This window comes from Herpailurus yagouaroundi, unplaced genomic scaffold (genome assembly GCF_014898765.1).
Source record: "Herpailurus yagouaroundi ecotype Mexico unplaced genomic scaffold, PumYag 220, whole genome shotgun sequence".
Classification (NCBI taxonomy): Eukaryota; Metazoa; Chordata; class Mammalia; order Carnivora; family Felidae; genus Herpailurus; species Herpailurus yagouaroundi.
Window position 1 is genome coordinate 8,919,849 of NW_024412451.1, and position 72,089 is coordinate 8,991,937.

General features: G+C 39.8%; 2 protein-coding genes across 2 annotated transcripts; one reads left to right on the top strand and one right to left on the bottom strand.

Annotated features, from left to right (window-relative positions):
• Positions 1-17,661: 17,661 nt before the first annotated feature.
• On the bottom strand, positions 17,662-51,897 carry LOC121018809 (zinc finger protein 708-like). The gene is made up of 4 exons (XM_040457840.1): positions 51,876-51,897; positions 35,134-36,951; positions 30,428-30,554; positions 17,662-22,478 (listed from the first exon to the last, which is right to left on the bottom strand). The coding sequence occupies exons 2-4, from the start codon at positions 35,158-35,160 to the stop codon at positions 20,545-20,547; spliced, it is 2,088 nt and encodes a 695-aa protein (XP_040313774.1). The 5' UTR covers positions 35,161-36,951; positions 51,876-51,897; the 3' UTR covers positions 17,662-20,544.
• LOC121018818 (putative protein ZNF720) lies at positions 43,217-47,387 on the top strand. Its single transcript, XM_040457849.1, has 3 exons — positions 43,217-43,366; positions 46,429-46,555; positions 47,056-47,387. Exons 1-3 carry the CDS (start codon positions 43,352-43,354, stop codon positions 47,163-47,165), a joined length of 252 nt encoding a protein of 83 aa, XP_040313783.1. The 5' UTR covers positions 43,217-43,351; the 3' UTR covers positions 47,166-47,387.
• Positions 51,898-72,089: the final 20,192 nt, after the last annotated feature.

The window sequence follows — 72,089 nt, forward strand, 5'->3', positions numbered from 1 at the left end:
ATATCATCTGTGAACAGAGATTTTTTTTTCCTTAGGAGTTTGTAGCCTTCTTTACAGTAGTGTATTCCTTTGATTTGGTAACCTGGCAATGCTGGTACCACAGAGTATTTTCATATTTTCTCTTTTCACTCCTTGGAAATACTGAAGCGATTTAAAGTACTTTCTCATGAGCTGTTTGTTTGAATTCTCCAATGAATTCCATCGGACATAGGACTTTTCCTTATTTGGAGTTAGTTTGATTTTTTTTGTTTTTCGTTTGTTTTGCATGTTTTTTATTACTCTTTAAGTCTACATAGTTGTCAGCACTAGTGATTTTTTTTTTTCAGGATGGAGTACAGGTGTTTCTACCATTTTTTGAATTCATTCTCCTTTCTTGGTATATATTTGTGGGCATATAAGTATCCACTATTGCCTCTCATAATTATTTTTATTTCAGTCGTATCAGTTATAATGTGTGTGCTTTCACTTCACTGCTGCCTTTAGTTGGTCTTTTCTCTTTAATTCTGACTTGATTGAAAGGTCTATCAATTTTGTTCATCTTTTCTGAAAGCCAACACTTCCTATGGTAGATATGGTCTTAGTTTTACTGTATCCTGTCTTAAGGATTTCAGTTTTATGTTTAAGTTTCCTTCTGTGGTGATTTTGGGCTCATGTGGTACTTTTCTTGATTATTCAAGGTATAGGAAAATGATTTGCACGATAGCATGACAATACTACATAATTATCTATTAGGCTATATGGTCAGTGTCTTGTGTGCAAGTTTATGTGTCCATGGAGGAATGAAGTCCTGATGATTCATTCTCAAACATTTGGCTGACGTTTTCTGATTGATTCTAAGGTTGCATAATAGAAGTCTTCAGTATATTCATCTGAGAGTAGTAAGTGGGATGATTTTACTTTTCTGTTATTTGATCTCTTTCAGCTGTATCTTCACAATGCACCCATAATTTCCTGTCAAAGCCGTGCTTAGAACCTTCTCTCCAAAAAGTGTCAGTGGGTGAACATAGTACCTGTGAGAATTTACACTTAATGATAGACTGGGACAACGATGGGGAGAATGAAGGGCATCAAACATATCATGATGGACATTTCCAAATGGAGACATCTGCCCATGAAAAGAATCTCATTGCCCCATATGGTGAAGGATATAAAGCATTTTGCAAAACCTCCCCTTGTAAGTTAGCTACTTCTACAAAGCAGTGTGTTTCAGTAACCAAACACTCAAGTCAAAAATTCAAACATAAATATTTGTCGATAGAAAATTTGGAAAATCTGGAAAGTTACCTCATTCAGGTAGAAAATAAGTATTTGAACCAATTTGAAAATAGGATTGGAATGACCTATCAGTGAACTGTTTCTGAAAACCATAGATTTTAAAATAAAGAAGAAAGTGTTAAGGGGTGTCCATTTGAGGGGCACGTCACAAAGAAAACAACCCTACAAAACTATGAGAGTATTTTCATTGGACATAGAATTGTTCCTTGCAGTGAATCTGAGAAAAACATTTAACCAGGGCTCAAATGTTAACAAATGTCTGCATACTCATTTGCCAGACAACCATTTTGAATGTAATAGAGGTAAGGAAGTCTTTTCTCAAAGATCTAAACATATTATACAGAAGAGTACACATATGAGAGGAAATCCTTATAAATCTAATGAATGTGGGAAAGATCTCAGGCAGTCCTCTTATGGTGATCATCAGACGATTTGTGAGGAGAAAAACCCATACACATGTTATAAATCTGGAAGTGTGTTTAGTCAGTCACCAAGACTAAATACACATGAGACAATTGGTACTGGAGAGAAAAGGTACACTTGTAAGGACTGGGGCATAGTCTTTCATTGGCAGTCAACACCAACTCAACATCAAAAATGCATGCTGGAAAAAAATCATACAAATGTAAAGAATGTGGTAAAGCCTTTAAGGACTGCTCATCGCTGAATAGACCTGGGCAAATCCATATTAGAGAAAGACTTGATAAATGTCAACAATGTGGCAAGGTCTTTACCAGACATTCAATTCTAATTCGCCATCTCAGAATTCATACTGGAGAGAAACCTTACCAATGTAAGGAATGTGGCAAGGCCTTTACCCAGCCCTAAATCCTTACTCAACATCACAGAATTCACACTGGAGAGAAACCTGATAATGTAAAAAGAATGTAAGTCAGTGCCTATAAATGATGCCCAGACCTTACAGGACATCAGAGGATTCCTATTGGAGAGTAACCATACAAATGTAAAGAATGTGCAAGCTCTCCCTACAAGTCACATTTTACTCCACATTCTAGTTATCACATAGGAGCCAAAGTGTGAAATGGAAAGTGGCCATGCCTTTACCTGGAATTCAATCTGTGCTCTATATACAAAAGGCACCCTAGATGCAAACCCTAGAAATTTAATGAATGAACAAAGACCTTCACTTTAATATACACTTTAGGAAACACAAGAGATGCATATAAGAAAGTAACTGGAAAGGTAGATTTACAGAAGTATTTCATTGAACATCAAATGTCAATGTTACAGAAATCAAGTAGAAAGGAGTACATCAGTCACTCTATTCAGATATTGCTTCGAAATACTTAAGGAATAATACAGAGTTAGACACTTGGAAAACATATCTGCTATCTGGTTCAAAAGATCTAGGGGATAGGTTTTTGCATAGGTATACTTAATTTCAAAATGTGCTTTTTTTTTTTTTTTTTTTTTTTTACATTGACCCTATTTGGGATTTGTAAGTAGCAAGTATTAATGTATTCCTACTCTCAAATCACTTCAGAATATTCATTTATTCCTAGTGGGTGTGTGAAACCATGTGGCTGACTGTTGTTGCATCAAAGGTATGAGATGCCCTTCTTCATTAGACGGGACCCAGGCATGTCTAATTTTCCACAATGGATAAAGGACAGTATGATGCACATCTGAAACAAATCTAAATGGAGATGCTGTTTGTGGTTATACCACTGATGTAAGTTGTCCTGAGACAGGTGTTGAGAACGCCATTGTCCATTTATTAACTCTAAAAACTTCCTGAATATTACAAAGAAAATGTTTTACGATAAGGTCTTAAAGGCAAAGAGGTGGCAGTCCAGTGAACTGATAGATCTTTATAACAGCAATAGTTAGAGCACATGAGTTGATGTGGCTGCAATGAAGACATCTTCACAGATGGCAGTCTGAGCCTAGCTAACTCTTCCCCCAAATGGCATAAATTGTACATCCACATCTCTCAACATTTGTCTCCGGCCTGACACTTATGGAAATCACTATTTCCATGTCATTACGTCAACAAATGAATGTTTTTTTAGCACTTGTATTCTATATTTTGAACAACGATTTGTTGAGTGGATTTGAAATGCATAAATTGGTCTGTGTGAACTTAATATATTTTAATTAATAAAACATAATGGTGTTTAATGTATTAACGTGGATGTGTAGTGAATGAATTGTGATCCCACCAGCAATGTTAGCCCATCCTCTTGTATTTAAGGTTGTAGGTAACTGATGGAATCTATAATTCATTTCCTAACACAAAGGCATAACATACCCAGTAATCCGTTTTCTCTGCGGCCTTAGGATTTACATAATGTGTCATTATTTTTCCCCTCATTTATCCATTATACCATTTTCTCCTCTTTGTGAATACTGTGATATTATTATGGATATATCACAGATTCTACAGGGTTACTGTTGGCGTTTTACTTAAGGTACTCCATGAAACCCTATTTGGCATTCATTTTGCACAGCCAGTACAATGTTTTTAAGTTTATTTATTTATTCTGAAAGACAGTATAAGCATGGGAGGGGCAATGTAGTAGGGAGGGAATCCCAAGCAGGCTGTGCTGTTAGCACACAGCCAGACACAGGCTTCAGACCCATTAACTATGGAATCAAGAGCCACATGCTTAACCTACTGAGCCAGCCAGTGCCCCTAGCCAGGAGTTTTACAGGGCCTTGACTGACACCAGCCCCTCTCACTAGTACATTCCCTAGACAACACCCTACAGACTCACAAGATAATGTAACTTTTGATAAGATGTTTTTAATCTGCCTTTGTGAGCAACTGGGTCTAATTTCTTCCAGTGTTGTCCCATCTGTGTCCCCTACAGAAGGCACAGAGGTTGATTAAACCTGTTTTAGTCTGAATAGTGAAATCTGGGCTTAGGGAGGGGGTCTAAAGCATGCCTCCGTGACAGCTAAGACAGCTATGTGCCCCCGTCATGGGGGGGGGGTGTTGTTTTGACGTGCATATGAAGCAAACATGGACATATGCTAGTACTGGGTGTGTAATAGATACCCCATAAGTAGGAGAAACAAATTCCAATAGTAGTGATAATGTAGCCCCAGATGAGACATAGAAAATATACAAGGTAAAGAATTAGCACAGTGGATTCTGCGTGTGGAGGAAACACCTGTCTCAGGTTGCACAACTGAGAATGCATATAGAAAAATAATTTCTACTTGTTTTATTTTCCAGTTGTCTCCATATCTCCGGTGCTATGTTTGTTCATTTTTGGTGCCAGATTTGTAGACATCACAAACATTCTTCTGTGCCTGTGTTGTGGTGACAGTGTCCTCACTAGCTGCTTAGTTGAGATGAGAGAGATGTAAGGCTGTAGGTATTCAGACCTGTAGCGCTGGAATGTGGGATGGGAATAGAAGTAAAACATGATGAAGCCATCATCCTCAGAGAGAACAATAAGACCTATGAAAAGAAAGTGTGAAGGACTCTTTCCAACGCAGGGAAGTACCTGGAGGTGGTTCCCTTTAGTCACCCAGGGTCCTAGGCAGCTCTTGCTGGTGTCATTGGATGAATAAGTGTCATGGAGATAAGGAATTGGCAAAAGTGGTAGATTTCTGAAGATTGGGGATGTCCTCCTTTATCTCCATGATTGCTCTGAATTCCTTTGTCTTACTGAGGTCCAGAAGCTGTCAGATGACAATGATTACTGGTTTGCCCAGGCCTAGATCAGAGGCAGTGGATGGAGGAGGGGTATTAGATGGTGCAAACGTTTTGGGCATAGCTTTAAAATGTCACATGGCACAGTATATTTTGGAGATGAAGAAGATTTCTAGATGCTGTAGTGGGATCAGCGGGACGTGTGCTGTGGTTGTTCAAGCACTAATATCCCAGGATATAACTCCAATGAAAGTGAGATCCAGTGTAGATGGGTGATCTTTCAAGAAAGACAATTCATTGTTGTGAGGGACCTACCTGTTGTCAATCAGCCGCATGATGAGTATAGGCCTGTACTCTTGCTCTGTCCATGGCCCAGATTTGTTGGAGCAGCACTTCAACAGTGACAGGCAATGAGCTTTTCTGATTCCAACAGTCTAGCACAACTGTTCACTGACTAAATGAATAAATGTTTAGTGTGTATGTGAATGTTCATAGGCATAAAAAGGTATGAAACCTTGCCATTTTTTAACATTTGTTTGTTTTTGAGAGAGAGCATGAGTAGGGGAGGGGGAGAGAGAGAGAGAGAGAGAGAGAGACAGAATCTGAAGCAAGTTCCAGGCTCTGAGCTGTTTGCTAGCACAGAGCCCAACACGGGGCTTGAACTCATGAAGTGCAAAACCATGACCCGAGCTGAAGTCTGAAGCTCAACCAACTGAGCCACGCAGGCACCCCTGAAATCTTGCCTTTTGTATGAATGGGTGGTGTTAGAGAGTGTTATGCTAATTGAAGAGTCAGAGAAAGACAAATCCTATATGATTTCACTCATATGTGGAAATCAAGAAACAAAACAAGTGAGCAATGGGAAAGAAAAATAACAAAAAGGGAGAGGCAGACCAAGAAAAAGACACTTAACTATAGACAGAAAACTGGTGGTTACCAGAGTGGAGATGGGTAGGCAGATGGGTTAAATATGTGATGGGGAATAATGAGGTCCCTTGTGAGTTGAGACCTGGGTGTTCTATGGAATTGTTAAGTCAGTATATAGTCCACATGAAGCTAATGTTACACTGTATGTTAACTACCTGGAAGTTAAAGAAAAACCTCTGGGAAGTGTTTTGTTGTTTACTGATTAAGGAACCTTTTCCTCGTAGGTTAACTGACTTCAGCAAGTGCACAGAATATAACTTGGTAAACAAATGGAAACATTTATCTCTTCTTCCTACCTGGTTCTTCCAGATCTCAGAAACTCTCGGTGCCTATTCTTATATGTTTATTCCAATACATGTGTTTGCATAATTTCAATAAGTATCTTTTCTCTGTATGACAAGACGCAGTTGGAAACACTGTTAGGTAACCAAGACTTTGACTAGAATGTCATAGCTGAGAAAGACCGAAATCGATTCAGAAATGAGGAGATGGCTATAAAGATCTCTGATGGACTTCATGGACCCAATCAAGCCCCCTTGGAAGTATGAGCATGATTCCTTGCTTACAGAATCCCTGGAAGCCTTCCCAGGTGAATCAAGAACTTTATTCCCTTATAGATTCAATAGTCTTGGGATGTTTTGGAGACCTCAAGAATAGAGAAGTCACCCAAATCTATAAGTGTTGCAGGCAAACCAATGGCAAGTATTTGGCTTCGTTTCCGCCCTTGAGAGGTTATTGAAAGTTTAATGTAGTGACTTCCTATGAAAAATTCCAGGAAAGCTGGTTTTATTTATTTTTTTTAAAAAAAATTTTTTTTTCAACGTTTATTTATTTTTGGGACAGAGAGAGACAGAGCATGAACAGGGGAGGGGCAGAGAGAGGGAGACACAGAATCGGAAACAGGCTCCAGGCTCTGAGCCATCAGCCCAGAGCCTGACGCGGGGCTCGAACTCACGGACCGCGAGATCGTGACCTGGCTGAAGCCGGACGCTTAACCGACTGCGCCACCCAGGCGCCCCCAGGAAAGCTGGTTTTAAAGAATCTATCGGTCAAACCTCTATTGTGGCTGCACTTATATAAATAAGGAGGTCAAGTTTTTTTCTCCAAATACACTGAGTTTGCAATCCAATTACTGTTAACCTGGCTCTACTTGGTAAACTGAGGATGATTATAGACAAAAATGTTTCAGTAACACATCTTTGTAGATTTAGACTTTAATAGTATTCATCATAAATTGTACCAGATCCTGATTTCTTCTTGTGTCCTCCAATGCCTGGCTACAAATACTGAGAAGAACGTTTTATTAAATCTGTGTTGAATTAGAGAGAGAGAGAGAGAGGGTGCACAAGTGAGGGAGGGGCAGAGAGAGAGCGAGAGGGAGAATTCCAAGCAGTCTCCCTGCTGTCAGTCAGGGCAAAGCCCAAAGCTGGCTCAATCCCAGCAACTGTGCAGTGAACCCAAGCCAAAATCAAGATTCGGTCGCTTAATGGACTCGGACACCCATGCGCCCGCCACCCCCTTAACGTAACATTTTGATTTTTCTCCTACCTTTCTGTCTTGGAATCATTTGAGGACAAAACTGCCTTCTGTCCTGAAGCTCTGGAAACTTCATATAAGTACTTCATGGAAAGAAATCGTCATAATAGCTCATGTATAGAGAATCTTTGTGCTGTGGCTGTATGGGCCACTGAAAAGATTAACAGAGGCATTCGAACTATAAACCAGGAAGATCCTTCGGGTTGCTCCTACTTGCCCTCACTGTATCTGAAGATGATTCAAGTCTGACATCTACACGTCTGTGCCTCTGCCTACTCTGAGAAGTCAGAAACTGGCTTAAGAGTTGATCTCATCATGAAGCATGGTTGTCTTCTTTGGTTTTCATAGAAATGGCTCATTGAATAACATTACATGAACCACAGGGCTAACTTTGAAAAGGCACCTGCATCAAGGCCTCCTAAAACGAGTTTGACTAAACAGATCTACCGTCAGAACTAAAATGCTGGATCCATGACATGAAACAATGTAGGTCAACTTTTAATATGTGCAGCTTCCAGGGAAGTTTCATATGGGGGAATGGAAGGGGTTTAGGACAGCCTTTCCAGTCTCCTCACCCCCAGAATGGCCATTTTGTCATGCAGATACTTTGACATGAAGGTACTTGAGAACCTGCTGGTTCAGGAGAAGCTTTTCCCCCTTAACCAATGCAGAAGAGTCTAAATTGGGGAGTCTTCCCAGAAAAAGAGTTATTAACAGAGCCAAAGTTATCTCAGTGACCCATCTGTAAGGTAGAACAAACATCTAATTACCAAGTATGTGCTCTTCTGATCTCCCTGTGAAATGCATTGCTTTCCTCTGAAGCCTCAGGCCCCTACCCCTTTTTCCTTAGTTCACCATATTTGCACCTGATGTTGCTGGCCAGTCTTTGGAATTTCCATGTTTGTGTGGATTTCCTGTACATATGTGTATTAAATTGGATTTTTTTCACCTGTTAATCTGTGTCATGTCAATTTGATTTCCCATCCAGCTAGAAGGACCTTTGAGGAGACAAGAATTCTTGTTCTCTGACACAGGGTTTGACTTTAGTGCCTCATTTCCTGTCATTTCATTTCACGTATAAAAAGATGCTGAGGCAGTAGAAAGTACTTCCACAGGGGTTGATATTTTTGAGGAAAGTTTTGGTCACTATTTCAGCAGATTCCTTATTTAATACCTGTGTGGATACTATCTTGTCAGTGTTTTCCTTAAGAGATTCTAAGGAGCACTCAAAATATGTATCCGGCTCCATTTGTCTAGCTGATTAGATGGCTCTCTGAAGGTGGGTTGCAGAAGTACACAGATTAAGTATTTCAAGGGACCTCACTTAGGCCACTTGAGCATTGAAATCATCCTTAGGATCCTTTTCTATTTATTTAGGTTTTTGCAAACATGTCCTCCATGTGTGTTAAACATGAGTCCCACCAGATTGTTGGAAGGTGGTTCTCCATCCTTTTTCCCCATTGTGATGGTTTATTTTGAATCCTAGTGGAATTAGATGTTCAGCACTACTTAAGGATTTTCACCTGTGAATGATCTTGTTCCCTCAGGTATCATTCTGGGGTCGGTTGATTGTATTTTGTGTCTTGGTTTTTCTGGACTTAGCCAGCCTAAATTCACAGCGTTATGTAGTTAAAGGGCTCTTTGGTGTCTTCTTCCTGCGAGAGTGCAATTAAATTTTTTGTGTTGTGAATGGGAATCCTTGTGGGATGGCTATTGGGTAGTGTTGACTCTGCCCCCATCTAATGATGGAGCTAATGCCCTTTATCTTTGGATTCAGTCAGAATCTTATCTACAGAATGCATCAAGCATTTATGTTGGAAACACTGTGAAGAATGTTAAGTTTCTAGGAGGAAAAGTAATTTCTGCCACAGACCTGCAATCTTTGCTTTTCCTGATTGTAAAGTGTATTGTGGCCATGGAATAACAGAGGAAAATCATCTTTGTTTTAGTAGGGTCTTAATTGAACACCAGTCAATTGTGTAACATGCAGCCTCACAGGCTGCACAAGGAGAGCTAGATCAGCAACACTTCCCCATTGCTAGCCAAGAAGAAACTGAAACATCACACAGAGAGAACCAGAACGAGAAAACATCTCAGATTCTTAAACCTGCTATAAACAGAAGAGGACTAGTCCTCAGGAAAATGAGTTGATGATGAAACAACAACCAAGTAATTAAAAAAGTTCTTTACCAAGGGAGTCCTTCCAACCAGATGTTTTATTTCTCTCACTCCAAAATGAAAGCACCATAGTCAAGAGACATTTCACATTTTCCTTCATAGTCTTCTCAAAGGAAACTTTTTGATAGGCTCCGTCATTTTAAGCTAACCTTTTGTGGGGCAGCTGGGTGGCTCAGTCAGTTAAGAGTCTGAGTCTTGGTTTCATTTCTGGTCGTGATCTCACAGTTTCATGCATTTGAGCCCCAGTTGGGCTCGGCACTGGCAGCACAGAGCCTGCTTAGGATTCTCTCTCTCCCTCTCAAACCCTCCCCATCTTATGCATAAATTGTTCTGTATGATTTCTTAGTTTCTTCTTCTGCTGCTTCATTACTGGTGTATAGTCATGCAAATGATTTCTGTGTTTTGACTTTATATCTTACAACTTTGATGAATTCATGTATCTGTTCTAGCAGTTTTTTGGTGGAGTCTTTGGGGTTTCTACATAGAATATCATGTCTTCTGTGAACAGTGATAGTTGCACTTCTTTCACGCCAATTTGGATGGCTTGTATTTCTCTTTGTGGTCTGATTTCTGAGACTAGGACTTCCAGTACTATGTTGAACAAGTGGTAAGAGTGGACATCCCTGTTGTGTTCCTGACCTTAGGGGGAGAGCTCTCAGATTTTCCGCAGTAAGGATGATGTTATCTGCGGGTCTTTCATATATGGCCTCTCTGATTGTTGAAGTATGTTTCTTTTATCCCTACTTTCTTGAAGGTTTTTATCAAGAAAGGATGCTATATTTTGTCAAATGCTCTCTATAAACCTTCCTTTTTAATGATAGTAGCCACAACACTAATTAATTGTATTTTTATTTTTATTTTTATTTTATTTATATATGAGATTTATTGTCAAATTGGTTTCCATACAACACCCAGTGCTCATCCCAAAAGGTGCCCTCCTCAATACCCATCACCCACCCTCTCCTCCCTCCCACCCCCCATCAACCCTCAGTTTGCTCTCAGTTCTCAACAGTCTCTTATGCTTTGGCTCTCTCCCACTCTAACCTCTTTTTTTTTTTTTCCTTCCCCTCCCCCATGGGTTCCTGTTAAGTTTCTCAGGATCCACATAAGAGTGAAACCATATGGTATCTGTCTTTCTCTGTATGGCTTATTTCACTTAGCATCACACTCTCCAGTTCCATCCACGTTGCTACAAAAGGCCATATTTCATTTTTTCTCATTGTATTTTTAGATTTCAACTATTTTTTATGCTTTTGGATAACAATTTTCAACTGAGTGCTTTTGAAGAAACTGTAGGGTTTTTTTTTTGTTGTTGTTGTTGTTGTTTATTTACTTTTGAGAGAGAGAGGGAGACACAGAATCCAAAGCAGGATCCAGACTCTGAGCTGTCAGCACGCATGCAGGTGTGGATCTGAAACGCACACACTCTAAGATCATGACTTGAGCTGACTTGGGATGCTTAACCAACTGAGTCACCCAGGCACCCAGAAGACTGTATCAATTTTAATCCAACTAGGAATCAGTCAGATGTCAATTGTCAATAACATTATATGTTTATTTGTTGTGTCAATATTAAATGTACATTTTTGGTATATGACATACCCTGTTTGTTTCTTTTCATGGTAATTTGTCAAAGGTTGTTTCATCCTGGGTAGGCTGTCATATGGTATTCTTGTCTTTACCTATTTGTGGGTGAGTTTACATTCTCTTTGAGAAGCAAACAGGTTTTTGAATTTAAGGTAATTTTTTTTACCTTGGGTTGGTAATCTTATTTTATGTGAGTTCTTCCTTCTAAAACCCTGGGAAATGAGTATGGTATGTTCATTTATCGAGGAGGGTTTGGTTGCTGGGTGAGCCTTCCTGGGAGTAGAGTTTGTTTCCCTTCTTTTGCATTATCTTAAAAATAATATTAAGAATAATATTAGAGGTGAGGGCACAAGTATACACAGCAGAGTGGGAGATAGTAAAGAAGGCTGCAATAGAGGCTCTGAGGAAAATTTGATGGGTCAATCATTTGCATTTGTGTATTTGGTCGATTTGAATGTGTGACTGTCAATGGTCAGCCCAGAACCAGAAGACGAGATGCAACATATTAACTTGGGAGCACAGTTTGAACCAGAAAGGTGAAACTGACTCCCCAAACTGTAAGTCCTTTCTCTCCTCTATGTGAGTCTGAATGTCAGGAAAGTATGAATGCCAACTTGGGTGGCCCAGCAGGTAGAAAAGTCAGGAACTCTGTTCTCAGAAGGGAGGATCAGAGACTAGCAGTGGATCTGTGGAGAACAATTTTGTGGTGTAAGCGGTAATTTTTGACAGAATCTGAAGGGAGAAGTCTCTGTTAGGGTCTGCAAGCCCCATGTAGGCAGAGGTACTATTCCCAATTCATATTCTGGGGCAGCTGAGCTGTGTACCCACAATATTAGGCCTGAAGTATGAAACCGGCAACTGGGAACGTGAGAAGTTCCACTGGAGAGGTGGGACTGACGGTTGGCTTATGAGTTTCTACTACACAGTGTGGTGCTGGGTAACCAGATCCCACTCGCCATCCTTCTCTGTGGTCCTGTGCATTGCGGGAAGGGCCTCATCCGGGTCCTGGAGGGCTTCACCTACATTCTCTCTGTGCACATGTGGGAAGCTTTGGCAACAGGAAAGACAGAATTGGGAGAGGGCATCAAAAACTCTTGGTATGATAACGGAGTCTGGGTGACGCAGTCAGTTGAGTATCCGTCTTTGACTCAAGTCATGATTTAGCAGTTTGTGCTTTGGGCGCTGCTTGGGGCTCTGTGCTCACAGCTCAGAGTCTGGAGCCTGATTCAGATTCTGTGTCTCCTTGTCTCTCTGCCCCTAACCCACGTGCACTCTTTCTCTGTCTCTCTCAAAAATAAATAAACATTAAACAGAAGAGAAAGAAAAAATCTGGATGTGGTTACAACATTGTTCAGAGGGAGGACTGGTCTGGACATAGACTCTGGTGTCAGTTTATCAAAAATGTGAACTCAGGTGTGTGGGCTTGGTTGAGGTGGGATTCAAGGCTAGTGCCTAGAGACCTGGGATGGTGGGAAAAGGAGCACATGAATGCAGGTTTTGGCCCTGGAGGATCTATTGGTGCCACCCATCCTCTGTGAGTGTGTGCATCATTTGTTGGGGAAACTCTGTCTGTGCAGGAGGTACCCAAGGGTGAAATCTGGGCAAGGGAGGGCAGAGTCACACTGGTGTCCTAGGTGCATGTGCAAAGAGGATGGTGAGAGGCTGGGAAAGGTGTCATGCTGAGTCTTCTGCCCAAGTTGCAAGGGGGCAAGGTGTTCAAGCCATATGGGGAAAGTGATCAAAATGAAAAGAGGTACTGTGTAGGGTTAAAGATGAACTGATGTACATTCCAATTTTCAAGACTTAATTTGACCATTTAATTTGTCTTTCTTATTTGTATGCAAATAGACATGTTCCATCTGTAGGAAATGGTAGTAAGGTTTTTACAGAGACCATGTGGAGACAAAGCAAGGGCAGTGGTTGATTGGATATATCTTAAGCATTTCCCTTCTTTTTGGGAGTCTTCATTGACTGCAGTTATTTGCTTATATATTTTTTTTCCATTCAAGTGCAATGACTGAGAATTAAGTTGTGGTTTCATTACAGAGGCTGCCATGGCATTAGAGCCTCCTCAGGTTATGGCTTCCCTAGTTAATTTACTTCACAGTGGAAACACATTTAGTAGGATACTACCAGATTTATGTTTTTGTTGTTGCTGTCATTGTGTTTTGTTTTTCTTTTCTTTTTGTTCTTTTTTCTTTTTTCATTTTTTTTTTGTTTGTTTGTTTTTGAGAGTGAGATAGTGCAAGCAGGGGAAGAGCGGCAGAGGATAGAGAAAGTCTTAACAGGCACCATGCTCAGAGTGGGGCCCAACTCATGGCTGGATCCCACAACCCTGGGAATATGAGCTGGGCTCCAAATTCCAATGAGTTTTTCATCTGACTGAAACACTAGGGCACCTTGTTTGTTTGTTTGTTTGTTTGTTTGTTTGTTTGTTTGTTTTTTAATCCATTTGCCAGTGTGATTTAGCAATTGTCCACCCATTATAAGAATGGTTCTTATGGTACAACAATCCCATGTCCCAGAACTACCCAGTGAATTCATATATACAAACCAAACATCCACATTTCAAGATGTGTGTGATAACAGAAGACAGATACATTCAACCATGCAGTTGTATAAAAAAGAATGTTTCCACATGGAGGTTTTCTTTACAATTACCTTGGGATATGAGGTGTTTCTGTGTTGCAATAGATCCATCTCTACCTGTGTGAAAATGTCACCTTCATGTTGCATGGTTAAGGAAAGCATTGGATTAAGTCGATGTGACAATACTTATGTAAACATTGAACCAAGTGCAAACTATTTTAGTGTCTTTGTGTTATACAATTACAAATGCAATTTACATACACTGTGAAACTGCATAGTAAGCAGGATCCACCTCAACCTAAAACTGTTATGTATGATGATCGATCTATTATTGATGTAGGTAATTAATGGAGATTTTTACTTGATTTAAATACTTTATGAGTTTATCATTTTCATTTTACAATTAATGGCATGCCTAGGTGTAGTTGTGTTCTACCACTACCACAATCAATTGCATGCATTTAGGAACTATAAAAACATAATTCTGTCATTAATAAGTCTGAAATTCAGTGGACTTGGCTCAGCTTTCTGTGGAGGGCACTCTGGTGTTAAAATCAAGGTTCAAAACTGAGGGTTGATGGGGGGTGGGAGGGAGGGGAGGGTGGGTGATGAGTATTGAAGAGGGCATCTTTGGGATGAGCACTGGGTTTTGTATGGAAACCAACTTGACAATAAATCTCATTTATTAACAAAATAAAAATTAAAAAAAAATAAAATAAAAGTTCATGAGGCATTGGATCTACTTGGGAATGTCTACAAGCGCAGTCACTTCCAGGACCATTCAGGTTGTTGGCAGAATCCATTTTGTTACCATGGTTTCCACATGATCTCCATGGGCACACCTTGTGCATGGTTATGTCCGAAGAAGAGAAAAAGTGTTGAGTCTCACTGTTTACTCAAGGTTTCAACTGTGGTCCTTTATTGTCTATTCAGTTGAAAGGATTACTGGGTGTTTTATAGAAGTAAGTTTTTTGCCTTGTGGGCTGAACTTAGACACCACTCACAATTGTGAATCAAGTGCAAATCAGAGACTTAATGAGAATGAATCCATGATGTACAAAGGGACCCTGCAATTGTCATCTCCCCCATCTCCACCCCTCTGTGTCCCACATTGTGACCTCAGTCTCCACTCCTGATGCCTCTAGATATCCATGAAACCTGACTCTTTCCCTGCAAATGACACTTCTAGTCTTCTTCATTGCTCTTCTCAGTCCTGCAGGTGCACTTTTTTTTTAATTTGTATATGTTTGTTTAATTTTGAGAAAGTTTGAGCAGAGGAGGGGAAGAAAGTGAGAGGGACAGAGGATCTAAAGTGAGTTCAGCATGACAGCAGCAAGCCTGATGTGGGGTTCAAGCCCATGAACCGTTAGATCAAAACCTGTGTCGATGTTGGACACTCCACCTACTGAGGAACCCCGACACACGTATTTCTTTCTCTTTTAAAAAATAAAATAACATGTTCATTTGCTTTTGAGAAAGCATGAGCAAGGGACAGGTAAGAGAGAGCGGCAGGGGATCTGAAGCTCTCTGTATGACAGCAGCGAGCCCTATGCCATCAAGTGTATTTATACCTCTATACCAACAAAGCACGTTTCATGTGATCCCAGAGCCCTCATCCCGAATTTCCTCCCCTTCCACTGCCCCTAAATACTCCATTCTCCATTCTTTCTTCCTTCCCCATTCCAATACGTCAGCCCACTTCTTGTGTCTTTTATGTCCACTGCTCTCGTATGCCAGCCAACATTTATCAGGAGTCCTTAGTTTCCTCATGACCCTGCACTTATTATCCCCAACCCTACACTTCCTAACTTTCTCGTGAGCCCTCTAGCCTCCTGATGACCACCGTTCTCCCAGCTCTCAAGGTCCCCACCCACCCATGCTAACTCCCTGTGCCCATGATGTTTCCTAGGCATCATCTTTTCTTTCCACTCTTTCTCTGTGGTTGGAGCACTGAATACTCCCAGGACTCCAGTCACAGGCAACTATCTCCCTTCCATCCCTATCTTCTTTAATCCTTCATTGGCAAAAAGTTTCTATGCTCTCTACCCAACCTTGTCACTTCACTCCATTTGCCAATTAATTTGTCATCCATTATCCCCTCCTTCCTAGGACTTCTTTTACCCTCTTATTCTTGCAACACATATAGCCCAGCCTTACTCTCCCTGCCTACACTCCACTCCCAACCTAAAACCAGTAGTGCACCTTAACCCCTCAGTCACATTTCACAACTTAGTGCCCTTTAGCCTTAGTGTGGGTCACATAGTGTGTGTCAAATAAATATGCCTGTGTGCTAACCCTCAGTACCTGTAATTGTACCCTTATTGGGCAGTAAGCTCTTGGCAGATGTCTTTACATTAAAATGAGGTCATGCTAGATATGGGTCAATTTTACTCCAAAGACTGGTATCCTTATAAGAAAAGAAAAATGAAGACACACACAGAACAAGGTGTGATGATGAAGGCAATGATGGAGATACATCGACAAGCCAAGCCAGGCCAGGGACAGCTGGCAGTCCCCAGGAGTTAGAAAGAACAAAGACTCAATTCTTGAGCTGCCAACAGCTCCCTTCAGACTTCTAAGAACCTCCAGAACTGTGAGACAGTAATTCCTCAGTGTGCTTAGAATAAGAGACCACTGCGGCATTACTCATTTTAGCCAGTCTATATTGTATATATGCAGCATATTATCTACACAACTGACTATGGACACAAGTTATTTTCATGTCTTGGTTATTATGAATAATGGGGTATGTTGCTTAGTTTTTGCACATTTGTGAGTTTTCTAGTTTTGTCCTGTTACCTGACCTCTAGTTTCATGCCATTGTGGTTGAAAAGATGCTTGATAGGATTTCACTCATAAATTTATTAAGACTTGTTTTGTGTGCCAACATATAATCTATACTGGAGAATGTTCTGTGTGCATGTGTGAAGAATGTGTTTTCTGCTGCTGTTGGATGCAATGTTGTAAGTCAGTCTGCTGAATGTCCTTGAAGTCTGATGTTTCTACATTGATGTTGTGTCTGAATACTCAATCCATTATTGAAAGTGCAGTGCTGAAGTCCTGCACATCTTAATACATGCTGTATACATACATAGCTGCTCTTATGGGGGGTGAGGGGGAGGATAAATATTTATACAAGTTCTTTCCTTTGGTGGAATTGACTCCTTTATTTTTTCAGTTTTGTTCTTAGCAAAAGCAGCTTATATTTATTTCAAAAAACTATAAACGTTTACCATATCTCTATAAAAGAAAATGATTTTAAAAAGTGATGCATATGTATCCAAATGTGACCAAATCAACACAACAATTCAATGCACAATAAGAGTATTATGTAACTCATGGAACAAAAAGCAACACACAACTAAATGTTTTGTCAATACAAATGGTATACACATATACAAACCTACAGCTTAGTGCAACACAAACAAATCCTAAGTACATGGGATAGCTACCTTTCTCCTACATTCAAGGAGTGAATGTCTTCTATGTAGTAAATAGACATAGAATGTACAAAAACTTTAGTCACATATAGGGTAGTCTAAAAAGTGTGAACAAAGTGAATTAAATGCAGGGTTACCTTATGGGAAGATGCACATTTCAGAAAGAACTCAAAATCCACTATATTGACACGGTGATCCACAAAAAACCCATCATTGCAAATGTACACCAACAACTGCCCAGAAATATCAGAAATCTTACTGTGAGATATTATGGTACCCTGCCTGAAACAAAAAATAACTTGCTTGATGGCTTAAAAGAGCAGATAACAATGAAAATTAAATAATATGTGAGTGAAAATAATTGCAAGGTATAATAGTACAATGTTCAAAAAGTGAATACTCTGGGAAAGATGTATTAGCCTGTACAAGTTGGTTTCAATCAACTATTGGCTGCTTTTGCAGTAAATTACCAAGATTTCATTGCAACAGTATTTTCCCACACACATCAAAATCTTGAAGTATTAGCCTTTCCAACTTGTCATTTACCCTTCTTTTTTTTTTTTCCGCAACCCTCTAAACAGAGCAATCTGTTTTTGAAAATCAAGTAGCCATTTCAAGGAGTCATAAGATACAGATGTTCAGAAACATTACACAAACTACAATTCAGGCATCTGCACAAACACCACCAACACTTATGGGAAAAGGTGTTTCTTTTCAATGTGGTCAGTACATGAGTTAAAAAACCATACTATTATTGTCATCCAAAAGCAAAACGGGAGCAAACTTTATTGCCTTCTGCCAAACAAAACTAAATGCCAAACATTAACTGAAAACCCTGCACAAACTGACCCCTTTGTTTAATACTGACCTTTGCCATGCCTTATTATAGTTCTTGCACTCAAGACTATTTTGTCTGAAGCATAGCTACCCCATTTCTTTTGGTTTCTGATTGTATGCAATATCGTTTTGAATATCTGCCCTTTCAGGCTGAGTGTGTCCTGAGAGCTGATGTGAGTCTCATGAAGGCAGCATAGCACTGAATCTTGGATTCCTTTCCATTCAGCCAATGTCTATCTTTTGATTGGGGAATTTAATCCCTTTATATTTAAAGGAAGTATTGATACAGGCAAGGAGTTTCTGTTGTCATTCTTTTCATGGTATTCTTGCTACTTTAGAATTCTTCCTCCCATCCTTATCCATTTTCTCTTTACCTTTGTGATCTGATGAGTCTCAAGAATAGTAAACCCTGATTCTTTCCTCTTTATCTTTTGGGTATCAATTACCAGTTTTGCTCAGTGGTTACCATGAGGATTCAGAAGACATGACAGTCTATTTTATGTACAGCTTAATTTTGCCTACTGAACTTATTCCAGGCCTGAGTTGACTCTTCAAAAATGTGAATGTAGAATCCTAGCCATTTTAGGAAGGTTTTGGTATACTCTTTCTGATATCTGTGAACATTTCTTCCTTTCAATCATATCAGTCGATATTCTGTACTTGTAGCTATTGCTATCATGAACCTGCTTCACGTTTTGAGTGGACTGACCCTCTTTTTCCTTAAAGACTAATTAGTACAACATGTTATTTGTAATACACACTTTTAGTTGAAATAAATGGACAATGGTGTCCTGAACACCTCTTTCATGATAATTACAACAAGGTTAGAGGCACAGAAAGTATCTCCATATAGATTTTATTCAACTCTTCTCCTTCACCTTCCATGGAAAATTACATATGTATGAGTCCCACCTAAGAAAGAAGGGAACTCATATCACTGATGTAGCAACACTCAGCCACATACAAACACCCACTAGGAGTAAATGAATTTTCTGAAGTGATTTGAGAATAAGAGGTATATTAATGTTTACTAGCCACAAATCTTAAATAAGGTTAATGTAAAAATATTGAGATTATACCTATGCAAAACTCCATCCCTTTTATCATTTAAAGCATAATAGCATATACATTATCTAAATGTTTAACTTTGTATTATTCCTTCTAATAAGTATTTTGATGTAATGTCTGAACACACTGACTTATTGCTTTCTGCTGTGAATCCTGTGACACGTGTTGACATGTTATGTTCAGTTAAATATATTTTTAAATACTTCTTTCAACTTACTTTCCTTTTGGTACTCTCTGCTGTTTTCCAAAAGGCATATTTATGAACAAGGGCTTTGCTCATGCATTAGGTTTGTATGGTTTCAACTCAACATGCATTTGGAGATATTGAATAAACATTGAATTCCAGATGAAAGCTTTGTCATTCTCTTTACATTTTAGAGATTTCCTCTGATATGGGAACTATGATGTTGAATAAGCTAGGACTTCCACCTAGGGGTTTGCCACATTCATCACATTTGCAATGTTCCTCCTATGTATGAACAATGTGATGGTGAGTAAGGCTTGAGCCATGTGAAACGTTTCACCACATTCTCTACAATTATAAAGTTTCTTTCAAGTATGAAGTTGGTGGTGTGGAATGAGGCTTAAGCACTATTAAAGGGCTTCCCAGATTCTTTCTATGTGTAAAATCATCTCTATAACACATTCTCTAACAAGAAATCAGGGATCAGCATTGGTTTAACTCTTGCCACATAGTTTACTTGTGTATCGTTAATCTTCAATATGGATTCTGTGATGTGGAGTAGCATTGAGCAGTCCTTAAAAGTTCTCTCACAGTCTTGGGGCTCCTGGGTAGCTCAGTCGGCAAAGCATCCAACTTCACCTCAGGTCATGATATCGCGACTTGTGGGTTCGAACACTGCCTCAGGCTCCGAGCTATCTGTGCCGACAGCTCGAAGCCTGGAACCTACTTTTGATACTGCGTGTCTCTCTCTCTGCTCCCTCCTACTCATTCTAAGAAAAAAATTTTTAAAAATAAAAAGAAGTTCTCTCACAGTCTTAAACTCTGTCTTAAACGTTTGCTCCAAGATGATTTGTGTGATATTGAATAAAGGGTGATTGGTGATTAAAACCTTTTGCACATTCATTGCATTGGTAAGGATCTCTCAAGTATGAATTTTGTCATGTCGAGTAAGTTTTGAGTGTTTGGTAAAGGCCTTGCCACATGCCTTATATGGTAAGCTTTCTCTCCAGTATGAATTCTGTGATGGTCAATAAGGGTGACTGCAACCTAAAGGCCTTGCCACATTCTTGACATTGGTAAGGTTTCCCTCCAGTATGGATTCTGTGATGCAGAATAAGGCTAGAACCAGAAACAAGGTTTTGCTGCATTTGTTACATTGGTAAGATTTCTGTCTGGTATGAATTCTGTGATGTTGAGTAAGGATTCAGTATTCACTCAAGGTCTTGCCACATTCTTGACATTTGTATGGTTTCTCTCTGGCATGAATTCTCTCATGTCAAGTAAACTGTGAATACACCTTAAAGGCCTAGCCACATTTGACATTTGTAAGGTTTTTCTCCAGTATGAGTTCTGTGATGTTTACTAAGGTGTGAGTTTTGGATAAAGGACTTGCCACATTCTTGACATTGGTAAGGTTTCTCCCCAGTATGGATTCTGTGATGCCGAGTCAGGGTTGAGTATTCACTAAAGGCCTTGCCACAGTCTTGACATTTGTGAGGTTTCTCTCCGGTATGAATTCTGTGATGTTGAGTGAGTAGTGAGGAACGGGTAAAGGCTTTTCCACATTCTTGACATTGGTAAGGTTTCTGTCCAGTATGCATTCTATGATGTTGAATAAGGGATGATTGCTGGCTAAAGGCCTTGCCACACTCTTGACATTTGTGAGGTTTCTCTCCAGTATGCATTCTGTGATGCTGTCTAAGGCACGATTGCTGGCTAAAGACCTTGCCACATTCTTGACATTGGTAAGGTTTCTCTCCAGTATGCACTCTATGATGCTTACTCAGGGATGACTGCCGGCTAAAGGCCTTGCCACATTCTTGACATCTGTAAGGTTTCTCTCCAGTATGCATTCTGTAATGCTGAGTAAGGGATGATTGCTGGCTAAAGGCCTTGCCACATTCTTGACATTGGTAAGGTTTCTCTCCAGTATGAATTCTGTGATGTTGATTAAGGTATGAGTGCCATTTAAAGGACTTACCACATTCTTGACATTTGTGAGGTTTCTCTCCAGTATGCGTTTTGTGATGTTGACTAAGGGATGATTGCTGGCTAAAGACCTTGCCACATTCATGACATTTGTGAGGTTTCTCTCCAGTGTGGATTCTGTGATGCTGAGTAAGGGATGATTGCTGGTTAAAGGCCTTGCCACATTCTTGACATTTGTAAGGTTTCTGTGCAGTATGGATTTGACTGTGTGCGTGAAGTGATGACCCACCCTTAATGGTTTGACCACCTTGCTCACATTTGTCAATTTTCTTTGCAGTATGTGTTTGCTGATGTTGAGATAGTGTTGAGTGCCTGTCAAAGGTTTTGCCACATTCCTTGCAAATGTACCTTTTCTCTCCAGTACCACTTGTCTTACAGGTATTTAGACTTAATGATTGACTAAACATGTTTCCAGATTCGTTACCTGTGTATGGGTTCTCCCCCACATGAATCCTTTGATGATCAGCAATACTGGAGGACTGCTTCAGAGCTTTCCCACATTCATCATATTTAGAAGTAATTTCTCCCCTCTGTGTACTCTTACTATTGGTACATTTGGAGTTTGGGTAAAAGACTTCCTCATCTTTATTAGGTTCAAAATGGTTTTCTTGCAGAGGAGTCCTCAGACATTTGCTAACATGGGATCCCTGGTTAGACTGTGTCTCAGATTCACTGTATTGAGCCAGTGTATCTCCATTGAAAATGTACTGGTAATGTTGTAGGGTCACCTCCTCTGTGAAGCACCTCCCAAATTGAGACGTCCTAGGCCTTTCATCTTCATTTTTGAATCTCTGAGTTTTAGAACTATTTGACTGAAAGGTCAATCCAATCCCACTTTCACAATGGTTCAAAGCATTGTTTTCAGCGTGGTTGAGGTGACTTTCCAAATGTTCCAAATTTTCGTTGCACAAATATGTATGTTTGCATGTTTGATTGGAACTTCTGCTTACAGATGCACACTGCTTTGCACAAATAGTGGATGTAAAAAGGGCGGTTTTCCAAGATGTTTTATGTCCTTCACTGCTTGTGGCCATGAAGTTCTTGTTATGGGCAGTCCTCTCAATTGGACCACATCCTTCATGAAACTTCTGATGCACTTCATTCTTTCTACTACTGTCCCAGTTTATCATTAAGTGTAAATTCTCAAGGGCATGATGTTTCCCTGTACCCAGTGACACATTTTGTGAAGAGGTTTCTATGCATGGTTTTGGCAGGAGGTTCTGGGTGCCATGTGAAGATATAGCTGAAAGATAGCAAATAACAAAAAAAGGAACATCATTCCAATTACTACTCTCACATGAATGTACTGACAACTTCTAATATACAACCTTCAAATCAGTCAGAGAATGTCAGGAAGATGGTTGAGAAGGATTCATCAGGACTTCATTCTTCCTTGACACAGAAATTTACACACAATGTGCTGAAGACATAGCCTAATAGATCCTTCTGTAGTTGTTCAATGGTGTAGCACAAATCACATTCCTATGCCACAAAGAATCAGGAAAGTACTTTATGAGCCAAAATTTAGAAGGACATTTAATTTAAAACTCAAACAGAAATGATGAAAATACGATATAGAAAAAGTAGGAATAAAACAACAGGACAACTTTGTTTTTACAAATAACCCAAAAATTTTACAGACCTATACCACCATCAACTAAGGATGAAAAATTGAAGTTCACCTAAAATCAGAAGTGAAGAAGTAAAACAAGACACAGTACATGTGATATCATAGAAATAAAAGTAATTATAATTGGGAAAAAGGATAATAACATGCTAACAAATATGTATCCAAAAAATAAAAAAATATTTCAAAAAAGGTATAACCTACCTGACATCATCATGGATTAAAGAACATGATGAAAGGGAAACCTGAGTGGCTTAATTGGTTGAGTGTCCAACTCTTGATTTTGACTCAGGTCATGATCTTCGGGTCATGTGATGGACCCCCATATCAGGCTCTGCCCTAAGCAAGAAGCCTGCTTAAGATTCTCTCTCTCTCTCTCTCTCTCTCTCTCTCTCTCTCTCTCTCTCTCTCTCCCTCCCTCTGCCTGCTCCCCCACTCACTGACTCTCTCACACTCAAAAAAAAAAAGAATAAAGTCAACAGATCTACAACTACTAAGTAGATTAAAACTGTAATAAATAAACTCCCAACAAGGAAGTCCTGTGCCACATGAATTCACAGGATCATTCATAGACACACATAACAACGTACTAGAAATCTCCCCCAAACATTTCTGGGGAGGGAAGAGAAGGGAGATTATGAAACCACTTGATCATATGAGCATTAACAGGTTATCAAAGCCAAAGGAAGATGCAACAAGTATACAAGAATATGAATTACTATCTGTGGGGAATATTCATAAAAGTCCACCATAAAAATAAGCAAATAAAAAAAAAATAAGCAAATAGGGGAGCCTAGGTGCCTAAGTCAGTTAAGCACCCAACTCTTGACTTCAGCTCATGTCATGATCTCAGCTGGGAGATCAGGCCCCATGTCCAGCTCATTGCAGACTGTGAAACCTGCTTGGGATCCTCTTTCCTCCTCACTCTCTGCCCCTCCCATTCTCCTCTTCCTCCTTCTCCCTCTCAAAACAAATAAACAAAAAGCAAACTGAATCAAAAGCACATTTTACCATTTTACAACACAATCAACTGGGAATTCTTCCTGAAATTCAAGGGTGTTTCACCATATGGCAAACTATTGAGTTGGGACTGCACGTTACAGACTAAAGATCACAAAGAGAGGATAATCTCAATTGATACAGGACAGGAAGTGAGCATATTGGACACCATTTCACGATTAAAGATACTCAATAAAGGAGAAATCAAAGGAAACTTAACCTAATAAAGATCAGGTATGTGTGAAAAGCTGAAATCTAACATAATCAATGAGGAGACCAAAAGCTCCTCCTATAGGATCAGAAAAAAAGGTAATGAAGTCACTCTCCCACTTTCATTCCTCACAGTACTGGGACTCTTCACAACAATTAGGCAAGAAAAAATACATAAAAGGAGACCAAATTGGGGGCGCTTGGTTGGCTCAGTCAGTTAATTGTCTGACACTTGGTTTTCAAGTGGCTCCTGATCTGACACTTTGTGAGTCTGAGCCCCTTTGACCCCTCTGCATTTCAAGACTATCCTTGAACATGTCTTGGAGGGCTTTTCCAGTGACCACAAACTCTTTTAGTTTCTGTTTGACTAGAAATCGCTTTTCTCCCCTTTAGTCTGGATGATAGTCTTCCTGGATACAGTATTCCTAGCTTCATATTTTCCCCATTCAGCATTTTGAATCTACCTTGTCCCCCCATCAGGGTTGCCAAGTTTCTGTTGAGAAATCTTGAGCTGGCCTTATGGTTTGTTCATGATAGGTGAAATACTTCTTCCACGTTGCTGCTTTTAAGATTTTGTCATTCTCGTCATCGTTTGCAAACCTGATTCCAACATGTCTTGGTGCTGGCCTCCTTTTGGTGATTTCAGTGGAGTTCTGTGCCTCCTGAGTCTGCAGGTCTGTTTCCTTCAACTGATTAGGGATGCTTTCTGATATTATTCCCTGAAACAACTTCTCTAACCCCCTTTCTCGTCTTCTTCTGTGACCCCTGTAATATACATGTTTTCACTTTTGATGGAGCCCCTGATTTCCTAAGTCTATTACATGTTGCCTAAGTCTCCTCTCTCTGTCTGTCTCACTCTCTCCACCTTAAGCTTCACTATTTTCCATTATTTTGTTTTCAAGGTCACTAATTTGCTGCTCTAATTCCCCCAACCTGCTGTTCATTGAATCAATGTGTTTCTCATCTCATTTATTGCATTCTGCATCTCTCATCCTTTGTTGAGCCTCTTGTCTCTGTGTTAAGAGCCTCACTGCTGTTGTCTTTTCACAAGCCCGGTGAGTATCCATAATCTAGTTCCTTCAGTTTACTATTGAGAATGTTACTGACAAAGGTTTCACTTAGAACTCTGGCTGTGGCCATAACTTGTTCTTTCATTATGGATAAAATCTTCCATCTTGGCATTTTGTCTAAGTCTCTGGCACCCTCTGTATGTTAAAACATCCAGTTATGTCTCCTGCTCTATCGTTCTGGCCAGTGGTCTGCCGAGGCTCTCCTTTCCAGGGTTTGGACCCTGTCCTCAATGGATTGAATTTTAACTAGTTATGCTGTGGGCTGCTTGTGAGATGAGACCTGACATCACCTCTACCAGAACTGAGGCCCTACAGAACTGTGTGGTCACATGAGGTGTGGGAAACAGCTTAAGCAAATCTCTTGGGGAGGGGACAGCCTTGCTGGGATTGAGTCAGGCTTGACTGAGAAGGGCAGTCCCACTAGAGGATAGGGGCTTGGGGCTTGTTGTAAGCAAGGCAGACAGCCAGTGTCCCCGCTGTGCCCTTTCTCTCAGGGTGCTCTGTGTTCCTGCTGAGGAGGATGGGAAGGAAATAGAACCAGCCAGCTCATTTGTTCCCATCATGCACCTCATTGAAGGGCCCCCTAGGATATCAAATAATCTCACTCATGTGTGCCCCACGTGCTCTTCACATTGCTGTTTCCATGCTGTCTACCCTCAAGTTGTGGGCCTACCTTCTGTTCAGGAGCACTGCAGTGCCCTGTAGGATCTTTCTCAGCCAAGCTTGCTGATCTTGAAAACTCGAGGCTTGAAGCCACACTGCTTGCAAGAACACACAAAATGAAGGTCTTCTCATTTTCCAAGACAATCACACTAGGGAAATGTTCTCCTTGTGCATTCTCCTTTGGGCTCCACTCTCCTACCTTACTCCACAACCACAGCTCCTGCTTTCAGCAGCACTATAATCTGTTGCTCCCCCAACCAAATCTCTATACTTTCTACAATCTTCGATGTGCGTCTTCTGTCTCATTAGCTGAGTAGTTCCTCTGTCAGTCTTAAGGTTGCTTTTTGGGATACTCAGGATGGCTTGGTGGTTATCTAGATGTGTGTGGGGGATGTGATGAGGGTAGGGTACTCCTAGTCTGTCACGATACGATCTTCTTTTTCTCTGAAGAATCCCTATTTTTTTTAATTTTTAATTATTTTATTGGATAAAGAGAGTTTGTGCAACTAGGGAGAGGGGCACAAGGAGGCCGAGACTCTCAAGCAAGCTCCATGCGGTGTGAAGTCTGAGGCAGGGCTTGATCCCATGACCTTGGGATCATGACCTGAGCCAAATCAACAGTCAGAAACTCCACCAATGGAGTCACCCAGGTGCCCCTGAAGATTCCTCATTTTGAAAAACTTATTCAAACTCACACAAATTTTATAAAATTGGAGATTACAAACCCAACACACAAAAATTCATTCTTTATACACAACAAAGAACAATTCCCCCCAAAATACAATTACAGTTATATTATTTTCACAAAGAATAAACTTCTTAAGACTTATAATAATGCTAGAGGTCAAAACTAGTGAAATGAAAACTATAAAATATTGTGAAGAATAGAAAGAAGTGAAAACACATCCATGTTCTTACATTGGAATACTTAAAATTACCCAACTGTCAGTACACTCTAAGTGATCTACTGATCTTGCGACCTCCACCAAATTCCCAATGACATTTTTGGCAGAAAGATCACAACCAAATGGAACATTCACATAGGTATTGCAGGATAATATATACCCACAATAATCTTGAAACAGAGTACTCTGGTGGCACCAAACTTCCTGATTTACAACATACTATAAAATCACTTATCAAAATAATGTACTACAGAAGAAAACAGAGACACAGAATAAGGAAAAAGTGATGGTGACCTACACGTGCACTTCAATGTCAATGTGTATGAAAACAGAGCATCTTCTTAAAACTCACATTCTGATTTGGATTTTTAGGTGGGGCCTGAGTTTCTACATTTCTCACAAGCCTAAAACTCATGCCAACATCCTCACTTCAAGAGCCACACTTCTATATTCCAAGAAGAAAAAAAAAAAAAAAAAAAAAAGAAAGAAATCACGGAGGACTTTGAACTTGAAGAATAATGAGGAAATTACTACTCCTCATATCATGAACAGAAACAACCATTCTCCTTGAACACTTACTACACAGTACAAACCATTCTAACAGTTTTGCATAAATTCACCCACCAATCCCAGTAACTTATGAGAACAATAGTATTGTTTTTCATCTTTCAAAAGAATATGTGGCACAATTGCAGTAATGTGTCTTTATCCAGATTATCTGACTTAATTCGCCTAAGAGAAACACACTAACCATTATACAGAGATCATCCTTTAAGAAGGTTCACAGAAAGTTTCAACATGACAATGGTAACACAAATATGATAAAACCACAAAACTGAGTAACATAAAGCGAAAAGTGAGGATACCACATAAAATACGAATATTACTAATTGAATACAAAAGAATAAAAGTGATAGAATAAAATGTTTACCCTCCTTAAAACTAAGAAATGTTGGGGCGCCTGGGTGGCGCAGTCGGGTAAGCGTCCGACTTCAGCCAGGTCACGATCTCGCGGTCCGGGAGTTCGAGCCCCGCGTCAGGCTCTGGGCTGATGGCTCAGAGCCTGGAGCCTGTTTCCGATTCTGTGTCTCCCTCTCTCTCTGCCCCTCCCCCGTTGATGCTCTGTCTCTCTCTGTCCCAAAAATAAATAAACGTTGAAAAAAAAAAAAAAACTAAGAAATGTTTTCAATAAGTAAAGCTTATACATCTATTGGGGGAGAAGGGTTTTGTGACTTGCTAACACCACAAACATACACACTCACAAATAGAAATAGGTATTGTTTTTGAGTCTTTTATAGCATTGAAAGTCTAGGTCTCAATTCTCTTTTGTGCTGGATTACATTTTACAATTTGAAGGCATTTGAACACATATGATGCATATTTTCTTTTTCTGGAGCAACAGAAAAGAGGTAAGGAAAAGTATCTATGGGTCACACAGGCAGAATACAATGGAAATTTACAGGACTGAGCCCTGATTCACAATCTCTACTTCAAACAGCAATTCCTACAGCACACATAAAAGAAATCCTTCATTTTCCAAATCAGACAACAAACAAAGTGAAATGAAGGAGGAAGCTTCCAGAATAAATGAGATGATTATGTACATCTTCCTGTAAAGATACTTAATGATAACAGAGAAAATATATCCACCTTCTAGTGGAGGGATCCAGCATAGAGCACACAGGAAATAAGGAACCTGTAATGGGTCACATTGGGATCAAGTGCCTAACATTCTTCAAAGGACACATATGACAGCTGTGAAATAAACGTCCAGAACAAATATGTAATCAGTGTCTACATGCCAACATGAAAATATCCATTTTATTCAAATATCAAGCCAATAAAGCATGGCAAACAATTCAAATGATCATCTTAGAGAGACTCCTGGAGGAAGAGGGAACACGTAACTAAATGATATCAGGAAAACTCTGCAGGACCAACAGGTCAACCCAAATGATCTACCTCATACCTCATTAGGTGCATGCCATGTCAGAATTTTGATCTAATGAATCAGAAATGAATCTTATGAAGAAATTGAAAAAACGTTTCAGAAAGTGAAAACGTTTATGACAAAGACAAAGGAATTTGCTATTATACAAGAAAAAAAGTTGAAAATGATGTAGTTACTAAGAAATAATGTAACCATTGAGACTTCATTACAGGCTGTGAGTTCTAAGTTCTCAATGTTCTAGTTTTCTGGTGGCATTAATATTGGTAGGAATGCTAGAATACACAGACAAGTTAGTTCACCATTGAGGAATGGAACACATAGAGTGGAAATTTCTTATCGTTCATAAGAAAAATGAACTTCTGAAGTGAAACAGAGGATGAGATTTTCTCATTTTAGAAAGTGCTTTTTTATCTGATGAAAGTACTCAATCTCAGTGTTGTACGATGAAGATGAAAGCCTCAGTGGGGCGCCTGGCTGGCTCAGTTGGTTGAGCATCCGACTTCAGCTCAGGTCATGATCTCATGATCTGTGAGTTTAAACCCCACGTCAGGCTCTGTGGTGACAGCTCAGAGCCTGGAGCCTGCTTCTGATTCTGTGCCCCTCTCTCTCTGCCCCTCCCCCACAATGGCTCTGCCCATCTCTCGCTCGCTCAAAAATAAACTAACATAAAAATTTAAGAAAAGAATTAAAGCCCCAGTAGCATTGGGAAGCATAAACCAGAAATCACGTGATCCCTGTCCCCAGTGTTCCTGCGATTTGGGCACCAAACACAGTATGTCCACCACTACCCTGACACCCGTCTCACAGGAGGCAAAACAGAAATTGGCAATGGCTTAGGATAGAATGTCTCAGAAATATGGAGAATTCCCCAGGCTCTTCAATGCAATGGAGAAGCTCTCAGACTTTGGAGACCCTCAAGCTCCAAGGGGAGTCTCCTGGCACTCACTGTGGAGATGATGGACCATCACTGGAACTGAAGAAAGAATCCTTAGAGAATGTAAGAGCATGATGTGTTGGATAGCTGATGTCCTGCCATGAGAGGGACAGACATACTACTAGGCTTCTCAAACTAATTTCCATTCAAGGAGAGCTACTCCAGCCACATTTTAAGGTCTAGCTTCACCCTGTTTACATTTCACCTTTGTCATCTTTTTCATTCATGCCCAGCAACCTAGGGGTGAGGCTAGTCTTCTTTCTCTTCACATCCCAGAGCTCCCTCTTTTGTTCCAAAAAAAATGACCAGGTCTGGATTTGACACAGTGACACTTGGTTATCAGAAAAAAAAGGAATGTAAGTATTTCTCAGATTCTATCTTTCAACCCAATATTGTGCTCAGTACACAAGAGAGGACAGTGCAGAATTCTAGAAAATGATTTCCCAAATGCTGTGGCCCAACAGCCCCTTAGTACACTCAAGAGGAATTTCCAGTGTTCACATCATGACCTCACTTTCAAGTACTACCACTACAGGAATGAGTAGCAGTTGGGAGCATACGTGGGCAGTACCAATTTATGCCACTCAATGTTTACAATTACCACTCATCTATAGATGATGATGCTCTTACCTAACCTTAAAGAAGGAGAATCTACAGCTGAAAAGGACACCTCATGAAGATATTTCTCTGTATCTACAAACCCTTACTTCTTTCCCTGACTGCCGGGATCTGAATCCCAGTCATGCAAAGAGGATGTTTCCAAGAGACAGTCTTCAAAGGAAGGAACAAACCCGCGAGTGTGGTTTGGGAAGTCTGGAAGGAGTTATCCTCACCCAAGAAGAGGAGGTGTCCACAGGTCTCTAACATCACATCCCTGTACAGTTCTCGCTGACTCTGGTTCAGGCATCCCCATTCGTCCTGGGAGAATTCTATGGCCACATCCCTGAAGGTCAGCAGTCCCTGCAACAAATGCCACAGTTACCAAGTAGCCATAGGCAGCATTCATAATGGTACCTAAGATGCAGGAGGGAGTTAATGTCACCAGCTGGACCCCAAGACCTGACCTTCACTGCTTACTTGTTGATACCCACTGCCCTTAGTCCCTCATTTTATTTCACTTCTTCTTTCAACCTTATCTGTTACTTCAGGCAGCAACACCCCAGGGCCATCGTCTCTTGTGATGGAAACAGAATGTATACAACAAAAGGTAGGTCATCTGAGAAAGAGCTTATACCCACCCAGTCTGAGCTCATCCCCTGACTCACTCCTTAAGCAAGTAGACAGTGGTGTCAACCACGGGGAGAGGATTGTTACCATGACCTCATTATAATGCTAAACCCTCCACCTAAGAGCGAGCACAAACCTCATTTACTATGTAACATCCAGAGTATGTATAGAAGAGTTTGCTTTAAAAAAGAAAAAAATCGAATGTGTATTTATTTTTGAGAGAGAGACAGACAGAGCACGAGCACGGGAGGGACAGAGAGGGAGACACAAGAATCAGAAGCAGGCTCCAGGCTTTTGAGTTGTCAGCACAAATCCCAATGCAGGGATCACACTCACAAACTGCAAGATTTCGAGCATGCAGCCTGCAAGATCATGACCTGAGCTGAAGTTGGATGCTCAGCCAATTGAGCCACCCAGGCGCCCCTGTATACAACTGTTTTCTTCAGGGCCAAGTGCAACCTTATCACCACCTTTGCATAAGATGATGGGCTCTCCCTCTAATTCTCCACCCTGACTATATATGAAGCCATTCCCTTCCCAGGGTCTCTGCTTTGGAAGTGATTCCCTGTGATGTCCTTAATTGTTAAAATTCATATTTCCTTTGTGTGACAACCCCAGCTGGTATAGAATCTATCTGTGACTCACCAAGAAGTGAATTCCTGTTTCTTCAGGTACTTTAGGAAAACTGGTTCCGACTTAGAGGGGTTTCCTGCTTTCTGCAGAAAGATCTTTTTCAACACAATAATATGCTTTCATGTATTTTCTAACTTTGAGGTAAGAACCAGTATGAATATTGTGTTTATTCAAGCGAATTCATAAAATGAAGGCATCAACAAAGGCATCCACATTTTTAAATACTATATTCACATCACATAGTATACCTGGTGTCTCTTTCTTAGATGGAAAGTCAAGGTGTGTTACAATGTATGTAGCATATTCTAATATGAATTACAATTTCACAACGGTGTATTGGAAAGCTTTTTATTTTTTAAGTTTATATACTTATTTTGAAAGAGAGACAGACAGACAGAGAGGGGAGATGGTCAACAGAGTGGGAGAGAGAGAATCCCAAGCAGGGTCCCCACTGTCAGTGCAGAGTCTGACTTGGAGGTGCATCTCAGGAATCATGAGCTAACGACCTAAGCTGAAATCAAGAGTCAGATGCTTAACTGACTGAGGCATCCAAGTGTCCCTAGATTCTGCATTTCAACGTTTTTATTTATTTTTGGGACAGAGAGAGACAGAGCATGAACGGGGGAGGGGCAGAGAGAGAGGGAGACACAGAATCGGAAACAGGCTCCAGGCTCCGAGCCATCAGCCCAGAGCCTGACGCGGGGCTCGAACTCACGGACCGCGAGATCGTGACCTGGCTGAAGTCGGACGCTTAACCGACTGCGCCACCCAGGCACCCCTAGATTCTGCATTTCTAACAAGGTATTAGCCTATTGGCCAGGGAATAGATCTTTAAATAACAAAGAGCAAGAACTCAAAGGCAAGAACTCTTGGAATACTTGGAACTAAATGGGTTTTGTAACAAACACAGGTTCTAGAATAGCAAAATAGGCAACAACAAGCCTTTCTGAGCATTTCCTACTTAGTAGAAGGCACCTACCCATTTTTCATATATTAATGGAAAATAAACGATAATTATAAAGAATCATCACCTATGAGAGCAAACACGTTAGTCTTCTATTTCTCTGAGTATTGTGTCAAGCATCCAGTACATGGAAGAGACTAGGTTTTAACCCAGGTTCTCTGACCTAGAGTTGATCTAAAATGGCACACTGGCTGATATCCAGAGGGGATCCTAAAGCAATGTTCATACCAGGTGTCAAAGCTGAAAAGAATGATGGAAACAAGAATGTGTCCCCACAAAATTGATCTTTTTACACTTCATGCACATATCCATACATTTAGAAAGTAGTTACATACACAATAAAAGTGATAGAGTGAACGGCCACCTGGATGGCTCAGGTAGTTAATCATATGACTCTCGATTTTGGCTCAGGTTGTAATCTCAAGGCTCCTGAGTTTGAGCCCTACATTGGACTTTGCAATGATAGCAGGGAGCGTGCTTGAATTGTGTCTCTCTCCCTCTCTCTGCCCCTTATCCATTTGTGTTCTCTCGATCTCACTCTCTCATACACAAAACAAATAAACCAAAAAAAAAAAAAAGTGAAGAGTAGAAAATGGTCATGGTAACTAAGAAACATTTTCAGTGACATTAAACTCATAAACCTAGTTTTGGATACTGATGCTTAGGTCTTTTATTCACACAAACACGTTGAATGATATACATAGACAGCTATTATTTGAGTCTAGTATGATGAGGGATACAAAGAGAAAAATGTTCACCTTTAGCCCAGAAGATTGACCTACAGCCTGCATGGTTTTAATAAGCATCCAGTAACTGCTGCTTACTACATTCTGAAGGGGTCTCCTGACTGCCTATACATGTCCTCAATAACTAACATTGAAGTGAACGGTAATCACCAGAGAAATCCTGCAGAAGCAGTGTTACAATTAGAAATTCAAAGGAAAGGGGACCTGAGTGGTTCAATGGGTTAAGCCTCCAGCTCTTGGTTCTGGCTCAGGTCATGATCTCACAGTTTGAGTCGAACCCTGAATAGGGCTCCGTGCTGCTACAGTGTGGAGTCTGCTTGGGATTCTCTTTCTCTCCCCATTTTTCCCTATTCCCCCCTCACGTGCACTATCTCCTTCTCAAAATAAGTAAATAAACTTAAAAAAAAATTCAAAGGAACATTTGTGATCTTATACTGCGTGCATGTACCCTCCTCCCCAAGACATATAAGCTTCATGAAGCCACAGTATAGCTCTCTCTGCCCACAGGTCCAGACTCTGTGCTACTCCAATAAACTATCTTGCATCATCCAACATCTCAAGAATAGTTTCTTGACCATTGTGCTTGATGATCCCATCATATACTGTTGCATTGAAAGCTTTTGTTTCAATCCTCATTTCTGCTCTATTCTATTTCAGGATTCTAAGGTGCAAGCATGTAAACTATGGGATTCTTCTTTTCTTGTTCTGAAAATACAAAGTAAATAGAAGAATAGATTTGCATCAAGAGTGTGGAGTAAACTAACAATCTACAGGATGGAGGTCTGAGTGATTTAGAACCTCCATTCCCAGAAGTCAATATCTCTACTACACAAAGGTGAGGGCCTTCATTGTCCAGTGGAAACTGCTGGGATGTGGGTTGGGAGAAGGGGTCAAGAAAGGATTCTGGAGCCCTCTTTGGTCAAAAAAGCTGTTTTCATGAAAGCACAGAGAGAGGAATTGTGGCACCAAGGGCTGCAGTAGGATTGTGAGGAGACACTGATGATATGCTTTAAGTTGGAGGCATAGAGATAAAAGAAGTTTCTAAAGCATTTCCAGATAGTCAAGAAGACATACAGAATACTGGCAGTCTGCCTCTCCTCAAGCTAAGCTTCCCTTTTGCCTCTGGCAAAGCATTCACATGAAGGCAATTGTGAATTCCTTGAGCAATGTCATACTCTGCCTATATCTAGTGTTTATCAATGGATGGCAAGCTGTAAGAAAATTTAATCCTATCGACATTTCTTTCGCCTCCGTTCCTTTCATCAGAACTACCGGCAAAGAGAAACTCAGAAGAAAGAGGCTTCTAGTTGAAATGGGATGGTTTCTGAACACCACTCAGGAAATCTACCTAAAACCTTTACAAGTGAGAAGGGAAATTTGCACGTTATAGAGGAGAAATCTAGTAGAGAGCACAAAGCCAAGTTAAAGCATTTCATATCAGCAATAATGAAATCAATTGTAATGAAATAAACTGAAAATGGGGTATCTTTTTTACATTCTAAAGAGCAAAAGTCTTCTTTTTATCAGACAACTTTGGAGTTAACCCGGGCCTCATATCCCTCCTGTGTATTTGTGCACTTTCTTCCTCCTGGTCTCCAGAGAGGTGATAAAGCATCCAGATCTGACCTAAATGGGAACTGTTTTCCTTGAGTGCTAACCCAGGACCAGACCCATCAGCAATAGGAATCTTGGACTCAACGCCTTCCCCTGTAGTTGGTTCACAAAGGGAATATTTTCAGTACTTGCATAACTTTAATTTGGAGTTGGAGAAGGGGGAGAAGGCTCAGCGATGCAATGGAAGAGTGTTCTACAAACCTAACCTTGAGTATCATCGGAAAAGGTTAAAAATTAGGTGAAAAAATAAAGCAGAAATCTCAGAACTAGAAAAACCAACACTTGCAATTTCAGTTAGCATGGACTTTCAAGAGAAAAAGAGGGCACGGGCTCTGACCTCGGATGCACAGTTTACCTGTGAACTGGCCATTTCTTCTTTCATCTGGTCCCCTAGATTTCTTCTCCGAAGATTTTGCTGGAGATCTCACAGCTGTATCAGGAGAAAATGTCTTCCAAGCCAGGAACACAGCTCCTCCACCTGTAAACTGATCGCCTGCAGGCAGGACTTTGTAATGCAGAAAAGGCCCAACCTCCTAGTTCTTTGTATCAGGAGCTATTCAAAACCTTTGAGCTCCAACTTGGAGAATAATCTCTGAATTTTCCTTCCTTGTTGTCACAGGACTTCTCCTCCCACAGACCCCCACAAATGCTGCTACAGCATTGGCACACTTTGTTACATGGACCTGATCCTCTGCAACTCCCATAGAGCAGACCCTGGTACCTCTCCTAGAGTTAAAGCCTGCACTCACCTCTCTTAAATTAATGGGAAATCTTCGTGCTTCTTCCTGGCTTCACTTAGAATCACCTGGAGCACTTAACTAAAACATCATCATTGTTTCAACAAACCCCAATGGACAGAATCTGAGGGGGAGGGCACCGGATCTGATCATTTTTTGAAATTCCACAAGTTGATCCTATTGGGAAGGTTTTGGGGGAGGTGACAAGACAAAAAAGAGTATCATGGCTAGGGTCGTTGTCCAGATTTAAATCCATGCCTTCTCCACTGACCAGAGTTTCTGGAGATTTACACATTCTTCCTCTTTCCCCTGCAGAAGAGGGAGGCACCCTCACAAATGAAGCTTTCCTTTATAAAAGCAAATGGCTCTTTCAAAAGCAAACCTCTACTGGGTCCACAGCTTTTCCTTTGTCTGTTCCTTTAAAGTAATCCTTAGGCCAAAGAGACACATTTTGGAAGGATAAAACCCTCCCCTTCAGTAGCAAAGTTTATTTTTGCAAGTCGCTGCCAAACAGTTTTCCCAAGTGAATGTATTTTCTAACTCCTTACAGCAATATATGAGATTTCTAATTTTTCATTATTTTCACTGAAATTTGGTGTTATCCTGTTGTCTTTATTGTAGCCATCCTAGAAAATATTGACTGGTTTGTCACAGTAAAATATGAAGTGGTCTAACTTCAGTTGTCCTGCTGCCTGAAACTGAAACCCCTTAAAACATCAAGTTGAACAAATCAAAATGGTGGCATGAAACCAACAGCAAGCCTTGCTATTCAACTAAGTAACTTTTTTTTCTCTTGGAGAAACCCCTCCTTATCCCTTCTCGCGCCCCGCCCCCCTTTTTTTTTCTTTAAGGAACCAAGGCCCACACTGGAAATATGATGACAAAGGCTGGCAACACAAACCCAATTCCTGTCAAAATCTATGGATCGTGTATTTCCCTATAAACGCCCCCCACCCCAGCCTCTTCTGGGTGGGCTTGCAAGGTTGAAGGCTTTAACCTACTTCAGCCTCTTCTGCCTGACAAAACAATAAAGCTCTTATTCCTCTTTTGCCCAAACTCTGTCTTCCCATTATATTTTAGCTCTGAAGAACAGAGGTCGTTTTTAACAGCAGAATGAATGTGTACAAGAATAAAACATTTTCCTTCATCTGTTCTCTATTCTTTGGCCAGCCTATCAATTAAACTGATATAAGGCACGGTCACAAGACAAAAAAAAAAAAAAATAACATCTTAGTTATGAGAAGCTTAAAGATGATGAGACTCAAAGTCAGGCAGTTGATACTTATATACCATTTTGAATTAAGGAGGAGGGGATAGGGATTTACATCTCAAAAAGTAGGAAGTACGTTCAAAGAGAAAGGAAAGAGCAAATGTTTATCAAACATGTTTGCCCTGCCAGGCAGATAACTCTATAAAATGTTCATCGCAGGGGTCACCTGTGTCAGCACAGGGCCCACTTCAGATCCTCTCCCTATCTGCTCCAACCCTGCTCGTTCTCTCTCTCTCTCTCTCTCTCTCTCTCTCTCTCTCTCTCAAAATATATCAATAAAATTTACAATAAATAAAAATTAAAGGTTCGTCTCTGCTATTAACTCCTTCCTAGTAGAGGTCCTTCATCTAATTTATTCTTGGTATATGTATCAGCCTCAGAAAAGGACATTTTTCCATTTCCAGCAACTTACAGGTTGCTAGAAGATATTTTGTTAAGTTAAATAAGTCACACACAGAAAAATATATACTGTATGAAATCACATACATGCAAATCTTAAAAAAGGCAAATTATTAAAGATTAGCATGTTTGTTGCCAGGGGCTGAGGATGGGGAAAATGTTTAGATGTTGGTCAAGTGGCAAAAAGCACTAATAACGCAGGATGTGTAAGCAGTGAATGTTTACAGCTCGGTGAGTATGGTTAATACTAGTGTATTATACCCTTAAGATTTGCTAAGAGAGGCTATTGGAAGTGTTCTCGGCACACACACGTACACACACAATCTTAACTATGAGAGATGAGGGATATGTTTATTGGATAGATTGTGGTAATGACTTTGTAAGCAGGACCCAAGGGTACAGGAGCACCTGGTTCCAGTGGCCCCAGACAGACCCAGTTCTGCCACTCATGGCTGCCCAAATCCAAGGGCAAGACAGAGGACTTTTGCTGCCTCAATTTTGACGTCAAACTTCCTCACTGGGTTCCTTCCAGCTTGTCTCCTGGCCCAGGAGGAAGACCCTGAGGACAAAGTATCCCTCAGGGGAACTGGAACTATCCCTTAAGCCTCAAGGACTGCCCAGAGGCAGAAAGACCCCACCCTGGATTGACTCCAGGACAATGACAGACTTCACAGTCTACCTGCAGGTCCTGACTCCTTTTGCCCCTCCACCCACCTCTCCCCTTTTCCCTTCCATAAACCTGGAAGTGTATCCAGCACTTTGGAGACAGGCCTTGAGATATTATTCAGCCATCTTTGCAGTGTCAGCCTCCCTGAAATAACTTCCTCTCATGTTTCACCACCTCTCATCTCTCTGCCTTTGGATTTTGTCAGTGGCAAGTGGCCAAATCTGGTCTGTGTGGGACCCCCGGAGCCAGCAAGAACACCGGCAAGATGAATGGTGATAAAACAAGATTTTCTTCACGAAGGCCAACACTGAGAAGGCAGGTAACTAACATCTCAAACACTGTCCCCAACCTGCTGAAAATCCTTCCAGGTTTATATAAAGAAAATGTAGGAGGAAGGGTGGTGGTACATGCAGGTGGTGAAGGTCAGGCCAATCACTGCATTGCTGTGAGGCATGTGGGGTCTTGCTGGCTCAGGGCAGTGCCTGTTGCTGGAGGGGGTAGTTTCCTTTCCCATCCTGGGATGCTTTGCCTGCTGGGGCTTCTTCCTGAGCTAAATGCTGACCTGGAAAGAAGAATGGAATCAGCTAGAAAGGACAGACGAAGGTCAAAAGAGAGACAGTTGAAGGCACTGCTGGGTCCTCTTTCCATTTCACGAAGTCTATGTATATTTACTTTTTAACACTTGACTGACTTGTAGATGTTCAGAAATGGAAAGCAGGGTGATGAATGGGTTGGCTCCTGAAACTCCTATGGAACAAGAATGTCTTATCCCCTTTTGGGGGTGTCAGAATTCCTGTCCCTTTCCAGTTGTTCAGGCTGAACTAAGAAATTGACATGAGACTGGGTGGCTCAGTTGGTTGAGCATCTCTTGATTTTGTTTGTGAGATCAGGGATTGTGAGATCAAGCCCCACATCAGGCTCTGCTCTGACAGCACAGAGCCTGTTTGGGATTCTCTTTGTCCCTCTCTCTCTGCCCCTCCCTGGTTCTCACTTGCTCTCTCTCTCTCTCTCTGTCTCACTCTCTCTTCCTCTCTCTCTCGCTCTCTCTCTTCCTCTCTTTCTCTCTCTCTCAAGTAAGTGAACATTTTTAATAAAACTGAGACTGGCAAACACAATCCTTGTAACCTGTTTATTTTCAAAAGAGTCAATTGACATCAAAGCTCAATATAGACCAAGTGAACTTCAGCAAATCTATCCATTTCAGTTCCTCAAACTGGAAATGTCTATTAATTACTGACTACCTACCACCATTCTTTTTATATGTATCAGCTGACACATCCACCTGCATTTTCTTCTGTCCTAGGCAGTTCACTATTACAATTATAACTGAAAACACTTAATCATGCTAATGGATTTCCTTAAGTATTTCTTCTGTCAAGATGTCAACATTTCTCCTAGGACACAAGGCACAATGTTCAACACTTGGTCTTGAATGCCTGCATTCCCTAAAACCTAGCTTTCCCTACACCTTCACCTGTGGTCAGTCACATTAAATTCAGAAACAGTTTCCCTTAACTGTATTTCTTGAAGGACATTTAAAGTGTCTTTGTGCAACAGTCTTCAAACCCCATACCCAGATAAATGCTGGGCAACTATAATCTCTCATATTGAAAGTTATGCATTCAAAGATAATTTCAAGTATTTCTTCATTATTACAGGACAAACTCTTATATTATTGATAAGACTCTGGCCTTATTTCTGGGACCATTAACAACATAATTGAACAGCTGTTTATAGGATAATTATAAAAGGTTTTATTTTATGCCTGTAATTTATTATTTATTACTAGAATAGATTACATTTTTTGTTTATTTTAATTAATTTATTCAGTGTGTGTGAGAGAGAGAGAGAGGGAGAAAGAGCAAAGAGGGGGAGGGGACAGGGAAGGGAAGACAGAATCCCAAGCAGGCTCCACACCATCAGCACAGAGCCTGATGTGGGGCTGGAACTCAAACCATGAAAACAGGACCTTAGCCAAGATCAAGACTCTGAGGCTTAACTGACTTGTGCCACCCAGGCATCCCTAGAATAGATTACTTTATTCACAGTATTACTTACAAGGTCACTGACGTGTAATTGAACATAACACTCTTGGAGGCATGAATATATAAATCACTGACAGGAAGAACAGCAGACTATATTTTCCTCATGAGATGGGGAGGTTTTGTAATTTCTCCAGGCTACAGAGAAGAGCCTGAACACATAGTGATTGTCTCTCAAGATAAATGTCCTGACAGTTGGGGGAAATGCTTTGATTAAGCCCCAGTTGTTTACTTGCTTCCAGGTGGCCTAATGAAAAAGAGAAAAATTGTAATGATGGAAGACAGGGTATAAAAAGTTACCGGGTATAAAGGACGCTCCCTAGGACAAGTATGTTTGGTAGTTATTTCAGGAGACTATCTACTTGTGATACATTTCCTATCAGTAGGTTGGTCCCTCAGCTTGTGCATGCACAGCTGAAACCATCAATGAGTGCTAAAGGCAAAACATCTGACGTATAAGGATCATCATCCAGTATAGATGATGTGCCGAGTCTGCAAAAAAAAAGTCTTAAGAAATTGAGGAAGAGTTAAATCATACAAGTTTCCTATTTTGGCCACCATGAACTGACACAAAGTTTTTCTTTGTTTTTAATGTTTATATATTTGAGGGAGATTGTGAGCAAGTGTGAGTGTGGGAGTAGCAGAGAGAGGAAGAGAGGCTCCATACTCACTTTGGAGCCCCATGTGGGGCTTGACCCATGCCTCTGAGATCAAGACCTGAGCAAAATCAAGAGTTAGACCCTCCACCAACTGAGGCACCCAAGCACCTCTAATTCCATTTTTAGTTATTTTAAAACCTCATACTGTTCTCCTGAATGGCTGCTGCACCACTTTGTTTTCCCACCTACAGTGCAACAGGGTTCCCCTTCTCTTCGTCCTCACCAACCCCTGTGGTTTCTTGTGTTGTCAATTTTACCCATTTTGGCAGGTGGGAAGTGCTATCTCATCCGTGTTTTGATTTGTGTTGCTGTGATGATGAGGGATGTTGATCATCTTTACATGTGTCTCTTAGCATTCTGGCTATCTTCTCTCAAAAACTGTCTATTCATGTCTTTTGCCCATTTCTTATCTGGGTTGCTTGATTTGTGGGTGTTGACTTTGAGAAGCTTTTATAGATTTAGACTTTGCATTCAAGTCTCAATTACTGTGTCATCCCCCTCTTTTCAAATAATTGGGTAAGGTTTGTCCTGTTTAAATAAAGCATATGCACTTTCAACTATATGAGAGAAGTTTGGAATCAAACTTCAGAAATGACCAAACAGTCCGAGAGTCTCAAAATTGGTGCTTAGTTTTAGGTTTTTGATTTTCAGGATGTCTTGAAATGTAGTCCTTGTTCTGACAGCAGATGCCTTGAATATCTAGGCTGGTTTTGAGCAAACTGCAATTTTTCTTTGGGCACTTTATGTCTCTTTAAAGCCACAAGTTTTCACAGGTGTATACTGGTGTCATGCAAAGAACCTTCAGAAGGGGAGCAGAGAATGAAATTATGTACATACTATAACATGGGAGACACTGCAGAAAACTTCCTATCATCCAATATAGTCCTTAAGGTTGTTACATACAGGATGGACCCTCTGTGGAACCCTGAGGATTACTGACCAGGTGTATTGCCTTTCCTCCCAAGAGAAGGTAAAAAGATACTGGCTATCCTTATCAAATGGACTATATTGAAAAGGACTGCATGGGTGTTTCAGGGAAAAATCGGTTTTCAATGGGAATAGACATCACTAGTGCATGAATGTTGGGAACAAAAGATATAGATAGATATCAATGTTATTTATTGCTCAAGGGTCCTAATCAAACTTCCATCCTCAGCCTTTGGGTTTTCTCACAGGTACAACAGGGGTCATACAGGGACTGGTATCCCCTTCCCTTGCCAGGACCCTCCTTCCCAGGAACCTCCTATCCCCCAGGACCTCTACCCTGTGCTCTCCAGCCCCTGACCCCCGTGGCTGCCATGGTCCGAAGTCCTGGCCTTCGATGCAGCTGTGGCCCAAGATGGCTTGAGTGTGACCATTGGCCTAAGCCTTGTATTCCTCTCTTATGTGCTTGATTTTCTGTTGGGTTTCCTTATTCATGGAGTAATTCAGGGCAGAGATTTTGAAGGACCTATTTGAAACTTGATGAGTGATGCACTGTGGATTGTGCCAATATCAGTTGAACATTTTCCTCACAAGAAGGTTGGTAGCTCATTCAATAGGACTAAATGATCAGCTCCACTAATCTCAGCTAAAGTGCCATCAGAGATAGAGTTTAGAAAACATGTTGAAATGTCATTTATTTCCCCTTCTTTCCAAATGTGGTTACTACTGTCAAATTCTAGATATTTTCCCTTGGTGGCAAAAAGAATTTCTGGCATGACATTTTCCAAAGAAATCTCAGTCTAGTAAATGAATTGGGGCAAGTGAACTAAGGATAAATGGGTGTGTAATGCTCAACAGGCCTAGATACAAAGGAATAAGTTCATAGACTGGGACCCATTGCTATTTATGGGAGACCCATGTTTTTTGTTTTTTGTTTTTTGTTTTTTGTTTTTTTTTTTAAAGCTGTTTTAGTTCTCTGAGGCAGGGGCTGCTGGTAGCACTGGGTTTGAGCACTAAGAGTGTAGCCCAAATGTCAATAAGGACAAAGACAGGTTTATGCCCAAGGCACAGAGTAGTTTCTCCAAGCCAATTGACAGGGAGGACTAGGAAGATGCCTGTGCTTCCTTGGAGCCCTGTCATTGGGAATTAGGAAGACATGGAAAAGGTCGGCTAAAGAGCTGAAGGTGTGTTTGGCTCTTAAATTTGTAATTCTCTTTTTTCCAATGTCCAGAAACTCTGATCACTGGAGAAGAAATAGGTTTAAACCTGGATAATAACCATACCATTCCTTACTTCCCCAAATGGTTCCCAAAGGGATCCCGTGTGGCGTTTCAAAACCCACCCATGCTGTTGACCCTCCCCTCAGCTTCTGTCAATTGGTGTGGATTGAAACAATAGTGTTGGCTTAATGAAGTGCTCCAGGTGATTCTCCCTGAGGCCAGAGTCAGTCGGCAAGGCTCCCCATTAATTTATGAGATTTGAGTGCAGGCTTTTGCTCAAGGAGAGGTAACAAGGTCTCCTCTACGTGAGTGTGGGAGGATTAGGTCCACCCAGCACACTGTTCCTATAGTTTCCTACAGTTCTTCTGTAGCAGAATTTGTGGGTGTCTGTGAGAGTAGAAGCCACTGAAACTAGAGAAGGAAAACTCAGAGGTTGGGCTCCAAGTACGTAGTCTCCGTTTCTGAAAAACTCCTGACACAAAAAACTAGGAAGTTTGGTCCTCCTGCATTTCAAAGTCCTGCCTACCAGTGAGCACTTTTCTGGTGAAGACGTTCTGTTGGTGCCTTTATGGGCATTTTCTCCTGATGCAGCTGTGATTTCTCCACCGATACATTCTGAGAAAGAAATCTAGAGGACTAGGGGAAAGAAGTAGAAATGGCCAGCTCTCAGGTAAGCCTGGTGTTCCAGGTCGGAGGCCGTGTCATCTTTTCCCCTAAAATTCCATGCATTTAGAAACCGCAAATGTTGATTTATGTGTTTGGTGTTTCTGCCTTATGTTTTCACCAAAGCTTTAAAACCTCAGGAACGATACTCAAGGTTAGGTCTTTAGAACTCTTCTCCCCTATAACCAGGAGTCTTCTCTACATTCTCCAACCAGGCTTTCACTATGACGTCAACACTTGTCACTTTGAGGTTAAAGTCCTGCAAGTATTGCAAACATTCCCTTTAGGACAGATCCAAAGGGGAAGGTGTTGAGTCCAAGATTCCTGTTGCTAATGGGGTCTGGTGGTGGGATTTCAGTCAAGGAGAACTGTTCCCCTTTAGTTCCCCATTTAGTACCTGTCTGTAGAGCAGGATTAAGAAAATGAAAAATACAAGGCCCCCAGTATCTTACAAGACCTCTTTAGCATATGAGAGTCTCCCTTTTGCCTTTCCCTCCCCCAGCTCCATAGTATATAACCAGCCACTCTTCATAACCCCACTGTGGCTCTTGGTGCCCACAGGTCCTCTCCTTATGCCATAATGAAACCAACTTTTTGCACTAAAAAATAAATACAAAATACACAGTCTTGATACAAGGCCCAGAACAACTTGGAAAGTTAAAAACTGGGGTGGGGTGGGGGGGAGAGGTGGGAAGTCTTGGTTTTTAAAATGTGAAAAAGAAACTCTGTTTAAAATATACTAGACATACAGGACAGGGAAACAGCCATCTAAATGTGGTGCTTCTCCCATTCAGATGGGGGCTCCCAAATATGGGTCACTGTGGAAGCTTCCTGTGGAAGCCAAGGGCATGAGTGGTGAAAAGAATTCACCTCTGGCAGAATAAGACATTAGATTTATGAATACACCTCAAGGGAGTGGTGGGAAGGACAGCAGAGGAGAGGCTCCTGCCTTGAGGCAGTGACTTGGGGCTGATTTTGCTGGGGGAAGATGAGTTTGTATGGTGACTTATGGAATTTGCCCTCATGTGGTAATGCTGCCTGGTTTAAATACCCATTTGTTAGTTCGTTAGGGCCTATAGATATTTTAAGGCAGGTCACCTGTTAGGCCTGCCTCTCTTCAGCCAGGTGGGTCCTGTGGACTCCTCTACTACCTGGTGCTCAAGCCTGTTTGCCTCAAAGCAGCCTCTACTGAAAGTATATGTGATTGAAGTTTGTATAAATCCACTGTATTCTCTCATAATTTGACTATCAGATTCACTGTTTGGGGGCCAACAGAACACACCAGGGATCATGTGTCCTTTGGTGTGTCTTAGGCACTGATAGCAATTTGTTTCCTTACACTTCGTGTTCACTTAACTGGCCTGGTTCACTCTGCCAGATCTCTCCCTTATAACATTCATCCTTTTCCCCCCTATCTTTGCTAAGGCTCTTAGATTTACTGAGCAATGTGCAGAAGCCATCACATTTTAGCTGGAAACTTTATTCTTCTGGGTTTCTCTTTGCTTGTAGTTTCTGGTGAGGAGAACAAAGCCAAAACAAATGTAGCTTCCATTAAATTTCCTTACACCTACCTTGATGCCCATTGATGAAAGAATGTCATATTCTGCATGTCTCAAGTATTTAATAAAAATTAAACTTTGAGGAATGAAAGCAGTTATCATTTCCTTGAGGAAGGGCATATTCTGCATGTCTCAGGTGCCTATCATTGGCTGCAAGGTGTAAGGAAATTTAATTGATGCTACATTTCCCCGCTTGAACGAATTACAGCCTTACATCTTTAAGGTTGTTAAAGATGGAAGGTCTCCTCTTCAGTAGTTTCTTCCTGCTGAATCGGTTCCTACTGATGAGTGAAGGTTGGCCAGTTGAGAATTTAGTAGGAGTTAGAAAGGCAAGGCAGCTGTCTTTAGAGTTGATAACATGTGGGAGTTTCTGTGATTAGAAAGAGTCATCTGTCCCCTTGAAGTTCTGCCACTGAAAGGGTCTCATCACCAGGTGGAGAAAAAAAGGAGAAAACAGCAAAACATGATAAAATGACAAAAAATGAAAGAAAGTCCAAGGAAGTTTACCTCCACACTTTGGTCACAGAAATACCCTTCTATTTACTGCCTTATATTTTCAGAAAATGAAAACAAGATTCACATACTTGACATGTTTGTGTGTTAAAATCCTCAAATATAATAGAGTCGTAGGTAGAAAGTGCAGCCCCTGAGGTTGTCACATACAGGAACCTTGATTTGCAGCCAATAAGCAGATCAGAGGGAATAACTTCCAAAGGAGAGATGCACAGAGCAAGAGGGAGGGGCGTGATTATTTCCTTTTATTTAAGATTTGGGTGGATAGGGGTGCCTGGGTGGCGCAGTCGGTTAAGCGTCCGACTTCAGCCAGGTCACGATCTCGCGGTCCGTGAGTTCGAGCCCCGCGTCGGGCTCTGGGCTGATGGCTCAGAGCCTGGAGCCTGTTTCCGATTCTGTGTCTCCCTCTCTCTCTGCCCCTCCCCCGTTCATGCTTTGTCTCTCTCTGTCCCAAAAAATAAAATAAAAAACGTTGAAAAAAAAATTAAAAAAAAAAAAAAAAGATTTGGGTGGACAATTAGGAAGTGGAGCCATGTCATTTTCTCCGAACTGGGCATAAGGCGGCACACGTGCCTTAAGAAAACACTTCCCTACATAGGCTGTGTGTTATGTAAATGAGGTTTGTGCTCCCCCTTGGGTGGAGATTTGGGTATTGCACGGGGGTCAAGGTAACAGTCCTCACTCCATGAGTTAACCCAGTCGTCCATCTGCAAAGTTGGCCTGCCCAAGCTCTTCCTTAGGGCAGTCATTACATGTTGTTGTGTGTTTTCTGTTTCCATGACAGGAGACTCTGCCCATAGGGTGTTTTGCCAGAAGTAAAAGATAAGGTAGAAAAAAGAGGTGAAGTAAAATGATGGAGTATGGTCCGTGGGTACAAGTAGGTAAGCGGTGAAGAACAACTCTTGGAGTCTAGCTGGTGACATTACTCCCTCTTGCATCTTAGGTACCATTATGAACTCTGCCAATGGCCACTTCATAACTGTGGTTTTTATTGCAGACACTGCTGACCTTCAGGGACGTGGCCATCGAATTCTCTCAGGAGGAGTGGGGATGCCTGAATCACAGTCAGAGGGAACTGTTCAGGGATGTGATGTTAGAGACCTATGGACACCTCCTCTTCTTGGGTGAGGATATCTCCTTCTAGATTTCCCAAACCCAGCTCGGGTTTTGTTCATTCCTTTGAAGACTGTCTCTTGGAAGCTTCCTCTTTGTATGACTGGGATTCAGATCCCTGCAGCAAGGGAAGGAAATGGGGATTTGTAGACGTAGAGAAATATCTTCATGATGTTTTCTTTTCAACTTCAGCCTGCCCTTTTTAAAGGTGCCATCATCATTTCTGTAGATTCATGGCAATTCTAAACATTGAGTGGCATAAGACGGTATAGCCCACATCTTAAACTCCAACTTTTACTGCTTATTTTGTTGGTAGCACTTGGAAGGCAGGTCATGATGTGAATATTTAAAGCTCCTCCTGCATGTTCTAAAGGGGCTCTTTCTTGGGCAACAGTGTTTGGGAAATCATTTTTTAGAATTCTTCATTGTCCTCTCTTGTCTGCTGAGTACAATACTGAGTTGAAAGGTAGAATCTCCAGCAGTATTTCTATTCCTTTCTTCTGATAAACAGGCCTCATTGTATCAAAACCAGACCTGGTCATCGTTTTGAAGCAAGAGGAGGAGGTGTGGGGTGTGAAGAGAAAGGAGACAGTAGCCTCACACTCAGGTAGGTGGAAGTGAAGCACATGACACAGGTGAGGTCCAAATGTGAAGGAGGAAGATAGATCTTAAAATGTTGTTCATGTAGCTCTCCTTGAATGGAAATTCATTTGCAAAGCCAAGTTTTATGTCTTTCCTTCTCACAGAGGGACATCTGCTAACTAACAAATCATGCTTTTTGATTCTTCAAGGATTTTCCTTCAGCTCCAGGGAAGGTCCGCCATATCCACGGTGAGGACCTCCATAATCTGAGAGCTTTTCCATTGTTGTGAGAGCCCTAGAGGATCTCTCTGTAATTGTGAGAAACTCTATGCTAAGTCATTTCTAAATTCTGTTTTTCTTCTTGTGACAATTGTGTCAAGGTAGTGGTGGGTACATTGGGGTTTGATGCAGAAGTCCTGGGAACACTGGAGACAGAGATCGCATGTTTTCTGGTTTAGGATTTCCAAAGTTACAGAGGATTTTATCTGAATTGTGCACAATTGAGGCTCAGTAATTTCATAAGATCACAGAACAAGTCCCTCAAATGAGAAAATATAATCCTTTTTTTCACATCAAAGTTAATTTGTCTTTGTATTAACTAAAATTTGAAAAATCCACTCCATGTGTTCCATTGCTCAGTGGTGAAATAATTTAATGTATCTATGTGTATCCTAGCATTCCTATATATTAATGCCATAAGGGAGCTAGAACATTTAGAAGTTAGATCTCACAACCTATAATAAAGTCTCCATCATTACCTTTATTCCCTAGTAACTGCATCATTTTGTAATTTTGTCTTGTATGAAGTTCCTGTGACTTTTTCATATGTGTTTCACTCTCTATTAATGGTATAGGAGATGCATCTCTGTTTTGAATCAAAACTTCTGTATGACATGTGTATGTGCCCTATAAGAAATGAGGTATAAGGGCACCTGAGTGGCTCAGTCAATTGAGCATTGGACTGGATCAGTTCATGACCTCACACTTGGTGAATCTGAGCCTAGTATAGTGCTCTCTGCTGTCAGGTGGAACCATGCTTTAGGTCATCTGTCCCCTCTCTTTGTCCTTCCTCTGCCCATGTGCTCTCTTGCTCTCAATAATAAATACACATTTTTTTAAAAAGGAAGTAATGTAGATAATTAGTAAAATTCCTTATATATAATAAGGGATTCTTCATATATGTAATTTTACTTCAGGAAAAAAATTAATCATGAGATTATTCTACTTTCCTCAGAACGTATCTGAATTTCATCCCAAGTATTTATTTGTTTATAAAGTGATTGTCAGTGTATTTTACTTTGGCACTGTTTGTTTATTCAGAAAGGAAAGCTTTTTGTTAGCTTGGTTCTAAAGAATGGATTATACCCTTACACTCTGTGTAAGAGGAGGAATATATTAAGAAAATAATATATTTTTAATATCTTTTAAGTGCTTATTGTAAAATTTTTCATTAAAGCCTTGTATGGTTAATTTTTTTTACATTTTTAAAATTTTATTATTTTCTTTAAATTAACATCCAAATTAGTTACCATATAGTAAAACAATGATTTCAGGAGTAGATTCCTTAGTGCCCCTTATCTATTTAGCCCATCCCACCACACACACAAACCCTCTGGCAATCCTCTCTTCTCCATATTTGTGAGTCTCTTATATTTTGTCCCCCTCCCTGTTTTTGTATTGTTTTTGTTTCCCTTCTCTATGTTCATCAGTTTTCTCTTAAAGTCCTCCTATGAGTGAAGTCATAGGACTTTTGTCTTTCTCTAATTTCACTTAGCATAATACCCTCCAGTTCCATCCATGTAGCTGCAAATGGCAAGATTTCATTCTTTTTGATTACCAAGTAATACTCCATTGTATGTATACACCACATCTTCCTTATCCATTCATCCATAGATGGACATTTCGGCTCTTTCCATACTTGGGGTATTATTGATAGTGCTGCTATAAACATGGGGGTGCTTGTGTCCCTTCAAAACAGCACATCTGTACCCTTTGGATAAATGCCTAGTAGTGTAATTAGTACGTCGTAGGGTAGTATTTTTTGAGTTTTTTGAGGAACCTCCATACTATTTTCCAGAGTGGCTGCACCAGCTTGCATTCCCACTTTTATGGATGATTTTAATGAATACTTTCCTGTTTTACTGTCAATGAAGACATGCCAATAATTCAAATGCTCCTTTTTCATTGGTCAATAGACACAGTTTAAAATTATAGTTATATAGTAGTTTTCCTTTGAAAGGATTAATCTATTTCTTTGATGTACACTGTTAGGGTTTAAATTTTGTCTTATTCTGGTTTTGCATTCTATAAGTGCTTTCTTTTATATGGGACTTTCCATACATTAGTTAGTTGTATTTTCATTTGCCTGTGTTCATTTTTCATTACAGGATGACAATGTTCATCTACTACATTTTAAGACCATGTGAGTTTAAGTCAACTCTGAATCAACCATGCCCTTTACCAGTAAAACTATATATATATTTCTGTAAAAATATGACCCATCTGTAAAAATACTTGGGACTCATCTTGTTTATGTCTTTCCATAGTTAGTAGTCAGTGAATGTTTTATCATCTCTAGGTGAATTCTCATAATAATAGATAACTAATGTCTTGGTGAGTTGTCATGATAGAAAATTTCATCATTTATTATTGGTGACTTTATATTCTCCTTGCATGAGAGAATTGTTTTTTTTGAATTGAAACTAATCTTTCAACATCTCTACCTCCAGGGTGCCTGAGTGACTCACTCTGTTGAGGATCTGAGTCTTGATTTTTGGCTCAGGTGATGAATTCAGGGTCATAAGATTGAGCCCTGTGTCAGGCTACAATCTAAACTCCTCCCTTATTCAAGGGTCACTTGTGCTTGTTTAAGCAGTGGGGTGATATCACTAATAATCTATTTTCCCAGTGGACTTAAACCTCAAATTATTTGAACTTAATTTTCCCAAAGTTTATATATTATACCTTCCTTTTTGTAAGTGATGGGGCATTAGAAGCTTTTAATAAGGATGATATGGAAGTATTATTGAGAGTGAGAATGGACAATTGCATGATACTACTGCCTTGGAATCCATTTTATATAACCAGGCTGACTGCAGGGGGTTTGAACTGACTCTAGCTCCACCCATAGCAAACTCACTAGATAACAGCCCCACAGCCACAAGCAAATAGAAGTTCCTGATAGGAATTCCACAATAGCATTTGTATAAGAGTGCCCACTCTCAGTATATTTACCTTGCACATCCCTTAGAGAAGACCCCCGCAGAGAGCATCTGTCATTCTCCACTCATTTTGAGGTCAACTGTACATTCTAGACTTAGCCCAGGAGCTCCACAGCCCTCCAACCATGCACCCCAAAAAAGGCTTCTGCCCCATTTCTTGCCATTCTCTCTGCCTGTACTCAACCTTGACCACTCCATGTTGCCCCTCATGACATATTGTATACATCCTCCATGCTCTATGAGTAGTCAATTATTTCTTTTTTGTTTATTGATCCTTGGCTCACAAAATAATGCTCAGCCGTTCTACTTAACAACTGCTAATTAAACAAATTCACTACAAATCTAAGACCTCTCTACAGATTCTTAGTCACTATTTGAAGTCTTAACCTATGTGTTTTGTTCTGTTTTGTTTTGTTTTGTTTTTAACTTAAAAAAAAAAAATTCAACCTAGTGATTCCTTATGAAAAGTTCCCGTAAAGCTGGTTTTAAAGAATCTCTATAGGTCAAACATCTGTTTCTGCTGCACTTACGTAAATAAGCAGGCTATGTTGTTGTTGTTTTTTCTTAAATTTAGTTTGCAATCAAATTAGTGTTTATTTGACTATGTTTGTTAAGAATAGGGGTTGTTACGCAGAAAAATGTTTCAGTAACACCTCTCTGTAGATAATAGATTTCAATACTATTCATCATAAACTGGATGAGATCCCGATTTCTTCTAGTGTCCTCCAATGCCTGGCTACAAATCCCCAAGTAACATTTAAAAAAATATATTTGGTTATTTATTTCGAGGGAGTGCAGGAGTGAGGGAGGGACAGAGAGAGAGGGAGAGAGAGGTTACCATGCAAGCTCTCCACTGTCAGCACAGAACCCAACGAAGGGCTCCATCCCAGGAAGAGTGAGATGATGACCTGAACCAAAGTCAAGAACCAAAGACAAGAGTCAGATGCTTAATGAACTGAGCCACCCATGTGGAACCCCCCAAAGTAACATTTGATTTGTCTCCTGTGTTTTTTTTTTTTAATTTTTTAATGTTTATTTTTAAGAGAGAGACAGAGTGTGAGCAGGGGAGGAGCAGAGAGATAGAGACAGAATTAGAAGCAGGCTCTAGGCCAAAGCATAAGAGACTGTTAAAAACTGAGAACAAACTGAGGGTTGATGGGGGGTGGGAGGGAGGAGAGGGTGGGTGATGGGTATTGAGGAGGGCACCTTTTGGGATGAGCACTGGGTGTTGTATGGAAACCAATTTGACAATAAATTTCATATATTAAAAAAAAAAAAAAAAAAAAAAAAGCAGGCTCTAGGCTCTGAGCTGTCAGCACAGAGCCCAACACAGGGCTCAAACTCACTAACTACGAGATCATGACCTGAGCCAAAGTCGGATGCTTAACCAACTGAGCCTCCCAGGCACCCCTGTCTCCTACCTTTCTGACTTGGAATCATTTGAGAACTAAAACTGTCTTTTTTCCTGAAGCTCTGAAAACTTTAGTATATGTAATTTTATGTAAAGAAATTGCCATAACAGGGTCACCTGGGTGGCTCAGTCAGTTAAGCGTCTCATGACTTCATCTCAGGTCATGATCTCATGGTTTGTGAGTTCAAGCCCTGCATTGGGCTCTGTGCTGACAGCTTGGAGCCTGAAGCCTGTTTCAGATTCTGTGTTTCCTCCTCTCTCTGCCCTTCCCTGGCTTGCTCTCACTCTCTCAAAAAAAAAAAAAAAAAAAAAAAAAAAAAAATTAAAAATTTTTTAAAGAAATTGCTGTAATAGCTCAAATATAGACAGTATTAGTCTATATTGCCAGAGACATTTGAACTATACCAGGAAGATTTGTCAGGTTGCCCCTGCCTGCCTTCACTGTATCTGAAGATGGTTCAGGTCTGACATCTAGATATCTGCTCTACTGGTTACCCTTAGAAGTCAGAAACTGGGTTAACTGTTGATCTAATGTTCTTGGTTTGTTTTCATATAAATGCATCATTTATTAAAATTACTTGAACCACAGGGCTAACTTGGAAAATATACCTATCTCGTTGCGTCCTAAAATGAGTTTGACTAACGTATCTATTGTCATGATTAAAATGCTAGATCATTGACATGAAAGAATCTATCACATCAACTTTTACTACATGAAACTCCCAAGGAAATTCCATATGGGGGGAATGGAAGGGGTTTAGGACAGCCTTTCCACGTCCTACTGCCACAATATGCCACAGTGTCCTGTGGATAATTTGAGATGAAGGTACTTGAGAACCTGCAGGGTCAAGAGAACCTTACTATCCCTTCCTTACCCATACAGAAGAATCTAAATTGAGGTATATTTCCCAGAGTAAGAGTTACTAACAGAGCCAAAGTTTATCTCAGTGACCTACCTCTGTGAGGTAGGACAATCATCTAATTATGAAATTGGTGTTCTTATCATCCTGTGAAATGCATTCCTTCCCAGGAAGCTCCAGGTCTCTACCCCCTTTTTATTTAGTTCAGGCTGACGTATGTACCTCATCTTGCCTGACAGACTTTGGAATTTCCATGTTTATGTGGATTCCCTGTATATACACCTATTAAATTTGATTTTCTCCTGTCAATCTGTGCCACATCAATTTGATTCTAGGTCCAGCTAGAAGTATCTTTGAGGTGACAAGAATCCTTGTTCTTGACAGGGGATTTGACTTTTAATACCTCATTCCTGGCATCCCATTTCAAGTATAAAAACATGGTGGAGCAGTAGGAAGTCTTCTAGAGGAGTTGATATTTTTGAGCTCAGTTTTTGTCACTATTTCAGAAAGTTCCTTATTTTTTTCCTGTGTGGATACTATCTTGTCAGTGTTTTCTTTAAAAGCTTCTAAGTAGCAGTCAAAATATGCATCTCACTCGATTTGTTTAGTTGAGTAGATGGCTCTCTGGAAGTGGATGTATAAATACACAAATTATGTATTTCAAGGGTTCTCTTTGACCATTCAAATCATCCTTAGTGTAGGGGTGCCTGGGTGGCTCAATCGGTTAAGCATCTAACTCTTGATTTTGGTTCAGGTCATGATGTCATGAGCGAGAAATTAAGGCCTAGGTTGCACTTCATGCTGAGTGTGGAGCCTGCTTGGGATTCTCTCTCTACCTCTGTCTCTCTCACTCAAAAAACATTTCAAAGAAACTTTTAAAAATCATCCTTAGTATAATTTTCTATTTATTTAGGTATTTGCAAATATGTCATCCATGTGTGTTAAACGATCCCACCAGATTGTTGGAAGGTGGTTCTCCATCCTTTTTCCCCATTGTGATGGTTTATTTTCCATCCTAGTGGGTTTAAATGCTCAGCACAATCTAAGGGGTCTCAGTTGTGAATGAATTGCTAGAGTGACCTTCCTCCTGCAGATGTCGCCCTGGAGTTGGTTGATCGTATTTTGTGTATTTTGTGTATTTTGTATATTTCTCTGGACTTAGCCTGCCTAAATTCAAAGTGCTCAGCATGTTAAGTGGCTGATTCTTTGATGCTTTCCCTGAGAGAGCAACTAAATTATTTGTGTGGTGAATGGGAATCCCTGTGGGATGGCTGCTGGGTGCTGTTGACTCTGCCCCTGTCTAATGAGAAGAGCTAATGTCCTTTGTCTTGGGATTCATTCAGAATCTCATGTACAGAATGCATCAAGCATTTACATTGACAACACTGTGAAGAATTTTAAAATTCTAAGAAGAAGAGTCATCTCTGCCACAGACCAATAATCTGTGCTTTCCTGACTCTAAAGTGTATTGTGGCCATGCAGTATTCCAAAGGAAAATGATCATCCTTTATTAGAGTCCTAACTGAACACCAGCTTATTGTGTAACATACAGCCTAATGGACTGCACATGGAGAGCTAGATCAGAAATTTCATTTCCCATTGCTAGGCAAAACAAACAGAAAAAAAAAAAGACAAAACCAAAAAATTTTTAATATAATCACAGATCCAGAACCATAAGACCTCTCAGATTCTGTAAACTTTCGTAACCAGAAAAGGACTAGTCCTCACCAAATGAGCTTATGATGAAACTGCAGCAAAGTAATAAGAAATTTCTCTGGTGTTGTCCTAAGTTATTTACCAAGAGAGGTTTTCCCAGGAAGAGGCTTAATTTCTCTCATTGCAAAATGAAAGAACCATACTTGAGTCATTTTGCATTTTCCTTCATAGTCATCTTACAGCTAACTTTTTGATATGCTCAATATTTTTGAACTCCTCTTGTGTGTGTGTGTGGTGTGTGTTCATGATAGCTTAATTCTAAATGTTATTCTGTGCCTAAAATGTAACAGTTGCTTTCGACTTATATTTGCTTATGTATAGCTTTGTTGTTTGAAACCAAATGCAGAGTCTTGGGCAGGTGACATTTGTGATATGTATAATATCAGAAAAGGGTCACTAATACTAGAGTCCTAAAAAACTCCTTGCTTTATAAATGCATTACTTCTGGTTCTGGGATATATCAAAATAACAACTGTATTTATAATAAGTCAGCATTTTCTAGTAGTTTCTCTTGAATCCATTTTTAATATCCAGCATTATACAGGCTGGGCAGTTATACACTTCAGGCCAATACTATCCAGACTGTAAAAGCCTATAAAATACATTTTTGATACTCATCAGTCTTCTATATTCAAGAACAAAACACATACATCCTTATGCAGGGCTCAGAGGTTCAATATATTTCTCTTGAATATCTGAGAAAATGAGAAGTCCTTTGAAGAAAATCTAAGAAACAATAATACTACCTGCTGACACTAAGGAAAAAGGACTTCATTCACTCTTTCATGCAGTGATTTACTGGTCCCTACTGTTTTCCAAATTGATCACTGTAATAAGTTATGCTGGTACCTCTGAAAGTCAGCCCTGTGATCTTTACTTGTTTTGTGTTTTGCTTAAATCAGCAAGATTGAAAATTTTGATTGTGTGAAATTGGACATGTCAAGGGCTTTCTTTAATGGCTGAGCAAAATGATGTATCCACTTTATTGTGACCCATTTTTCACTATATGTGCTTTGTGTATCTAATATTTATTTCATTGTTTCTTCACCTGTATTGTTATATATATAATATTGAGATGCAAACAAGATTGTGTAATAAAAATCTCTCTGGATTTAAGCAGATTAGAAAATGCTATGTTACAAAAAACAAAAATATCTACAGTTAGAATTCAGCCTTCCATCATCCTCCAGTGCCTTTTCAAATAAGGTGAATTTGAACACATGTATTGTCCTTAGCTCATTACAGATCATAGAAATTGCATACACTTCTAAGATGAAACTGGGAAAAAGAAAAAAGGATAATTATAGTGGATCTCAAAAATAAAAAAAATTAAAGTGCCATAGGCCAACAAGATCTGGTCAGCTGCTGGATGAGACCTTGAGATGCTCCCACTGTCCAGGGGTCAAACAATCATGGGCAGAACATCTACATGGGACTGGGTTCCCTTTATGCACACCAAAATAGTACCCAAAGCAAATGAGAGTTTGTGCACCGTGCACAGTATGCCAATAAAATCATACACTGAGCTCTTGCAGGGAACCAATTTAAGCTATTTGTGTGGCCCCACCCAGGAGAAGGAGAAATTAATGTTCAAAAGTCCTAAAGTCTCCAGTGGCTTGCAAGTGAAAGTTTGTAAGGGGAAAGCTGAGTTCAAGCCTTCTTCTAACAAGATACAGCAGAGATTAGACTCATGTCTCAACACTGGCCATGAAATCCAGCACTCTTTGGCTGCCAAGATAAAAGAAAAGAAAGCAAGCTAAAACTCTTTGCCTATTGAATAGTTTGTGTTGCAGTAATTCAGAGGATGCTTACTATGAACACTGGCAAAGACTGGACCAAACCAGGGTCTGCCATGATGGACTCTCCCTGACCTCTACTTGGGGAGTCTGACTGAGGACACTTTCCTTTGTGCTCTCTCCCTTCTTCTCAAGCATAATCCCCAAAGAAACCTTGCCTGAAACTCTGATTTAGTTTATTATCCATTTCTATTGCTTAGAAAGCTCAAGGGCATGGTTTGGTTCAATATCACTGAGAAGGTGGATGTCGTTGATTGGAGATCCATGAGGCCATGTTAGCATACGTTACTTGATAACTTCTGCTGCCACTTTACCTGATACCCCACAGATGTATTCCATCTCAAAAGCCTTTGAGTCAGAAAAATATCTTTCTTCTTTATATTAGAGGTTCAATTAGGTACATGCGGTAGTTATAGTGCTGTATTGAATAACTATTTGTAAACTAGTGGGGTTACCTTCCTATATCTGGGCTACATGTTCCCCATCTGGTATGGCCGTGCAATATGATGTGAAGTGTGCATTCTTTCATCTGAACTGACAAGATCAATGCTGGCTTCATTAGATCAATTTGGTGTTAATACTGTTAGCACAAATTTCTATCCCCTTCAAGGACCTTCCAGCTAGACTAAGAATCCAATTGAAATGAGACAGATTAACAGGAGGAGGGCAAATTAAGTTTTATAAGTACAAGAAACCCTCACAGACATGGAAATCCCAAAAAGAGTCAAGCAATTTGAGGTATACATGTCATCCTGAAGTAAGGAGGAGGGTCTGGGGCTTTGAGGTGGAGAAATGCCCTTCACAGGGCGATATGAAGAGCAGATTTTTGGTAATTAGATGTTTGCCTTTTCACACAAATGGGTGACTCAGATAAAATTTATCTCTGGTAATAATACTCTGTGAACGACCCCAAGTTTTTATTCTTCTGTATAGTTAAGAGAGGGGCAGAAGTTTCTTTGGGGTGTGGTGGGGAGCATCTGTGTGGCTCAGTCAGTTGAACATCTGACTCTTGATCTCTGCTCAGGTCTTGATCTCCTGGTCTTGAGTTCAAGCCCCACATTTGGTTCCACACTGAGCATGTAACCTACTTTTTAAAAATTCTCTTGGGTCGCCTGGGTGGCTTAGTCGGTTGAGCGTCCCACTTTGGCTCAGGTCATGATCTCACAATTCATGGGTTCGAGCCCTGCATCAGGCTCTGAGCCCCACATCAGCCTCTGGGCTGACGGCTTGCTCAGAGCCTGGAGCCTGCTTCAGATTCTGTGTCTCCTTCTCTCTCTGTCCCTCCCCTGCTCATGCTTTGTCTCACTCCGTTTCTGAAAAAATAAATAAATGTAAATAAAAAAGTTTTTTTTTATTCTCTTGGGCCTACAGTATGTCAATTGCTTTAACCCCAAAAGTTTTCATGCCAAAGTGTCCCTTCTTGGGACAGCCTGCCGTTAGCCCCTACAGAACATTGCTTTACCGTAGTCTTTGCATACAGAGCTGTGTGTCATGTTAGATAAATTCTAAGATAACCTTGGTTAACAGCCATTTTCTTCCACTTATTGGTTGTTTAGCTGTCATAAAAGAGAAAAAAATGTTGGTCTCAAATTTTTTGGTGTCTCTTTCTTTGTATTAACTTATAAAAATTGTTATAATGCTATCTAATGACTAATGTTTAAAAATGAATGTTGTCATTCTTCGTATTCCAGTAGACCTTACAATTGCCATGAAAATCATTCCATTCAAACTCAAGAAATAACAGTGTTTTGGGAAATAATTTTCTAGAATTCTACATTGTCTACTATGGACAAACTGGATTGAAAATTAGAGGATTACCAACAAAACTCATATTCCTATTTTTAAAATAAATGGGTCTTGCTATATCTTATGCCTGACATGGTCACCTTTTTGGAGCAAAGAAGAAGCCCTGGGATGTGAAGAGAAAGTAGCTTTACATACAGTTAGGTGGGAATGAATTAAGCAGATGACACAGGTCCAAAGGTGAAGGAGGAGACCACACCTTATAATGTGGTTCGAATGGAAATAACTTTTGAGAAGTTTCAGTTCATTAATCTTGCTGTAACCGATATACAATCCTATCTAATTTGCGCCAAGCTTTTACATCCTCTAAAATTCTCTTCTTCCCCCTTGGTCTTCCATCATATTCACAGTGAGGGGCAAAGAACTTGCCATAACCTGTGAGGGCCTCCATGATCTGTCTGCTTTTCTATGGCTTTTGCAGGTCTTGGGAAATCTGTACAATTTTCTCAGGAACTCTATGCTAGGCCATTTTTTAAGTTCCATTTTTCCTTCATGACAGAAGTTGATTGTTATGTTTCTTAATAAGAATGATTTTCTAATTTTGTCTTGCTTATATATGAAGATCCTGTGACTGTGTTCTCTATGTTTTCATTTTTTAATTAGTGTTTTCTGAAATTCAACTGAGATTTTATTTTTTTAATGAAATTTATTGTCAAATTGGTTTCCATACAACACCCAATGCTCATCCCAACAGGTGACTCCTCAATACCCATCACCCACCCATCCCTCCCTTCCACCCCCCATAAACCCTCAGTTTGTTCTCAGTTTTTAAGAGTCTGTTATGGTTTGGCTCCCTCCCTCTCTAACCATTTTTTTCTCCTTCCATTCCCCCATGGTCTTCTGTTAAGTTTCTCAGGATCCACATAGGAGTGAAAATATATGGTATCTGTCTTTCTCTGTATGACTTATTTCACTTAGCATAACACTCTCCAGTTCCATCCATGCTGTTACAAAAGGCCATATTTCATTCTTTCTCATTGCCAGGTAGTATTCCATTGTGTATATAAACCACAATTTCTTCATCCATTTGTCAGTTGATGGACATTTAGGCTCTTTCCATAATTTAGCTATTGTTGAGAGTGCTGCTATGAACATTGGGGTACAAGTGCCCCTATGCATCAGCACTCCTGTATCCCTTGGGTAAATTCCTAGCAGTGCTACTGCTAGGTCATAGGGTAGGTCTATTTTTAATTTTTTGAGGAACCTCCACACTGTTTTCCAGAGCAGTTGCACCAGTTTGCATTCCCACCAACAGTGCAAGAGGGTTCGCGTTTTTCTACATCCTCGCCAGCATCTATAGTCTGTTTTGTTCATTTTAGCCACTCTGACTGGTGTGAGGTGATATCTGAGTGTGGTTTTGATTTGTATTTCCCTGATGAGCAACGTTGAGCATCTTTTCAAGTGCCTGTTGGCCATCTGGATGTCTTCTTTAGAGAAGTGTCTATTCATGTTTTCTTCCTGTTTCTTCATTGGATTATTTGTTTTTCGGGTGTGGAGTTTGTTGAGCTCTTTATAGATTTTGGATACTAGTCCTTTGTCCGATATGTCATTTGCAAATATCTTTTACCATTCCGTTGGTTGCCTTTTAGTTTGGTTGATTGTTTCCTTTGCTGTGCAGAAGCTTTTTATCTTCAGGAGGTCCCAATAGTTCATTTTTGTTTTTAATTCCCTTGCCTTTGGGGATGTGTCAAGTAAGAAATTGCTGTGGCTGAGGTCAGAGAGGTCTTTTCCTGCTTTCTCCTCTAGGGTTTTGATGGTTTCCTGTCTCACATTCAGGTCCTTTATCCATTTTGAGTTTATTTTTGTAAAGGGTGTAAGAAAGTGGTCTAGTTTCATCCTTCTGCATGTTGCTGTCCAGTTCTCCCAGCACCATTTTTTAAAGAGACTGTCTTTTTTCCATTGGATATTCTTTCCTGCTTTGTCAAAGATTAGTTGGTCATATTTTTGTGGGTCTAGTTCTGGGGTTTCTATTCTATTCCATTGGCCTATGTGTCTGTTTTTGTGCCAATACCATGCTGTCTTGATGATGACAGCTTTGTAGTAGAGGCTAAAGTCTGGGATTGTGATGCCTCCTGCTTTGGTCATCTTCTTCAAAATTACTTTGGCTATTCGGGGCCGTTTGTGGTTCCATACAAATTTTAGGATTGCTTGTTCTAGCTTGGAGAAGAATGCTGGTGCAATTTTGATTGGGATTGCATTGAATGTGTAGTTAGCTTTGGGTAGTATTGACATTTTAACAATATTTATTCTTCCAATCCATGAGCACGGAATGTTTTTCCATTTCTTTATATCTTCTTCAATTTCCTTCATAAGCTTTCTATAGTTTTCAGCATACAGATCTTTTACATCTTTCGTTAGGTTTATTCCTAGGTATCTTATGCTTCTTGGTGCAATTGTGAATGGGATCAGTTTCTTTGTCTTTCTGTTGCTTTATTGTTAGTGTATAAGAATGCAACTGATTTCTGTACATTGATTCCTGCAACTTTGCTGAATTCATGTATCAGTTCTAGCAGACTTTTGGTTGAGTCTGTGGGGTTTTCCATGTATAATATGTCATCTGCAAAAAGTGAAAGCTTGACTTCATCTTTGCCAATTTTGATGCCCTTGATTTCCTTTTGTTGTCTGATTGCTGATGCTAGCACTTCCAACACTATGTTAAACAACAGCAGTAAGAGTGGACATCCCTGTCGTGTTCCTGATCTCAGGGAGAAAGCTCTCAGTTTTTCCCCATTGAGGATGATATTAGCTGTTAGCTTTTCATAAGTGGCTTTTATGATGTTTAAGTATGTTCCTTCTATTCCCAACTTTCTCGAGGGTTTTTATTAAGAAACAATGCTGATTTTTGTCAAATGCTTTTTCTGCATCGATTGACAGGATCATATGGCTCTTATCTTTTATTAATGATCTTTTATTAATCTTTAATTAATCTTTTATCACATTGATTGATTTGCAAATGTTGAACCAGGCCTGCAGCCCAGGAATGAATCCCACTTGATCATGGTGAATAATTCTTTTTATATGCTGTTGAATTCGATTTGCTAGTATCTTATTGAGAATTTTTGCATCCATATTCATCAGGGATATTGGCCTGTAGTTCTCTTTTTTTTACTGGGTGTCTGGTTTAGGAATCAAAGTAATGCTGGCTTCATAGAATGAGTCTGGAAGTTTTCCATCCCTTTCTATTTTTTGTAATAGCTTGAGAAGGATAGGTATTATCTCTATTTTAAATGTATGGTAGAATTCCCCTGGGAAGCCATCTGGTCCTGGACTCTTATTTATTGGGAGATTTTTGATAACTGATTCCATTCCTTCGCTGGTTATGGGTCTGTTCAAGCTTTCTATTTCTTCCTGTTTGAGTTTTGGAAGTGTGTGGGTGTTTAGGAATTTGTCCATTTCTTCCAGGTTGTCTATCAACTGTGATTTTTAGATCCTAACATGCTTGAATGTGTATATGTTTTATAAGAAGTGAGCTCAATAATTACTAAAAACCTTATATTTATTACAATGTTTGTTCATAAATATAAACTTCCCTTGAGGCAAATATTAATCATAAACATTTTCATCCATTTTTCTTAAAATGTATCCTAACTGTGGTATAATACCCAAAGGTTTATATATACATGTACATACATACACATATATACACATACATAGCAGTGATGTTCAGCATAGTTTACACACTCATGGTATTTCTTATTCAAAAATGTCGTCTTCTTGTTGTTGCTTCCAATGGATGAAAAATATCCTTGACATTCTGTGTAAGAGTGAGATTATCTCTTAATCATTTATTGTCATTTAAATCCTTATAAAAATTTTATTACAGCATTTTATGATTGGCTGTAATGAATTTTCTGAGAAATTTATTTTTTTAATGTTTATTTATTTTGAGAAAAAGAGTGAGCACATGCATGCATATGAGTGGGGGAGAGGCAGAGACAGAGAGAATCCCAAGCAGGCTCTCTGATCTCAGTGAGGAGCCCAAGGCAAAGCTGGATCCCACAAACTGTGAGATCATGTCCTGAGCCAAACCAACTGATTGAGCCACCAGGTGCCCCGTTCTGGGCAATTTATGTCATAACACATGTAGTGCTTCAAATGCTTGTTTTTCTTGAGTGCATAGTGTCAGTTTAAAATTATAGTTATTAGGAAGGATCCTTTTATAATAGAATATCTTTTATTCAGAAGTTTTTTGGTTACAATTTCCCTTATTCTTGAATTCCAGTTCAATAACAAACTTCCTTTTTTTGTAAAACAAAAATAGCTTCATTTTAAATTATGATCTTTTTTTTCTTCCAAGGTTTTATTTAAATTCAAGTTAGTTAACATATAGTGTAGCATTGGTTCTCAGGAGTGGTATTCAGTGACTCATCACTTACATATGACACCTTGTGCTCATTACAAGACCCTCCTTATGCCCAGCATCCATTTAGCCCATCCCTGCACTCTCTCCCCTCCACCAACCCTCAGTTTGTTCTCTATAGTTAAAAGACTCTTATGATTCACCTCTCTATTTTCAACTCAGTTTATTTTTCCTTCCCTTCTAGCACATTCATCTGTTTTGCTTCTTAAATTCCACATATGAGGGAATTCATAGGGTATTTGTCTTTCTCTGACTGACATATCACCTAGCATAATACACTCTAGTTCCATCCACATCCTTGGAAATAGCAAGATTTCATCCTTTTTGATGGCTGAGTAATATTCCACCATGTATACATACCATGTCTTCTTTATCCATTCATCAGTCAATGGACATTTCGGCTCTCTCCATAGTTTAGTTATTGTTGATAGTGCTGCTACAAATATTAGGGTGCATGTGCCCCTTCGAATCAGCATTGTTGTATCTTTTGGATACATACCTAGCAGTGCAATTGCTGAATCTAATTTTAACTTTTCGAGGAAACTCCATACTGTTTTCCAGAGCAGCTGCACCAGTTTGCATTCCCACCAACAGTGCAGGAGAGTTCCCATTTTCTGCCTCCTCACCAACATCTGTTGTTTCCTGACTTGTTAATTTTAGCCATTCCGATAGGCATGAGGTGGTATCTCATTGTGGTTTTGATTTGTATTTCCCTGATGATGAGTGATGTTGAACACCTTTTCATATATCTGTTGGCTATCTGGATGTCTTTGAAAAATGTCTGTTCATGTCTCCTACCCATTTCTTAACTGGGTTATTTATTTTGGGGGGTATTGAGATTGATAAGTTTTTAATATATTTTGGTTACTAGTTTTCTGTCATTTGCAAATATCTTCTCTTTAGTAGGTTGTCTTTTTGTTTTGTTGACCATTTCTTTTGCTGTGCAGAAGCTTTTTATCCTGATGAGGTCCCAGTAGTTCATTTTTGCTTTTGTTTCTCTTGCCTTTGGCAATGTGTCCAGTAAGAAGTTGCTGCAGACCATGTCAAAGAAGTTGCTACCTATGTTCTCCTGTAGGATTTTGATGGTTTCCTGTCTCACATTTAGGTCTTTCATCCATTTTTTAAAAATTATTTAATGTGTATTTATTTTTGAGAGAGAGAGAGAGACAGTTCAAGCTGGGGAGGGGCAGAGAGAGGGAGACACAGAATGTAAAGCAGGCTCCAGGCTCTGAGCTCTCAGCACAGAGCTCCATGTGGGGCTTGAACTCACGAACCTTGAGATCATGACCTGAGCTGAGGTCATATGCTTAACCGACTGAGCCACCCAGGTGCCCCGTCTTTCATCCATTTTGAATTTATTTTGTGTATGGTGTAAGAAAGTGGTCCAGGTTCATTCTTCTGCATGTCTCTGTCCAGTTTTCCCAACACCATTTATTGAAGAGACTTTTTTCCACTGGATATTCATTCCTACTTTGTCAAAGATTAGTTGGCTTTATAGTTGTGGGTCAATTTCTGTGTTTTCTCTCTTCCATTTATGTGTCTGTTTTTGTGGCAATATACCATACTCTCTTGATGATTACAGCTTTGTAATACAGCCCAAAGTTCAAAATTGTGATGTCTCTCGCTTTACTTTTCTTTTTCAGCATTACTTTGACTATTTGGGGTCCTTCCTTGTTCCCTACAAATATAGAATGGTTTGTTCTAGCTCTGTGAAAAATTTGTTGGTATTATTTTGTTAGGGATTGCATTGAATGGGATTAGGGATAAGGCTGTTTGGATAGTACAGACATTTTAACAGCATTTATTCTTGTAAACCATGAGCATGGGATGCTTTTCCATTTCTTTGAGTGTTTTTCGATTACATTAATAAGGGTTCTACAGTTTTCAGAATGCAAACTTTGGTTAGGTTTATTCCTAGGTATCTTATGTTTTTTGGTGCAATTGCAACTGGGATCAATTCCTTGCTTCCTCTTTTTGCTGCTTCATCACTGGTGTATAGAAATGCATGGATTTTTCTTTTCTTTTCATGTTTATTTTAAGGGAGAGAAAGAACATGCATGCAAGGGGGAGAGGCAGAGAGAAAGAGAGAATATTAAGCTGGCTCCACACTAACAGCACAGAGCCTGATGCAGGGCTTGAACTCAGGGACCATGAGATCATGACCTAACCCAAATGAAGGGTTGGATACTTGACCAAATGAGCCACACAGGCACCTCTAGCAATGCAACAGATTTCTGTGTGTTGATTTTATATTCTGCAACTTTCGTCAATTCATGTATCACTTCTAGCAATGTTTTGGTGGAGTCTTTCAGGATTTCTACATAGAGTATCATGTTATCTGCGAAGAGTTAAAGTTGGACATCTTCCTTGGTAATTTGGATGCCTTTTCTCTTTGTTGTCTGATTGTTGAGGCTAGGACTTCCAGTACTATGTTAAACAACTGTGGTGGGAGTGGACATCCCTGTTGTGTTCCTGACCTTAAGGGGAAAGATCTCAGTTTCCCCCCATTGAGGATGATAGTTGTGAGTCTTCTGTATATGACTTCTATGCTGTTGAGGTATATTTGCATCCCTACTTTTTATATTTGTATATAACTTTTCAAGTTTATTTATTTTGAGAGAGCGGGAGAGAAACAGCATGAGCAGGGGAGGGGCAGACAGCAGGGGTGGGGGGAGAGAATTCCAAGCAGGCTCTGTGCTGTCAGCATAGTGCCTAATGCAGGGCTTGATCCCACAACCCTGGTATCATGACCTGAGCCAAAATCAACACTCAGATGCTCAACTGACTGAGCCACCCAGGCGCCCCTATTCCTACTTTCTTGAGAATTTTTATCAAGAAAGGATCCTGTATTTTTTCATATGCTTTTTCTCCATCTCTTGAGAGGATCATATTGTCCTTATCCTTTCTACAAATCTTCCTATTTAATGATAGTTGCCACAACAGTAATTGTTTTTTTAAATGTATGTTTTATATTTTTGGATAACAATTTTCAGTTGAGTACATTTGGACAGTGTAGGTTTTACTTCAAATAGGAATCAGCCACTGTCAATTGCCAATAAATTTATATGTGTATTTCTATGTGTAAATATTACCCATACATTGTTGGTTCATGACTTTTCTTTTTTCTTAGTTGTCAATGGCTGTTTTATCCTGGATAAGCTGTCATATGGCATTATCGTCATCATCTATTAGTGGATGAATTTATATCCTCTTTGTGAAGCAAGCACATTTTGGAATTGAAGGTAACTTTTTTTTAACTCATCATTATCAATTTTAGGTATCATGATTTATCCATAATTTTAGTCAAAAACATATGCCATAGAATTTACCATTTCAACCTTTTTTTAACTGTAGTGTTAAGTGTACTTACATTACTGCAAAACCAATCTCTGAAATGTTCTCATCTTGCAAAACTGAAACTTAATACCTGTTAAACAACAAGTTATATATTTGTCTCTATTCTAAGCCCCTGGCAATCAATCTTTCTTTCAGTCTGTCATCTCCTTTCCTTCCTTCCTTCCATCCTTCCTTTCTTCCTTTTTTATCAGGTTCAGGACATTAGTCACTTAACTGAAATCATGGTGTATTTCTCTGAGTTGTTTATTTCACTTAACATAATATCATCATGCTTTAACCATGTGAGAATATGTGTCTTTTTTTCAAAGGCTAATATTATTCCAGTGTATGTATACTCTACATTTTCTTTATCCATTCTTGCACATTTCTGTCACTTACATTTATCATTGGCTTTTCTAAATAATGCTGCTATGAATCTGCCTGTGCAAATATGTCTTGCACATCTTACTTTGAATTCTTTTGGTTATATATTTTCAAGTGGGATGGCTAGATCATATAATAATACAATTTGAAATTTTCAACAAACCTCCATTCTGTTTTCCATAATGGTTGAGCCATTTGTGTTTCTTCTAGCAGTGCATAAGAGTTCCATTTTCTCCTCGTCCTTTCCTACACATGTAGTTTTTGTTGTTGTTCTTGATTAACGGTGGGATCCAAAGAGGCATGAGGTAATAACTCACTGTTTGATTTGTATTTCTTTAATGAATGGTGATTTTGAGCATCTTTCATATGTCTATCCATTTGTATATTTTCCTTGGATTATATCCATTAAATCCTTTGTCATGCTAGATACTTTGTGGTTGTTGTTGCATGAGTGCTTTCTATATAATAGATATTAATTCCTTTTGCTCTAGAGGCTTTGCGAAAAAAAAAATGTCCTTTTATTACACAGGTTGACTTTTTATCACTGAATGTTTCTTTAGAATAATTTTCTCTGAATGCTATATGCTTCAATATTTTGTGTTTTATTTCATTAGTTTCCACATAATTACTGGTTATTTTTTAATTTCATTTTCACCCACTGATTGTTCAAGAGTATGTTGTTCAATTTCCAAATATGGGTGGAATTTCCAATTTTCCATCTGCTATTCATTCCTAGTTTCATTCCATTTTGGTCAAAAAGATACTGTCTGATTTTAATCTTAAGTTTTTTATGAATTGTGTTGTAAACTAACAGGTTGTCTCGAGTAGAGAATGCTCCATGTGTGATTTCTGCTCTTGTTTGGTGGAGTGGTCTGTATATGTCCATTATATGCAATTAGCCTGTAATATTGTTCAAGTGCTGTCCTTATTGAACTTGAATGTGGTCTTTGTATCCAGTTGAAGTGAGGTATTAACCTCTATTTTTATGATGCTGTTTATTTCTTGGTTCAATTCTATCTTGTGTGCATCACATATATGGGATCTTTGATATTAGGTGCACTTATAATTGTTATAGTATCTGGGCAATTTCATTCATTTCAAAACAAAGTCCTTTTTTTCCTTTCTGACTCTCCATCAACTTAATTTGTATTTGTCTGATATTAGCATGGTCACTCATGCCCTCTTTTGGTTTCCATTTGCATGAGATCCTTTTACATACTTTTCCTTGCATCTTATGTGTGTCATTAGATTTAATGTGACTCTCTTGTAGACAGGAGGTTGTTGGATATTGTGTTTTATTCACTCAGCCAATTTGTGTCTTTTAATGAAGGGAGTTTAATTTACTTAGAGTCAAAATAATTACTGAGAGGGAAGGACTACTGCTGCTGTTTCAGTTTTCTGTAACTCGTGTGGCTATTTTATCCCACTTTTCCTCTGTGTCCCATTATGTTTATTTTATGTTTGTAATGACATTCTTTGATATTATTCTTATTTCCTTTTTATGAGTTCTGTAAGTTTGTTCTTTGTTTGTTGATCATGGGAATAAAAATCTCTCAAAAGCTGTAACAAACCATTTTAACCTGATATTGGTAATAGCTTACAAAACTCTACTACCTGTCACTTCCGCCTCTGTACCCACTTTGTCACCCTTATCCCAACTTCTCTATTTTATGTGCTGTATTCGACAATTTAGATACATCATTTTTATGGAGTCTTCTGCATTGTGGCAGGTGCTGGACTCAGGTCTTTGAGGGGCTCACCTGCATTCTTATTGTGCGTGTGTGGTGTTTTGGCACTAGGAAAGACAGAAGCAGGAGAGGGTATCAAAAACTAGGTGTAATAACAACACTGATCAGAGGGAGAACTAGTCTGTTCATACACACTGGTCCCAGTTCATCTGAACTGTGAACTCGGGTGTGTGCACGGTTGAGTTGGGATTCAATGTTGGTGTTCTGGATACGTGGCCTGATGAAGAGAGGAGCACATGACTGCAGGTTTTGGTCCTGAGCGGGGCTGTGCGTGCTAGAAGTCCTCTCTGTGCATGTATAGCACTGGGTGGGAAACTATCTGCGCAGGCACTGTGGGAAGCCATTAACAAAGGTGAAGTCTGGGCAACTGAAGGTAGAGTCGCATTGGTAGCTAATGTGCATGTGCAAAAGTGGGCGGGGCGGGGAGGGAAAGATGTCACACGGCGTCAGCTGCCCGTTTACAACGTGGGATGGAGGTTTATGCCTCATGAGAAAGTGCTCAAAACGAGGTGATACTGTGTGTATTAAAAGATGAACTGATGTATATTCCAATTTTCAAGAGTTAATTTGACCAGTTATTTGCCTGTTCAAGTGTTTAGGCATGCTCCACCTGCAAGAGCTAGCAGTGAGGTTTTTATAGAGTGGCTGTGGAAGTACAGGAAGGATAGTGTTTGATTGGATATACCTTAAGCAGTTGCCTTATTTTTGGAAGGCCTTGTTGACTGTAATTGTTCTTTTCTTCTAACCAGCGCATTGAGGGTAAATTAAGTTATGGTTTGCCTACAGAAGCTGCTGAGGCATTTGAGCCACCTGATTCTTTTTTTTAATGTTTATTTTGAGACAGAGCATGAGTGGGGGAGGGGCATAGACAGAGACACAGAATCTGAAACAGTTGAGCCACCTGATTCTAATGGCTTCCCTGTTTAACAGAGGACATGTAGTTAGTAGTATATTTTAGGGTTTTTTTAATATCAGTTTGCAAGGGTAATATTCAATTGCATAATTCCATAAACATGAATGTTGCAACAAGGTCTCCTTTACAATTACCGTGAGGTATGATGTGTTTTTGTGTTGCAGTAAATCCATTTCTAGTAGTGTGAAAAGACCCCTTCGTGTAGCATTAAGGTAAACAATTTGATCCACAGTAAGTCTCATATGACAATAACATTGAACCAGGTACAAAATATTTTAGTGTCTGTGTGTGTTATGCAATTTCAGAGTATATGTGAAATTGCATAAGAGGGATGATTTAACTCAATCTCACCAATGGTTATGTCTCAAGATCTGAAGTTTATAATTTTCATTTTGCAGTTAATGATATGCCTGTGTAGAGTTCTTTTCTATCACTATCATATTCAGTTGCACATAGGTAGGAAAGTAATAAAAAAGTAATTCTGTTATTAACAAGTCTGAATTTCAGTGGACTTGGCTGGGCTTTCTGTTTAGGGCCCTATGTGGTTAAAAATCAAAGTTTCATGAGGTATTGGATCTTCTCAGGAGCCTCTAGGTCACCAGTCACTCCCAGGACCTTTGAGATTGTTGGCAGAATCCATTTTCTTCTCATGGTTTCCACATGATCTCTTCCTTGGTCAAACCTTGCGCATGGTATCCTCAAAGAAGCGAAAATGTTGAGTCTCACTGTTTACTCAAATTTTGCCTGTGGTCCTTTACTGTCTATTCAATTGAAAGGATTACTGGGTATTTTATAGAAGTAAGTTATTGCCTTATGTGCTGAAATTATAAATTGTGTCATATGTAAATCAGAGAATTAACGAGTAGGATGAATTTGTGCCCTCCACATGAACACCTGCAAATTTCATCACCCCAGATCTCTCCTTCTCCTGCCTCCTCTCTACCCTTCCTGTGACCTCAATCTCTCTATCCCTGGGACCATTAGATTTGCACGAAACCTAACTTTTTCCCTGCAAATGACCCTCCTAGTCTTCTTCACTGTTCATCTATAAGGTGAATTTTACTTATTTATAGGTGCACTTTAGACCTCTAGACCAATAAAACCTGATTTGCCTGATCCTAGCACCCTCAGCCCAAACATCCTCCTTTTTCCATTGCCATTTATCTTCCCTCCCATTCCAATGACTTCAGCCCATTTTTTATGTCCACTGCCCTCAATGTCCCAGGCATCAATTATCAGGAGTCCTTAGTTTCCTCATGAACCTGCACCTAATACCAACAAACCTATACTCCCTGATACTTTCTCATGGGCCCTTCAGCCTACTGATGGACAAACTCTGATGGTGCCCTTTATGTTCTCCACACATCATCTTTCCTTCCCACCCTTTATCTCAGTTTGGAGCACTGAATACCCCCAAGACTCCATTCACAAGCCAACTATCTTCCTTCTACCCCCTTGTTCTTCAACCCTTCATAGGCAGAAAGGTTTGTGTGCCTTTGACCCAATTTTTTCCTCATCCATGATCCCTTTCCTAGGATTTCCTTCACCCTCTTACTCCCTCTCCAAACATATCAATCATATACTTAATGTCCCTGTATACACCCCAACCTTAAATCCTGTACTGCACTTTAACCCTTGATAACATTTAACTAGTCCCTTTTAGCCCTGTTATGGATTACATAGTGTGCCTCAAATATATATGCTTAAGTCATAACCCTCAAGTTCCTGTAAATGTAAACTTATTGGGCAATAGGATCTTTGCAGATGTAATCAAGTAAAATGAGGTCATACTAGAATCAGGTCAACTCTAACCCAATAACTGGTATCCTTATGAGGAAAATTTAGAGACACTCTGAAGGATGTGTGATGATGAAGGCAGGGACTGAGTGATGCATCTACTGTCCAGGCTAGGCCAAGGAGAGCTGACAGTCCCCAGAAGTTAGAAGAAAGACTCAATTCTTGAGATAAAGTATGGCCCTGCCAACAGTTCAAACTTCTAAGAACCTCCAGAACTGTGAGACAGTAATTTCTCAGTGTGTTTAGACACTAACTTGTGGTACTGTGTGACAGGAGCCCTAGGAAACTAACACAGGTCCCGTCTTCTCTTTCCCTGTGCCTCTATTACCCCAAGCATCTAGGGTCTTTGCAACTCCATTTATCTCTGTGCCCTCTTTCTTACCCCCACTGTATCACTCCTCATTTTCATGCCACACATCTCCACCTAAGGTGGCAGTGCTGCTTACTTCCAGGGGCACACGTTGTATCAGCCTAGATTATATTGTTAAATGTATACATCGTACCATAATCCTGATTTTTGTCTTTAGTGGAAGATATACACTAGTGCATACTTGAAAATGCTGTGTATTCTCATACAGTCACAATATTCTAATTTATAAGATTATATTTACCAAGTAAGCACATACCACTTGCTAGACGGTCCATTCTAGAGAACATAGTAATTACCTGTAAATTTCAGAGGTGCTTTTTGCCACTCACCTATGTCTGTGTCCAGACTGTCTCCATATTCTCAAACTTCAACATTAGCTCTTTGCTGGGTCTCCAGCCTACTGGTCTTTGCAGACTTTAGAATTTCCAGCTCTCACAACCATGTTAGCCAATTCATTAAAGAAGTCTTCCCCTCTTCTCTATATATGCAGACATATAATGAGAGATAGATACCTATTTCTATATATGATAAGCCATACTTCTATATAGGTCTATAGAAATATAGATACAAAAATACATATATAGATATCCATTCTATTGATTATTTCTTTGGAGAAAACTAATATGGATTTTAGCATATGTACATTTCCTTCATCCAAAATCTAACTGTTGAACTTGACTCACACAAATAATTATACATGTCATGTCTAATTTGAAAAACCTTCCTTCCCATGTGCTTTTCAAAATTATTTTTGTGGGGCACCTGAGTGGCTCAATTGGTTGAGTGTCTGACTTTGGATCAGGTCATGATCTCATGGTTCAGGAGTTTGCCTCACATCAAGCACTCTGCTGTCAGTGCAGAGCCTCCTTTGGATCCACTGTTCCCCTCTCACTCTGCCCCTCCCCCTGCTTATTTGCACGCACTCTCTCCCTCCCTCTTAAAAATAAACATTGTATTAGCACAAAAATGAAAACAGAAGTTAAATCCTAAACTCCATTTGAAATTTTACACTTATGTGTTTAATGAATATTTGAATTTATGTAGTCTTTGATATTTGTCCTTAATACCAGGTGGTCTTGTGCAGAAATTTGAGGTTCTTTTTATACAGATTAGGATATAATTTACATGTTGAATAATTTACCTACTTAATATGTACAATTGATGGGTTTTTAACCAATTCATATGTAGAAGCAAGCAAGCCATTGTTAATTTTAGGACATTTCATCACCTCCTAAAGAAACCTCATAC

Coding starts and splice junctions, on each gene's coding strand:
- LOC121018818 (XM_040457849.1), top strand. Junction 46,556..47,055: donor TGGACACCTCCTCTTCTTGG/GTGAGGATATCT, acceptor TCTGATAAACAG/GCCTCATTGTATCAAAACCA.
- LOC121018809 (XM_040457840.1), bottom strand. CDS start 35,160: ATGAAAGAAGAAATGGCCAGTTCACAG. Junction 30,555..35,133: donor AAGAAATGGCCAGTTCACAG/GTAAACTGTGCA, acceptor CATTTGTTGCAG/GGACTGCTGACCTTCAGGGA. Junction 22,479..30,427: donor TGGACACCTCCTCTTCTTGG/GTGAGGATAACT, acceptor GCTATCTTTCAG/CTATATCTTCACATGGCACC.